Below are 63,207 nucleotides of genomic sequence, written 5' to 3' on the forward strand. Positions count from 1 at the left end.
TCCTGTATTCTGGAACCATCCGTCATAGACAGCCAGGTCAGCCTCAGCGCGGTCATGTGACACCCAGGGAGTATATACCGCCTCCTAATAGCTCACCGCTCTCCTGTATTCTGGAATCTTCTGTTATAGACAGCCAGGTCAGCCTCAGCGCGGTCATGTGACACCCAGGGCGTATATACCGCCTCCTAGAATCTCACCGCTCTCCTGTATTCTGGAATCTTCTGTTATAGACAGCCAGGTCAGCCTCAGCGCGGTCATGTGACACCCAGGGCGTATATACCGCCTCCTAGAATCTCACCGCTCTCCTGTATTCTGGAATCTTCTGTTATAGACAGCCAGGTCAGCCTCAGCGCGGTCATGTGACACCCAGGGCGTATATACCGCCTCCTAGGATCTCACCGCTCTCCTGTATTCTGGAATCTTCTGTTATAGACAGCCAGGTCAGCCTCAGCGCGGTCATGTGTATTCTGGAACCGTCCGTCATAGTCAGCCAGATCAGCCTCAGCGCGGTCATGTGACACCCGGGGCATGTATGCCACCTCCTAAGATCTCACCGCTCTCCTGTATTCTGGAACCGTCCGTCATAGACAGCCAGGTCAGCCTCAGCGCGGTCATGTGACACCCGGGGCATGTATGCCGCCTCCTAGGAGCTCACCGCTCTCCTGTATTCTGGAACCATCCGTCATAGTCAGCCAGGTCAGCCTCAGCGCGGTCATGTGACACCCGGGGCATGTATGCCACCTCCTAAGATCTCACCGCTCTCCTGTATTCTGGAACCGTCCGTCATAGACAGCCAGGTCAGCCTCAGCGCGGTCATGTGACACCCGGGGCATGTATGCCACCTCCTAAGATCTCACCGCTCTCCTGTATTCTGGAACCGTCCGTCATAGACAGCCAGGTCAGCCTCAGCGCGGTCATGTGACACCCAGGGAGTATATAACGCCTCCTAATAGCTCACCGCTCTCCTGTATTCTGGAATCTTCTGTTATAAACAGCCAGGTCAGCCTCAGCACGGTCATGTGACACCCAGGGCGTGTATGCCGCCTCCTAGGATCTCATTACTCTCCTGTATTCTGGAATCCTCTGTCCTAGACAGCCAGGTCAGCCTCGGCGCGGTCATGTGACACCCGGGGCATGTATACCGCCTCCTAGGAGCTCACCGCTCTCCTGTATTCTGGAATCCTCTGTCCTAGACAGCCAGGTCAGCCTCAGCGCGGTCATGTGACACCCGGGGCATGTATACCGCCTCCTAGGAGCTCACCGCTCTCCTGTATTCAGGAATCCTCTGTCATAGACAGCCAGGTCAGCCTCAGCACGGTCATGTGACACCCAGGGCGTATATACCGCCTCCTAATAGCTCACCGCTCTCCTGTATTCTGGAATCGTTAATTTCTAACGATAATTTGTTTTCCCTTACACCCTAACAGTGGCACAGATGGGGTATTCTGCCCCCCGTGGACTGGTTAGGACAGGTGGAAATTTTCTTGACAAGAGAAAGTAATTAAGCAATTAACAGGGCCCTCCCATCCCAATAAAGAGGGGGATCAATCCCCAGTCCCCTTTTGAATGGGGGGGGGATATTTGTGTGCCACTGTTAGGACTAAGGTTTAACAAATTATCGTTAGAAATTAACGATTCCCTTACGTCCTAACCAGTGGCACAAAATGGGTATTAGCAAGTAGAAACCCCCGTGGGAGGGCTCTCATGCCTGGCAGAAGATAATACTGTCTGGCCTAATGAGGAATAGTGATCTATCCTAGAATCCACTCTATAGTGTTAGATAAAATTGGAGTGAGAACTGCAAGAAGCTGACTTACAGATGACATCCAGTGGAATCAAGCTTCTTTCTGCAAAGGAAGTAGCCACCGCTCGAGTAGAGTGGGCCTTCACAAACTCAGGTGGCTCCGAACCTTGAGACACATAAGACTTCCAAATTGCCTCTTTGATCCATCAACTGATGGAGGGTTTAGAGGCTTTCCTACCCTTGTGGGAACCAGAAAAAAGGATAAGGAGGTTTTCATCCTTCCTAAATACCTTGGACCGCCCCAGGTAAATCCTGAGACATATCGAAATGTCGAGGGTATAGAGCCCCCTTTTTCTCTGAGGAGGGGAGAGAAGCCAAAACTGGAAGATAAATCACCTGGTTGATGTTGCTGAATGGAGGCACCTTTGGAATAAAGGTCAGTAAAAACCTGAGCATCACTCGGTCTTGCAGGAACTTGGTGTATGGCTCAAAAGCAGAAAAAAGGTAATTTTCCAGGTTAGAAACTTGAGCTCCATGTTAGGGCTCAAAGGGGGGAAATGATAACCCCCTGAGCACGACCGTTAAATCCCATACCGGGATAGGTTTAATTATCGTAGGCTTTCACCTTAAAGCTCCCCTAATGAACATCTTGATAAGGGGTTCTTGAGAAATGGACCTGTTGAGACAGGCCGAGATCACAGATGCTTGCACTCTGAGGGTCGACGGTGACAACCCTTTATCCAGACCATCATGCAGGAACTGTAGAATGGTAGGTATGGACACATCAGTGGATGACAGTTGATGACTGGAACACCAAGTTGAGAAGATCTTCCAAATTCTTGAATAAGATCTGTTGGTAGCCTCAGATCTGGAGTGCTCTAAGGTTCTCAAGACAGACCCCGATAGCCCTTCTATCCTTGGAAGGGACTGATCAACCTCCAGGCTGTCAGGTTGAACATTTTAAGATTTGAGGAGGTCCGAGTGTCCCCCGACACTAGTACTCTCTGGGGGAAGCCTCCAAAATTACCCCCGACTCATTTAAATGAGTTGGGTAAACCAAGCTCTTTTCGGCCAGTATGGAATGATGGCGATGACTGACACTTGGTCCTGCCTGATTTTCATCAATACCCTCGGAATCAAGGACATTGAAGGGAAGATGTAGGCCAACCCGATCATCCATGGGATTGACAGTGCATCTATTGCCACGGGGTTGTCCTCCCTGTAAAGGGAGCAATACCTCTCCACCTTGGTGTTGAACCTCGTTGCCATGAGATCGATCCTTGGCATTCCCCACATGAGCGTTATCTGCTTGAAGATGTCTGGATGGAGAGACCACTCCCCGGTTGGAAGACCTCGGCTCAGGCGATCTGCTATCATATTGTGAACTCAACGAATGTGGCCGGCTGATAAGTGGGTGAGGTTCAATTCTGCCCAATCCAATATCACACCAATCTCTCAGGAGACTTTGTAACTTTGTGCCTCCCTGCTTGTTGATGTACATTACAGTGGTCATGCTGTCTGACTGTACTCTCACCGCTTTTCCTTGAATGGAAGGAGAGAAATTAAAAAAGGGCTAGCTTGATCGCCTTGATTTCTAGGAGATTCGATAACTTCTCCTGAGGTGTCCAGATTCCTTGGACTGTTGTCTAGAAGATGTGCTCCCCAGCCTACTAGGGATGCATCTGTGGCAAGTATGATCCAAGAGACTTGCCGTCCTCGAGATGGGTCCACCATCTTAGGGAGGACCGGGCCCAATAAGACAGGGAGTGCACGGAATTTAGTCCCAACGGACTGTGATTCCACTTGGCTAGTACCTCCGATTGTAGCGGACGTAGGTGCCATAATGCCCATGGAACCGCCTCTGCAGTTGATGACATTAGTCCCAACATTCTCATCAAAGTACAAATGGTTACCTTCCGAGGTACTGAGATATAGCCTTCTTTCGGGAGTAAGATGAATAGTCATTTCCACTGAATCCACCAGAAATCCTAGGAACTTCACTGAGGTAGCTGGTAGGAGCTGGGACTTGTCCCAGTTGATTATCCATCCTAGCTGGTGGAGGAAGGCTGCAGCCCGCTGAAATGTGTTGGGACAGGATCACTTGGAAAGGGGCTCTGAAGAGCCAGTCGTCCAAGTATGGAATAATGCTCAGACCCTGAAGTCTTAGGCCTCCTTCACACAGGCGAGATTTCCGCACGGGTGCAATGCGTGAGGTGAACGCATTGCCCCCGCACTGAATCCGGACCCATTCATTTCTATGGGGCTGTGCACATGAGCGGTGATTTTCACGCATCACTTTTACGTTATGTGAAAATCGCAGCATGTTCTATATTGTGCGTTTTAGGCCCCATAGAAGTGAATGGGGCTGCGTGAAAATCGAAAGCATCCGCAATTTAACTCACCTTAATCCACTTGTTCGCGCAGCCGGCATTTCTTCTGTCTTCTTCTTTGAAGAATAGGACCTTTGATGACGCCACTACGCTCATCACATGGTCCGTCACATGATCCATCACCATGGTAAAAGATAATGTGATGGGCCATGTGATGAGCGCATTGACGTCATCAAAAGGTCCTATTCTTCAAAGAAGAAGACAGAAGAAATGCCGGCTGCGCGAACAAGTGGATTAAGGCGGGTAAATATATATTTTTTTAACCCCTCCAGCCCTATTGTACTATGCATTCTGTATTCAGAATGCTATTATTTTCCCTTATAACCATGTTATAAGAGGAAATAATACAATCTACACAACCTTGAACCCAAACCTGAATTTCAGTGAAGAAGTTCGGATCTGGGTACCACATTCAGTTTTTTTTTTTCCATCAGGCTCGTGCAAAACACATTGCACCGGCGCAATAAAAACTGAACAAGGGAACGCAATCGCAGTCAAAACTGACTGCAATTGGGTACCTACTCGCGCAGGGTTTGCCGCAATGCATCCGGACACGCTCGTGTGAAAGAGGCCTTAGAGCTGCCACCACGGAAAACACCACCTTGGTAAATGTGTGTGGGGCCGAAGAAATTCCAAACGGGGGGGGGGCCACAAACTGAAAGTGGTTTAGGATTCCCCTGATCTGCACCGCGATCCTTAAGAATCTTCTGGACCCAGGATGGATGGGAATATGGAGGTAGGCATCCTTGAGGTCCAAGGTTGCCAGGAAATCCCCTGGCAAGAGAAGATTGGTCACTGACTGGAAAGTTTCCATACAGAAACGTTTGTGTCTGATGAACTGATTGAAGTATCTCAGATCTATGATCATCCGCCAGTCTTCGGTCACCTTGAGTACCAGAAAAACTGGGGAATAGATACCTGCTCCCTGATCTTAAAAGAGGCACCTCCTCTAGTGCCCCTTTCTGAAGATACTCCAGAACGTAGTTCTCCAAAATTCTCCGTTTGCTGGAAGGAAGCAATTTTGTTTGAACAAACTTGTCTAAAGGGGGACTGTCCAAGACTACCAGGTATCCCTGAGATATATGGAGAACCCACGGGTCTTCGATATGAGAGTGTGCCAAGACCATAGAAAACGACTGCCTACAGGAATATGTGGAGCAGGGAGTTCTGAAAATCCAGTCAGACCGGCAAGGTACCAAGAGCCTCGAGGAGGCACGCAATCGGAGCAGAGGACTTCTTGGGGGGCTTAGAGACTCTGTAGGATCTTCCCCCTTTACGGGAGCCCCAATCTCTTTGGGCTCTATGCTGAGGTCCCGAACTGGACCCATACCTCTTGCCCCAACCACAAGAGGAAGGGATTTTCTCTTTTGTCCGACAGTCCCTCCATTATTTGGTCCAGCTCTGTTCCAAACAGTCTGCCGGGTTCATACGCCATGTTGCAAAGATTGTTTTTGGAAGTAGTATCCGCCTTCCAGGGCTTTAGCCAAAGTGGGCCCCTGCCCGCTGTAGAAAGCGCCATGGGCTTGGGCGCCAATTTTAATTGTTGTGGAGCTGAGTCACACAAAAAAAAAAAAAAAAAAAAATCAATGGCTAGGCCGGCCATTTTACAAGAGGCCAAAATGTCATCCCTAGACACCCCCTGGTCCAGGTCAGACTGAATCTGGGCGAACCTAGTTTTAAGGAAGTTCGCCACTTCAGAAGACGCAATAGCGACAGAGGCAGAAGCCGAGGAGTAAACACGCCTAAAGGTGCAATCAGCCTTCCTGTCCATCGGACCCTGAAGGCTTGAACCATCGTCTGATGGCACAATGGTCCTCTTGGACAACTTATAAATGGCCATGTCCACCTTTGGAACTGGCTCCCACGAGGACAACTGATCTTTTAAATCGGAAAGACCGACTTGAACCTTTTGGTCAACATGGGACCCTTTTCCGGTTTCTTCCACTCAGTCTTCATTAGGGATAGGAGGGAAGCATCCGTTTTAAAAGGCCCTAGGCCCCTTCGAGGCGGATGTTGAGGCTTCACCCTGATCAACATCCTGGTCCCCCGACCAGATGGATCTCAGCAACCGCTGGGCCTTTTCGGTAGGGAAGAAGTAGGCGAAACTGTCTTTATCCTCGGAAGAAGAGGAGAGAAATCCGTCTCTGGTATCCTGACCCGACACCTCCATGGCCCGATGAGGAAAGGAAGGTCTCCGGCGCTTGGCTATAAGAGCCTGCTTCAGCTCCTCAATGCAGGAGTTCACTTGACTCATGTTAGACTCCATATAACCCGTCACCCAGTCTACCACATCATGAACCATAGGTTCCTGCTGGGGAAGCAGCTTCGCCCCTACAGGGTAGACATCTGTAATACGCATAGTTGTCCTCCAGGACAATCTAGCAGCCGTTGTACCGGAGATGACGTCTCTTGCCAGGATTCTTCCTGCCAGGATCCCGATCACCGTCCCCGGTAGACGACATGGCCAGAAAAAAGAACATGAAATGCTAGAATCAAAAGAAATTGCAAGGGTAATTATAAGCACAAGCTGAACAGAGGAACCCTGTGAAAGTGGAAATCCAATACAGCTTAAGCAAGATAAGCAGAGTAATAATACAACTGCGCTCCAGGAGGCTGACTGACCCTTTAAACCAGCTTTAAATAGCCTGCCACCAAAAAGGCTCCGCCCACATAGGGGCGGAGCTAGCGCTGAGACCTTCTAATGCCTTTTAAAATTTTTATTATTTTATGGGCAATAGCTCGCCACAGGGGGCGATAGGCGGAAAACCTATATTATAAAGAAAAATATTATAAAGACAAGCTCGGCCGGGAGGAAGAGAAAGGGAGGAAGTGACGTCCACTGACGTCTCTTCCCAATATGGCGGAGGACTGGCAGCGTGCATATACATGAGGGAGCCCCGGACACTCCGCCGAGAAAGGTACCGCATAGCAGCACCTGATGTGGCTAAAAAAGAAATCACCCAGGAGCTAAGCAAAAACTGACCCTAACAGGGGTAAGCCTGAATAAAGATAAAACAGGGGTCCCCCCCCCCCCCCCTCCACCCGTCCAGGACAGAAAAAAAAAACAAGGGGACTGGGGGTTGATCCCCCTCGTTATTGGGGTGGGAGGGTCCTGTTAATTGCCTAATTACTTTCTCTTGTCAATAACATTTCCACCTGTCCTAACCAGTCCACGGGGGCAGAATACCACATCTGTGCAACTGGTTAGGACGTAAGGGAATCTTCTGTTATAGACAGCCAGATCAGCCTCAGCGCGGTCATGTGACACCAGGGACGTGTATGCCGCCTCCTAGGATCTCACCGCTCTCCTGTATTCTGGAACCATCCGTCATAGACAGCCAGGTCAGCCTCAGCGCAGTCATGTGATACCCGGGGCATGTATGCCACCTCCTAGGATCTCACCGCTCTCCTGTATTCTGGAATCCTCGGTCATAGACAGCCAGGTCAGCCTCAGCGCGGTCATGTGACACCAGGGACGTGTATGCCGCCTCCTAGGAGCTCACCGCTCTCCTGTATTCTGGAATCCTCTGTCATAGTCAGCCAGGTCAGCCTCAGCGCAGTCATGTGACACCCGGGGCATGTATGCCGCCTCCTAGGATCTCACCGCTCTCCTGTATTCTGGAATCTTCTGTTATAGACAGCCAGATCAGCCTCAGCGCGGTCATGTGACACCAGGGACGTGTATGCCGCCTCCTAGGATCTCACCGCTCTCCTGTATTCTGGAATCCTCGGTCATAGACAGCCAGGTCAGCCTCATCGCGGTCATGTGACACCCGGGGCGTGTACGCCGCCTCCTAGGATCTCACCGCTCTCCTGTATTCTGGAATCCTCGGTCATAGACAGCCAGGTCAGCCTCAGCGCGGTCATGTGACGCCCGGGGCGTGTATGCCGCCTCCTAAGATCTCACTGCTCTCCCGTATTCTGGAACCATCCGTCATAGAGAGCCAGGTCTGCCTCAGCGCGGCCATGTGACACCCGGGGCATGTATGCCGCCTCCTAGGAGCTCACCGCTCTTCTGTATTCCGGAACCGTCCGTCAGACAGCCAGGTCAGCCTCAGCGCGGTCATGTGACACCCAGGGCGTATATACCGCCTCCTAGGAGCTCACCACTCTCCCGTTTTCTGGAATCCTCTGTCCTGGACAGCCAGGTCAGCCTCAGCACGGTCATGTGACACGCAGGGAGTGTATGCCTCCTAGGAGCTCACCGCTCTCCTGTATTCTGGAATCCTCTGTCATAGACAGCCAGGTCAGCCTCAGCGCAGTCATGTGACACCCGGGATGTGTATGCCACCTCCTAGGATCTCACCGCTACTTCCGGCGTCTCTGGTTGCGTTCCACGTGGTGCAGAGGATTCGTCTCACGTGACTTGGGGCGTATCTCCGTCACTGCGGTCAGCTGACTGGAAACGTCACCTATTGTAGCCGGTTCCATTTAGTGACTTTTGCAGTCTCTGTTGGTGGAAAATCTTTAGCTATTGAACCATATATGGGTTAAACTACTGTCTGAATAAGGACCATTGGCGACGTATCCATCCTCTGCACCATGTGAGACGCAGCCAGAGACGCTGGAGTAGGAGACACCACAACGGAGAGAGACGCCAAACAAGCTGCAAGATACGTGCGCACCAACGCTCCCCAGGATCGGACCACCGCCAGTATACATCACCGATGGGGTAAGACTGTTCCAGCCTCGATATAGAACAGACTGTCTCTATCGACATAAGGGACCCTAACACCACTTGACGCAATCTGTTTTTATTGGATATCCGGATACCCACGTCATTGCCAGCTGGGTATATAGAAGCCCACTGTGACGTGCATTTAGCATTTTAGTAAATTACTAGACAGTCCTGGATGGACAGAGGGCCGTATTCAGCCTTATAAACTACGTTACTATGTCTTTCTCCTGAGGAGACCCTTCTCCGTGAAAAACCGGTTCTCTACTAGGGCTCTCCCGCCTAGCCTGCTTGAATGCGTTCACTGCTCTGTAGAAGGCTGTAGTCCTCCTGTAAATTGCCTGGATCCACCCACCAAACCAAAGGATTCCTTCGACGTTGTTGGTAGACTCCTTTTCTTCTTTCAGGAGGTTTTGCTTCTGTCCCATCTAGGAGATTATTCTTTGTAGAGGTCTTGAAGGAAGTTGGGCCCAGGGAACCATGGGTATGCATGATGTCCTTATACCAAATATCTACATGGCTTCTCTCCAGGTGCAATTTTTCTTCTTCCTAAAGAGATCTTATTGATATGAACTTTTCCTGTTGGGAACAGGAAGGGAAGATTTCTGCTTTCCTGAATCCAGAAGAGCTCCTGGAGAAATCTTCCTGGTATCCATCTGTTAATCTGATTTTGCACAGTTGATAATCCCTCTAGTCTTGTTAACATCTCCAGGGTTATCTGAAGGCGATATTTCAGAGAGTCTCCTGTAAATCAGCTGTTCAAAGAAAATCATCCAGACGTGGTAAATAGTCATCTCCACCACTAATCTGGTGAAGACTCAAGGTGTAGAAGATATTCCAGAGGGCAGGCAGCGTTGGAATTGATAGTGATCCATCTCCCGTCTACCTTTATGGCAAATCTTAAGAATTTTTAGCAGCCTAGATGTATGGGAATATGGCAATAAGCATCCATTAAAGGGAGTCCGTCACCTCCATTATTATTAAAGCGCCATTCATTCCATATATGATAAGCGGTGCACATACATAATACAGACAATTGCACTAATCATAAACAAGATGAGTCTTTCCACATGCAACATCTCAAGTGCAACTCTTAAGTGCACAGACTGAATTATACCAGAATTGGACCAGAAGGTGACCCCAGGTGATTACAGACATAGTCAATGCAAACAATGTTTCAGTTTTTCCTCTTACTCCTCCTACTTGTCCACAACCTCCTGTAATACCCCCTCATCCATTCACCCAGCAAGGAACTATTCATCTCTTCCTCCATCTTAGGGCTCTTTCACACCTGCGTTCTTTTCTTCCGGCACTGAGTTCCGTCGTCGGGGCTCTATGCCGGAAGAATCCTGATCAGTTTTATCCTAATGCATTCTGAATGGAGAGAAATCCGTTCAGGATGCATCAGGATGTCTTCAGTTCCGGAACGGAACGTTTTTTGGCCGGAGAAAATACCGCAGAATGCTGCGCTTTTTGCTCCGGCCCAAAATCCTGAAGACTTACCGCAAGGCCGGATCCGGAATTAATGCCCATTGAAAGGCATTGATCCGGATCCGGCCTTAAGCTAAGTGTCGTTTCGGCGCATTGCCGGATCCGACGTTTAGCTTTTTCTGAATGGTTACCATGGCTGCCGGGACACTAAAGTCCTGGCAGCAGTGGCGTAGCTACAGGGGTCGCAGCGGTCGCAATTGCGACCGGGCCCCTGAGCCAGGGGGGCCCACGGCCCCCCCACCGCCTCCTATTCAAAATCCAGGCCAGGGCCCGCCCCGGGGGCAGTGCGCACGGCACAGCGCAGGCTATTGGCGGCTCACGTGGTGTCTGTCATGTCAGAGGGGGCGGCCGCAACATTGAGTGAGCCGAGTCTGACTGAGTGAGGAGGAGCCGGAGGCGTGGTTTCCGCGCATCTCCGGCTCCCAGTCAGACAATCAGAAACAGGCAGCAGTGCGGACGTGCGGTGAGTTTTGAGACTGTCTACAGTTAATGGAGAGTGGCTCTCCAAAAGAAAGCAGCCATGTGGCGCCCGCGGCCCAGGATATTTGTCAGCATGTCCGGCAATTCCCCCTTCCTCCAGGAGCTTCCCAGACATCCCAGGCCATAGACATTAGAAAACTGTTCTTCAATTCATTCCCGCCTTTGTTCTTCATTAACATCCATCCTTGAAGTGACAAAGCATGCATATTTATTCCAATAGGAATAAAGATAAGCAGCTGCCTGGCACTTCTAGCAACACTTATGATCTTTCGTGAGGAAAAAGATTGGGCATGTCAAACTGGTTTTCATCTAGCAGGCACTATAGACATGAACCTTTTATTCTCATTATGGCTGAAAGGAGTTGTTTTATCTTGACATGTATAACATATACACAGGTTACACCATAAATGTCTGATAGATGCGGGTTTCACCTCTGGGGCCTGTTCCTATCTCAAGAACAGGGCTTTGATGCACACAGCTGGGAATGGAGAGGTAGTTGCACTTGCGGGGCTCTCTCTATTCACTTCAATAGGACTTCTGAAAATAGTTGGGTAAGTGCAGCATGCATGGTCCCTCCCTCCATATTCCTGGTGGTGTGCAACGGGGCCCCATTCTTGAGTTAGGAGCAGATCCCAAAAGTATATCTCCTGGATATGCCATAAATATTTCACAACCCGTATAAGTAGAATTTGAAAAAGCTAAGGCCTACTGTAAACCTACTGTAGTCCACCAAGCAAAGCCTACAAAACAAACACAGGCTTAAAGGGTCACTCCAGGAAAAATTCAGTAATGAAGTTATATATGCTCCCAAAGTTTAATTCACCTGAAAGGTGCCATTACAGATATACCCCTGCTGTACCCTACTAGGCCGCAGCTGAAACCTGAGCTGCCATAACAAGAGAGTGGTTCTGTTGTGAGCCACCTGAAACTGCAACACATAATTTTACAGAAATGAGTACACCACTGCAGGATACTAACAAAACACTAGTGATGATGGTGCTTGGATAATGATAAAATGTAAAATTACCTCAGCTTTATGCCTGTCTCAATGATACTTTGGCCCAAATGTATTACTCCTGTAGATGACGTAAACTTAGACGGGCTGTCTAGACCTGCACCAGATTTATCACAGGGGCTCGGCTGGATGGGAAGTCTGGTGCAGGGATGGAGACTTTTCTCTGACTCTATACTAACTATTGGTTAGCTTACCATGAGACAGATTTTTACACAAGAATTGTGCCACAATTTTGGTGCAAAATGGCACATCTTAGGCCACCCTTTCCAGTGAAGCTCTGCCCTCTTTCTACTAAGCACCATCTCCTTGTTGAGTATGTCAGAAAAAAGGTGTAGGAACCCTACATGTGCCAATTTGTGCCAATTTGTAGACATATATGTTGCGGTGGATACATTAGTAAATCTGGGCCAGTGATGCCCAACCTACGGCCCGCGGGCCAAATGTGGCCTGTGCCTGCAATCTTGCGCCCAGCGCCGCCTCCTAGCTAATTTATTCACTGCACTTGCCTCTGTTAAATTGAAGAGAAGCGCCGTAATCTCGCACAGGCGCGCTGGCAGAGGCATCGAAGTGTGCATGCATCGTCTTCCTGGCCTCTGCCAGTGCGCCTGTGCGAGATTACGGCGCTTCTCTTCAATTTCACAGAGGCAAGTGCAGTGAATAAATTAGCTAGGAGTCGGCTCTGGGTGGGGGGATATCTGTGGAGGACACTGAAGGGGGGGGATCTGTGGAGGACACTGAAGGGGGGGATCTGTGGACGACACTGAAGGGGGGGATCTGTGGACGACACTGAAGGGGGGGATCTGTGGAGACACTGAAGGGGGGGATCTGTGGACGACACTGAAGGGGGGGATCTGTGGACGACACTGAAGGGGGGGATCTGTGGACGACACTGAAGGGGGGGATCTGTGGACGACACTGAAGGGGGGGATCTGTGGACGACACTGAAGGGGGGGGATCTGTGGACGACACTGAAGGGGGGGATCTGTGGACGACACTGAAGGGGGGGATCTGTGGACGACACTGAAGGGGGGGATCTGTGGAGACACTGAAGGGGGGGATCTGTGGACGACACTGAAGGGGGGGATCTGTGGACGACACTGAAGGGGGGGATCTGTGGACGGATCTGTGGACGACACTGAAGGGGGGGATCTGTGGACGACACTGAAGGGGGGATCTGTGGACGACACTGAAGGGGGGGATCTGTGGACGACACTGAAGGGGGGGATTCTGTGGACGACACTGAAGGGGGGGGATCTGTGGGACGACACTGAAGGGGGGGATCTGTGGACGACACTGAAGGGGGGGGATCTGTGGACGACACTGAAGGGGGGGATCTGTGGACGACACTGAAGGGGGGGATCTGTGGACGACACTGAAGGGGGGGATCTGTGGACGACCCTGAAGGGGGGGATCTGTGGACGACACTGAAGGGGGGGATCTGTGGACGACACTGAAGGGGGGGGATCTGTGGACGACACTGAAGGGGGGGGATCTGTGGACGACACTGAAGGGGGGGATCTGTGGACGACACTGAAGGGGGGGATCTGGGGACGACACTGAAGGGGGGGGATCTGTGGACGACACTGAAGGGGGGGATCTCTGTGGACGACACTGAAGGGGGGATCTGTGGACGACACTGAAGGGGGGGATCTGTGGACGACACTGAAGGGGGGGGATCTGTGGACGACACTGAAGGGGGGGACTCTGGTGGACGACACTGAAGGGGGGGAATCTGTGTGACGACACTGAAGGGGGGGATCTGTGGACGACACTGAAGGGGGGGGATCTGTGGACGACACTGAAGGGGGGGATCTGTGGACGACACTGAAGGGGGGGATCTGTGGACGACACTGAAGGGGGGATCTGTGGACGACACTGAAGGGGGGGATCTGTGGACGACACTGAAGGGGGGGATCTGTGGGCGACACTGAAGGGGGGGGATCTGGGACGGACACTGAAGGGGGGGATCTGTGGACGACACTGAAGGGGGGGATCTGTGGACGACACTGAAGGGGGGGATCTGTGGACGACACTGAAGGGGGGGATCTGTGGACGACACTGAAGGGGGGGATCTGTGGACGACACTGAAGGGGGGGATCTGTGGACGACACTGAAGGGGGGGATCTGTGGACGACACTGAAGGGGGGGATCTGTGGACGACACTGAAGGGGGGGATCTGTGGACGACACTGAAGGGGGGGATCTGTGGACGGACACTGTGAAGGGGGGATCTGTGGACGACACTGAAGGGGGGGATCTGTGGACGACACTGAAGGGGGGGATCTGTGGACGACACTGAAGGGGGGGATCTGTGGACGACACTGAAGGGGGGGATCTGTGGACGACACTGAAGGGGGGGATCTGTGGACGACACTGAAGGGGGGGATCTGTGGACGACACTGAAGGGGGGGATCTGTGGACGACACTGAAGGGGGGGATCTGTGGACGACACTGAAGGGGGGGGATCTGTGGACGACACTGAAGGGGGGGATCTGTGGACGACACTGAAGGGGGGGATCTGTGGACGACACTGAAGGGGGGGATCTGTGGACGACACTGAAGGGGGGGATCTGTGGACGACACTGAAGGGGGGGATCTGTGGACGACACTGAAGGGGGGGATCTGTGGACGACACTGAAGGGGGGGATCTGTGGACGACACTGAAGGGGGGGGATCTGTGGACGACACTGAAGGGGGGGATCTGTGGACGACACTGAAGGGGGGGATCTGTGGACGACACTGAAGGGGGGGATCTGTGGACGACACTGAAGGGGGGGGATCTGTGGACGACACTGAAGGGGGGGATCTGTGGACGACACTGAAGGGGGGGATCTTGTGGACGACACTGAAGGGGGGGATCTGTGGACGACACTGAAGGGGGGATCTGTGGACGACACTGAAGGGGGGGATCTGTGGACGACACTGAAGGGGGGGATCTGTGGACGACACTGAAGGGGGGGATCTGTGGACGACACTGAAGGGGGGGATCTGTGGACGACACTGAAGGGGGGGATCTGTGGACGACACTGAAGGGGGGGATCTGTGGACGACACTGAAGGGGGGGATCTGTGGACGACACTGAAGGGGGGGATCTGTGGACGACACTGAAGGGGGGGATCTGTGGACGACACTGAAGGGGGGGATCTGTGGACGACACTGAAGGGGGGGATCTGTGGACGACACTGAAGGGGGGGATCTGTGGACGACACTGAAGGGGGGGATCTGTGGACGACACTGAAGGGGGGGATCTGTGGACGACACTGAAGGGGGGGATCTGTGGACGACACTGAAGGGGGGGATCTGTGGACGACACTGAAGGGGGGGATCTGTGGACGACACTGAAGGGGGGGATCTGTGGACGACACTGAAGGGGGGGGATCTGTGGACGACACTTAGGGGGATGTTGGGGTGGGAGGTCCTGGAGGGGTGTTTGGGTGGGAGATCTGGAAGAGGTGGGAGGTCCTATAGGTATGTGGGGGTGGGAGATCCGGGAGGGGGGCCCATAATTTTTTTTGCTAGGGGGCCCCGTCATTTCTAGCTACGCCCCTGCCTGGCAGCCATGGTAAAGTGTTGCGGGAGCAGCATACTTACGGTCCGTGCGGCTCCCCGGGCGCTCCAGAGTGACGTCAGGGCGCCCCAAGCGCATGGATCACGTGATCACATGGAACACGTCATCCATGCGCACGGGGCGCTCCGACGTCACTCTGGAGCGCCCCGGGAGCCGCACGGACGGTAAGTATACTGCTCCCCACTACTACTATGGCAACCAGGACTTTAATAGCGTCCTGGCTGCCATAGTAACACTGAACGCATTTTGAAGACGGCTCCGTCTTCAAATGCTTTCAGTATACTTGCGTTTTTCCGGAACCGGCATGTAATTCCGGCAAGTGGCGTACACGCCGGATCCAGACAACGCAAGTGTGAAAGGGCCCTTACCTTCTCATCTAACCGCTTGCACAAACCTGTTTGCCCACATAAAACACTTCCTTCCCAAACACACAGACACCTCCTGCCCTCTCTTATTCTCATCTATTAATACTTTCTCTGCTTCTCCTTACTGCTGGTGATATCTCTCCAAATCCAGGACCCCCCTCGGCAAATCCCCACTGTCACCTTCATGTCCCACTACAAATCTGCTTGTACAAACCTAATTACCATTCCTCTGACCCCTGCTCCTTTGGCTCCTCTTGCAGGAGCATTATGGAACGCGCGCTCCGTCTGCAACAAACTGTCCTACATTCATGAACTGTTCATCTCTCAAAAACTTTCCTTTCTGGGTCTCACAGAAACATGGCTGACATCTCCTCCCCTGCTGCACTCTCTTATAGTGGATTTCAATTCACTCACCCCCCGCCCCGGCTGCAAACATGGTGGAGGAGTTGGTCTTCTCCTATCAGACTCCTGCTCCTACAGCCCAACTCCACTGCCACCCTCCATTACGCTCACCTCATTTGAAGTACACTCTGTTCGGATCTACTCTCCCTCCAACCTTCAAGTAGCAGTCATTTACCGCCCTCCAGGCCCAGCCACAATCTTTCTTGACCACTTTAACACCTGGTTACTACACTTTCTTTCTGCCGACATCCCCACTATCATGGGTGACTTAAACATCCCTATTGACACCTGCCACTCGGCCGCCTCTAAACTCCTGTCACTCTCTTCCTCCTTCGGCCTATCACAGTGGTCTTCAGCTCCCACCCACAGAGATGGTCACACTCTGGATCTGATCTTTACCCGCCTCTTCTCCCTATCTAAACTTTCTAACTCTCCCCCTATCTGACCACAACCTACTCACCTTCTCTTCACTGGTCTCTTCTGCTGCTCCCCCGGTCCACACACCAGCACACCCCCGCAGGAACCTCAAACATCTCGACTTTCACTTGCTTTCTGACACTCTTCTCGCACTCTCTACCATCTGTTGCCTCCAAGACCCAGATGCTGCTACCACCCTATATAACACCACAATAAGTACAGCTCTGGACTCTGTTGCCCCCTCACACACAACAAAATCCGGAAAATCAACAGACAACCCTGGCACACCAACCTGACTAAAAAACTCAGACAAGCTTCCAGGGCTGCTGAGCGGCAGTGGAAGAAATCCCATTCTAAAGATAACTTCACCGCTTAGGGCCCTTTCACACTTGCGTTTTCCGGATCCGGCGTGTCCTCCACTTGCCGGAGGTACACGCCGGATCCGGAAAAACGCAAGTGTACGGAAAGCATTTGAAGACGGATCCGTCTTCAAAATGCGTTCAGTGTTACTATGGCACCCAGGACGCTATTAAAGTCCTGGTTGCCATAGTAGTAGTGGGCAGCGGGGGAGCGGCATACTTACAGTCCGTGCGTCTCCCGGGGTGCTCCAGAATGACGTCAGAGCGCCCCAGGCGCATGGATGACGTGTACATGCGATCACGTCATCCATGCGCCTGGGGCGCCCTGACGTCACTCTGGAGCGCCCCGGGAGCCGCACGGACGGCAAGTATGCTGCTCCCCCGCTCCCCGCTACACTTTACCATGGCTGCCAGGACTTTAGCGTCCCGGCAGCCATGGTAACCATTCAGAAAAAGCTAAACGTCGGATCCGGCAATGCGCCGAAACGACGTTTAGCTTAAGGCCGGATCCGGATCAATGCCTTTCAATGGGCATTCATTCCGGATCCGGCCTTGCGGCAAGTCTTCAGGATTTTTGGCCGGAGCAAAAAGTACTGCATGCTGCGGTATTTTCTCCGGCCAAAAAACGTTCCGTTCCTCCGGAACTGAAGACATCCTGATGCATCCTGAACGGATTTCTCTCCATTCAGAATGCATCAGGATTGTTCCGGCATAGAGCCCCGACGACGGAACTCTATGCCGGAACTGGCCAACGCAAGTGTGAAAGGGCCCTTACAAGCAATCCCTCCTCATATTCAAATCCTCACTCGCTGATGCAAACAGGCCCTAAACAACTTTTTAGCACTTTTAACTCCCTTCTCCGTCCCCCAGCGCCCCCACCCTCTCCTCTCTTCTCAGCTGAGGACTTTGCCAAATATTTCAAACAAAAGATAGTCCACATCAGAGAAAGCTTTACTACACAGTCCCCACAGACCCTCTACACAACTGCTCAGTTCTCTTCTCCCAAAACCCGCTTCTCCACCATTACAGAAGAAAAACTCCACTCTACTCTCCAGATCACATACCACCACCTGTGCACTTGACCCAATCCCATCCCACCTCATCCCTAACCTCACCGCAGTGTTTATCCCAGCCCTAACTCATCTCTTCAACCTATCACTAAACTCTGGGGTCTTCCCCTCTGCTTTTAAACACGCTACCATTACACCCATCCTCAAAAAGCCTTCCTTGTCCAGTTATCGCACCATATCACTTCTTCCGTATGCCTAAAAGCTACTTGAACATCATGTCCATTCAGAACTGTCCTCTAACCTCTCCTCCTGCTCCCTCTTTGACCACCTACAATCTGGCTTCCGACCCCACCACTCGACCGAGACTGCCCTTACTAAAGTCACCAATGACCTACTGACAGCCAAAACCAAGAAACAATATTCTGTCCTCCTTCTCCTTGACCTGTCCTCTGCCTTCGGCACTGTTGACCACTCCCTTCTGTTGCAAACTCATCTCTTGGCATCACTGACCTGGCTCTCTCCTGGATCACATCATACCTCACAGACCGGCGTCTCCCACTCCCGCACCACCTCCTCGTCTCATTCCCTCTCTGTTGGTGTCCCGCAAGGCTCTGTCCTAGGACCCCTGCTCTTCTCTATCTACACTTTTGGCCTGGGACAGCTTATAGAGTCCCATGGCTTTCAGTATCACTCCTACGCTGATAACACACAAATCTACCTCTGTAGTCCAGACATCACCACCTTACTATCCAGAATCCCACAATGTCTATCTTCTATATCATCCTTCTTCGCCTCTCGCTCCATATGGCCATATACAGTGCTTAAATTACCCTATAGCACACCTATACATGAAGGTAATGGTACCTTTGTCTTTGTACTTGCAGAAGCTGGAAAAAACAAACTTGGATCGATATGCAAATGAGCACTCGCAAGCGCCCAGGGGCGGCGTTCACTGTGATGGTGCCCAGGCTGCCCTGCCTTTTTTCATTGTTCCCCCGCCCCAGCTTCTGCCCGCCCTAAGGTCCGGCCAAGATCCCGCGACTGTGCACTGCCGCACCGGAGCATGCGCACTGCGATGCCCATTGTTGGCATGGCATCGCCTTAACTACTGCGCATGCTCCGGCGAATGGCGCAAAACCAGCCCACCCCTTAATGAGGGGTTGATAAAAACTAAATAAGCATGGGGACGTCTAGAAACTCACGCAGCCCTGCACAGGGGGCTCTGGATTAACTTCAGTCTTAGCAGACATTTGGACCTCCATAGTAGTAGATCACAAGTAACATCTGCTATCACTTACTGCCCCTTAAATGGTACTTACCTTTGCTGCTGCAAGGTCTACAGCACTGTTTACTGGGCGCCACCATCTTGCCTCCGTGTGCCGACACGTCACTTCCTGAATGCCAACTACAAACCTGGAAGACAGATGCCTGCCACGCACATGCATCACACTTGGAGCTTGGAGAAGGAGGGTTGCACCACCAAGCCCCCGTGGGACCGACATACCATGGCTATCCAAAGGCATGCAGGTAAGTAGGTATCTGGGAGGCTAGCGGACCTCTTCTTAGAGACATGCTAGCAGGAACATGAGGAGCTGCGAGGAGAGGCTAAACTCCAGCCCACTGTAACTAATAGTTCTCCTGCCATCCATCCCGTAGGGACAGAAAGGACACTGGAGGTGGAGGGGACCTTCTCTCTCACTTCCTGTCCCTACAGAAACCTATAAGGACAACCTCATATGGTGCTGTCACAGGGGACATCAAACACACAAACATGTGCATTTGTCTGCTAAAATAGGTGCTGCTCCCTGACAACTCCAAACCAGGCTGCCGAGTTACATCCTGTATTATACTGCAGAGCTGCACTCACTATTCTGCTGGTGCAGTCACTGTGTACATACATTACTTATCCTGTACTGATCCTGAGTTACATCCTGTATTATACTCCAGAGCTGCACTCACTATTCTGCTGGTGGAGTCACTGTGTACATACATTACTTATCCTGTACTGATCCTGAGTTACATCCTGTATTATACTCCAGAGCTGCACTCACTATTCTGCTGGTGCGGTCACTGTGTACATACATTACTTACCCTGTACTGATCCTGAGTTACATCATGTGTTATACTCCAGAGCTGCACTCACTATTCTGCTGGTGCAGTCACTGTGCACATACATTACTTATCCTGTACTGATCCTGAGTTATATCCTGTATTATACTCCAGAGCTGCACTCACTATTCTGCTGGTGCAGTCACTGTGTACACACATTACTTATCCTGTACTGATCCTGAGTTACATCCTGTATTATACTCCAGAGCTGCACTCACTATTCTGCTGGTGCAGTCACTGTGTACATACATTACTTATCCTGTACTGATCCTGAGTCACATCCTGTATTATACTCCAGAGCTGCACTCATTCTGCTGGTGCAGTCACCGTGTACATACATTACTTATCCTGTACTGATTCTGAGTTACATCCTGTATTATACTCCAGAGCTGCACTCACTATTCTGCTGGTGCAGTTTTCTACCTCATGTGTAAGGTTCTCAGTGTTTTGCTCTTCTGTCCCTGGATAACCAGACACATATGGAAGGACCCCGCCCCCAGACACAGCAGAGGAGCGGCACTCACAGATGCTATGAAGGCTCTTTATTGTGAGGAGGTTACATTGAGGCTGGAGGCTCAGGGGTCGGACATGTCTTCCTGCAGAGCGGCCTCCAGTTGGCTCAGCTTGTGCTGCAGTAACAGTTCATAGTTGACATTCTTCTCGGCGCTGGCTGCGGTGTACCTCCGGGTGCGGCCCACGGCCTTGCCCTTCTTCTTCCGCTTGCGGGGAGCAGCGCCCATATCCTTGAAGATCATGATCCGCCGCAGAGGCCGCTGGCTGGTAAGGATCAGGGCGCCATCCTTCGTTATGGGTTCCTCAAATATAGTTTCAAATTTTCTGTAGGATTAAATAAGGGTAAAGCTCCTGCCATCATGTTACCGCCCCAACCCTAGGGCGCCGTCAGCCACCCGCTCCTGACCTTTTCTCTGTAGGAGTGTGGTAGTTCTTATTGGTGTAGATCTCCTCAAGACTGAAATCTTCCTTCTGCAACCTAAACAAAGAGAAACTGAGTCACACAGCGAAGCTTTACCGGACAACCCCCCATGACGACACCACCACAAAAAACTGGATGATCACTGGACACATCAGAGCCGAGGGAGCAGCCTGCAGCATCCACACTGTATAGAAGAGGGAGCAGCCTGCAGCATCCTATACCAGACCATCATCATCACTGTATAGAAGAGGAGGGAGCAGCCTGCAGCATCCAATACCAGACCATCATCATCACTGTATAGAAGAGGAGGGAGCAGCCTGCAGCATCCAATACCAGACCATCATCATCACTGTATAGAAGAGGAGGGAGCAGCCTGCAGCATCCTATACCAGACCATCATCATCACTGTATAGAAGAGGAGGGAGCAGCCTGCAGCATCCAATACCAGACCATCATCATCACTGTATAGAAGAGGAGGGAGCAGCCTGCAGCATCCAATACCAGACCATCATCATCACTGTATAGAAGAGGAGGGAGCAGCCTGCAGCATCCTATACCAGACCATCATCATCACTGTATAGAAGAGGAGGGAGCAGCCTGCAGCATCCTATACCAGACCATCATCATCAGTGTATAGAAGAGGAGGGAGCAGCCTGCAGCATCCTATACCAGACCATCATCATCACTGTATAGAAGAGGAGGGAGCAGCCTGCAGCATCCAATACCAGACCATCATCATCACTGTATAGAAGAGGAGGGAGCAGCCTGCAGCATCCAATACCAGACCATCATCATCACTGTATAGAAGAGGAGGGAGCAGCCTGCAGCATCCTATACCAGACCATCATCATCACTGTATAGAAGAGGAGGGAGCAGCCTGCAGCATCCAATACCAGACCATCATCATCACTGTATAGAAGAGGAGGGAGCAGCCTGCAGCATCCTATACCAGACCATCATCATCACTGCATAGAAGAGGAAGGGAGCAGCCTGCAGCATCCTATACCAGACCATCATCATCACTGTATAGAAGAGGAAGGGAGCAGCCTGCAGCATCCTATACCAGACCATCATCATCACTGTATAGAAGAGGAGGGAGCAGCCTGCAGCATCCAATACCAGACCATCATCATCACTGTATAGAAGAGGAAGGGAGCAGCCTGCAGCATCCTATACCAGACCATCATCATCACTGTATAGAAGAGGAGGGAGCAGCCTGCAGCATCCTATACCAGACCATCATCATCACTGTATAGAAGAGGAGGGAGCAGCCTGCAGCATCCTATACCAGACCATCATCATCAGTGTATAGAAGAGGAGGGAGCAGCCTGCAGCATCCACACTGTATAGAAGAGGGAGCAGCCTGCAGCATCCTATACCAGACCATCATCATCACTGTATAGAAGAGGAGGGAGCAGCCTGCAGCATCCAATACAAGACCATCATCATCGTATCCAAGAGGAGGGAGCAGCCTGCAGCATCCAATACCAGACCATCATCATCAGTGTATAGAAGAGGAGGGAGCAGCCTGCAGCATCCACACTGTATAGAAGAGGGAGCAGCCTGCAGCATCCTATACCAGACCACCGTCATCACTGAATAGATGAGGAAGGGAGCAGCCTGCAGCATCCTATACCAGACCATCATCATCACTGTATAGAAGAGGAGGGAGCAGCCTGCAGCATCCTATACCAGACCATCATCATCACTGTAAAGAAGAGGAGGGAGCAGCCTGCAGCATCCTATACCAGACCATCATCATCACTGTATAGAAGAGGAGGGAGCAGCCTGCAGCATCCTATACCAGACCACCATCATCACTGTATAGAAGAGGAGGGAGCAGCCTGCAGCATCCTATACCAGACTATCATCATCACTGTATAGAAGAGGAGGGAGCAGCCTGCAGCATCCTATACCAGACCATCATCATCACTGTATAGAAGAGGAGGGAGCAGCCTGCAGCATCCTATACCAGACTATCATCATCACTGTATAGAAGAGGAGGGAGCAGCCTGCAGCATCCTATACCAGACTATCATCATTGTGGAGAAGGAGGGAGCAACCTTCCACGAACAGGAAACCCGTGGATTCGGCGACGCCCCCTCTTACCGGACACGTTTGGGGAGGCCGAGGGGCGTCAGCTTCCCTTCCTGACGTAACGCCCTCTTCCTGATCCGGATGCTGGACACTTTATTCTCTTTGGAAGAGGAAAGGTTTTCTGAAATCTGGAAAAGGTAATGGAGAGTAAAGCGGAGGGCGAAGATCTCCTCCTCGGCCACCACCCGTCCAACCTCTCACCTTGAAGGCAGAACTTGGCAGAGACTCCTTGGGTGCCTGGTCCTGAAGGCCACTGAAGCCAGGCTCGCCATCCTTGTCCATGGCAAGGCTGGAGGGAGACCCCTCGCTGTGGATGGAAAGACAGCAGAGGGGACTGAGATGGAGGAGAACAAACTAGGGGCCCTCATATGCCAGGTGGTACACCCAACACCCCCTAATCTAGCGCTGCACCCTCCCTCCTTCCTGGGCTGCAGCCAGCTATGGGCCTCATCGGTCCTGTGCTGTGAGGATAAGGAGGCTCCACTACATTAATACGCCCCCAGGGTGCACTGCGCAGACTCTAGTACTTAGCTAGGACACCACAAAACTGCCGACAGATCCCTTTAATCACTACTCATGGTGTGCCGATGAGCTGCCATGAGTCGAATTTGCAACATGCAAATTCTGCCCTGATCCTCCCGAGATCACATGCATCGCTGTGTTGCATACTCGGCGCCTGCGCAGCGATGTGGCTTGTGAACAATGTGCAGTTAGTAGCTCAGGACACTTCCCGCTGTCCTCAGGTGAGCAGTGTCGGGAATCAAAGATTACGGCTGGACTACCGACTGCAGCGAGCATCAGTCAGAGAAGCTGTGCACTCAGCGCTTGTCACTTTAAATAAGAAAAATAATTTGAACCACCCCTTTAAGAGGCAGACCAGTCAGGAGCTCCTGGCGGTTTGGAGGGCAGCTGACCGCTTCCCTTTCATCTACAGCGAGGGGACACCAGGCAGGACACCACCCTCGTCACTTACCTGTTTGGAGGCTGGTACGGCGACTGCCGAAGAACAGACGGATGATTCTCCTTTCGAAGGCAGGACAAGGAGAAAGAAATGGAGGAGAAGCTGAGGCCGTCCTCCATCGAGCCCAGGCTGTGCCGTCTCCTCTTGCAGGGCTCGGAGAGATGCTCCACGGTGTCGAGGCTGAGCCTCCGCTTGTGCTGTGTGAGGGGCAGTAATGGACAGGACAGGTAGCGCTGGAGGGGTGGACGGCACAAGATGGACGGGGATTGGGACTCCTCACTCTGCAGCCTATGGTTTGGAGGCGTTCTCTGCGCCTTCTCCTCTGTGGTGCCATCTCCATGCAGCAGTTCAGGAGAGACATCAGTAAGGCCACACCCGTCTACATCAAGGCGTACAGGGGACAGGGTAGAGGGGTGCCCGCTGCCCCTGGACACCCCACCCGAACATTCCTGCAGATCTGCTTTCCCAGGACGATCACTCTCAGAGTTCTGGGGGCGCCGTCGACTCTTCACTGGGGTGAGAAAGATTTCAGCAAAACTCTCTAACTTGGAACGCACACTGTTAAAGAGCGGGACCAAACCCCATCCGGGCTCTTCCTTCAGAGCGGGCTGGCAAGTGGGGATCGTGTGCTCCTCCGCGGCTGGCGAGCTGCTGACACCTGGGGCATGGAAGAAGAGTTTAATGGTAGGCAGAGCGGGCAGGGAAACAGAAAGGCAGGTCGCAACGGGCTCTTACCCAGATCTTTACAAGTGCTGGCAGGGCTGGTGCCGTCGCTGGCACACCACCCATCGGACCTTACTGCCCTGTAACGCAAGAGTGCATGTTGTTAACAGAATCTTGAACATGGGCGGGGCTCGTTAGAGGGGGCGGGGCTCAGGCTGGCATAAATTATATCTTAAATCCACATGGAGCATGGACATTAAAGTGGAAACCTGCGGGAGCCGCGATAAGCCACGGCTCCCTCCACAACACGTATGACAGAATGTATGCATACCGCTCACATGGGGGCATCTGCACCTGAAGCTGCTCCACCTGCAAAACAAGAGGCATCAGCTTCAACAAGGAGGACGGGGGGCAGCGACTCCATAATGTACATGACATCATCCAGTCATCAGCAGACCCCCTAGGACAGAGACTCCATAATGTACATGACATCATCCAGTCATCAGCGGACCCCCTAGGACAGAGACTCCATAATGTACATGACATCATCCAGTCATCAACCACAGACCCCCTACGATAGAGGACGGACGGGGGGGAGGGGGGGGGGGGGGAGAGAGTCGCTCCATAATGTACATGACATGCTCCATAATGTACATGACATCATGCAGTAATAAGCGGCAGACCCCCTAGGACACCGGACGAGGGTGGGCAGAGAAGACTCCATAATGTACATGACCTCATCATCCAGTTATCAGCAGCGGACCCCCGAGGACATCTTGCCCTCTCCTGCCCAGCATTACCCCCATCTCTTCACTGGTCCATACCCATCGAGCTTACTAGTGTGGCCCATGAACACCATCTTCTCACCTCAGGGGCAATGTCCTTCAGCTCCACAGACAGAATCCTCCTCTTCTCTCTCTCCATGGGAGACGCCAGATGGAGGGCATGGGTCAACCCTTGGTGCTGCGGAGGGGTCTTCAAGGAACCACTGGGGGGGGGTGGACTGCAATGAGGGAGAGAAAAAGCGAGGGCCATGAATATCCTGCCCTGCATGGAGGTGCCCGCGGCCGCTCTGTTACATCGGGGTGTCACGCCCCCTATACAGAGGTCATCAGTGCACACCCCAATCAGATCACCTGCCACTTACTGCATTAATATCGGTCTGATCACCAGATGTGTTATCAGACCAATGAGGATGATGGGACTGACACAACGAGGAGGGGAGCGATCACTGTATGATGGGACTGACACAACGAGGAGGGGAGCGATCACTGTATGACGGGACTGACACAACGAGGAGGGGAGCGATCACTGTATGATGGGACTGACACAACGAGGAGGGGAGCGATCACTGTATGACGGGACTGACACAACGAGGAGGGGAGCGATCACTGTATGACGGGGCTGAGACCACGAGGAGGGGAGCGATCACTGTATGATGGGACTGACACAACGAGGAGGGGAGCGATCACTGTATGATGGGACTGACACAACGAGGAGGGGAGCGATCACTGTATGATGGGACTGACACAACGAGGAGGGGAGCGATCACTGTATGATGGGACTGACACAACGAGGAGGGGAGCGATCACTGTATGACGGGACTGACACAACGAGGAGGGGAGCGATCACTGTATGACGGGACTGACACAACGAGGAGGGGAGCGATCACTGTATGATGGGACTGACACAACGAGGAGGGGAGCGATCACTGTATGATGGGACTGACACAACGAGGAGGGGAGCGATCACTGTATGATGGGGCTGAGACCACGAGGAGGGGAGCGATCACTGTATGATGGGGCTGAGACCACGAGGAGGGGAGCGATCACTGTATGATGGGACTGACACAACGAGGAGGGGAGCGATCACTGTATGACGGGGCTGAGACCACGAGGAGGGGAGCGATCACTGTATGATGGGACTGACACAACGAGGAGGGGAGCGATCACTGTATGACGGGACTGACACAACGAGGAGGGGAGCGATCACTGTATGACGGGACTGACACAACGAGGAGGGGAGCGATCACTGTATGATGGGACTGACACAACGAGGAGGGGAGCGATCACTGTATGATGGGACTGACACAACAATGAGGGGTGTGATCACTGTATGATGGGACTGACACAACAATGAGGGGTGTGATCACTGCATGATGGGACTGACACAACGAGGAGGGGAGCGACCACTGTATGATGGGACTGACACAACGAGGAGGGGAGCGATCACTGTATGATGGGACTGACACAACGAGGAGGGGAGCGATCACTGTATGATGGGACTGACACAAGGAGGGGAGCGATCACTGTATGATGGGACTGACACAACAATGAAGGGTGTGATCACTGTATGATGGGACTGACACAACGAGGAGGGGTGTAATCACTGTATGACGGGGCTGAGACCACGAGGAGGGGAGCGATCACTGTATGATGGGACTGACAACAATGAGGGGTGTAATCACTGTATGATGGGACTGACACAACAATGAGGGGTGTGATCACTGCATGATGGGACTGACAACAATGAGGGGTGTGATCACTGCATGATGGGACTGACAACAATGAGGGGTGTAATCACTGCATGATGGGACTGACACAACAATGAGGGGTGTGATCACTGTATGATGGGACTGACACAACAATGAGGGGTGTGATCACTGTATGATGGGACTGACACCATGATGAGTGACTGTCCACGCCAGAGGTCCTCATCCACCATGGTCACCCAGAGGGGCACATACAGGGGGTACACAGGCTCTGTCATAGTCCCCGCCACAGGTCCTTATCCACTGGGGTCACCCAGATTGGCAGATACAGGGGGTACACACGCTCACTGACTGTCACCACCACAGGTCCTCATCCACCGGGGTCACCCAGAGGGGCAGATACAGGGGGTACACCCGCTCAGTCATAGTCCCCGCCACAGGTCCTCATCCACCGGGGTCACCCAGAGGGGCAGATACAGGGGGCACACCGGCTCATAGTCCCAGCCACAGGTCCTCATCCACCGGGGTCACCCAGAGGGGCAGATACAGGGGGTACACCCGCTCAGTCATAGTCACCACCACAGGTCCTCATCCACCGGGGTCACCCAGAGGGGCAGATACAGGGGGTACACCCGCTCAGTCATAGTCCCCGCCACAGGTCCTCATCCACCGGGGTCACCCAGAGGGGCAGATACAGGGGGTACACCCGCTCAGTCATAGTCCCCGCCACAGGTCCTCATCCACCGGGGTCACCCAGAGGGGCAGATACAGGGGGTACACCCGCTCAGTCATAGTCCCCGCCACAGGTCCTCATCCACCGGGGTCACCCAGAGGGGCAGATACAGGGGGTACACCCGCTCAGTCATAGTCCCCGCCACAGGTCCTCATCCACCGGGGTCACCCAGAGGGGCAGATACAGGGGGTACACCCGCTCAGTCATAGTCCCCGCCACAGGTCCTCATCCACCGGGGTCACCCAGAGGGGCAGATACAGGGGGTACACCCGCTCAGTCATAGTCCCCGCCACAGGTCCTCATCCACCGGGGTCACCCAGAGGGGCAGATACAGGGGGTACACCCGCTCAGTCATAGTCCCCGCCACAGGTCCTCATCCACCGGGGTCACCCAGAGGGGCAGATACAGGGGGTACACCCGCTCAGTGATAGTCCCCGCCACAGGTCCTCATCCACCGGGGTCACCCAGAGGGGCAGATACAGGGGGTACACCCGCTCACTGACTGTCACCGCCAGAGGTCCTCATCCACCGGGGTCACCCAGAGGGGCAGATACAGGGGGTACACCCGCTCACTGACTGTCCCCGCTACAGGTCCTCATCCACCAGGGTCACCCAGAGGGGCAGATACAGGGGGTACACCAGCTCATAGTCCCAGCCACAGGTCCTCATCCACCGGGGTCACCCAGAGGGGCAGATACAGGGGGCACACCCGCTCAGTCATAGTCCCCGCTACAGGTCCTCATCCACCGGGGTCACCCAGAGGGGCAAATACAGGGGGCACACCCGCTCAGTCATAGTCCCCGCTACAGGTCCTCATCCACCGGGGTCACCCAGAGGGGCAGATACAGGGGGCACACCCGCTCAGTCATAGTCCCCGCTACAGGTCCTCATCCACCGGGGTCACCCAGAGGGGCAGATACAGGGGGTACACCCGCTCAGTCATAGTCCCCCGCTACAGGTCCTCATCCACCGGGGTCACCCAGAGGGGCAGATACAGGGGGTACACCCGCTCAGTCATAGTCCCCGCTACAGGTCCTCATCCACCGGGGTCACCCAGAGGGGCAGATACAGGGGGTACACCCGCTCACTGACTCTCCCCGCCACAGGTCCTCATCCACCGGGGTCACCCAGAGGGGCAGATACAGGGGGCACACCCGCTCACTGACTGTCACCGCCATAGGTCCTCATCCACCGGGGTCACCCAGAGGGGCAGATACAGGGGGCACACCCGCTCAGTCATAGTCCCCGCTACAGGTCCTCATCCACCGGGGTCACCCAGAGGGGCAGATACAGGGGGCACACCCGCTCAGTCATAGTCCCCGCTACAGGTCCTCATCCACCGGGGTCACCCAGAGGGGCAGATACAGGGGGCACACCCGCTCACTGACTGTCACCGCCATAGGTCCTCATCCACCGGGGTCACCCAGAGGGGCAGATACAGGGGGCACACCCGCTCAGTCATAGTCCCCGCTACAGGTCCTCATCCACCGGGGTCACCCACAGGGGCAGATACAGGGGGCACACACGCTCACTGACTGTCACCACCACAGGTCCTCATCCACCGGGGCAGATACAGGGGGCACACCCGCTCAGTCATAGTCCCCGCTACAGGTCCTCATCCACCGGGGTCACCCAGAGGGGCAGATACAGGGGGCACACCCGCTCAGTCAGTCCCCGCTACAGGTCCTCATCCACCGGGGTCACCCACAGGGGCAGATACAGGGGGCACACCGGCTCATAGTCCCAGCCACAGGTCCTCATCCACCGGGGTCACCCACAGGGGCAGATACAGGGGGCACACCCGCTCAGTCACTGTCCCCACCACAGGTCCTCATCCACCGGGGTCACCCACAGGGGCAGATACAGGGGGCACACCCGCTCAGTCACTGTCCCCACCACAGGTCCTCATCCACCGGGGTCACCCACAGGGGCAGATACAGGGGGCACACACGCTCACTGACTGTCACCACCACAGGTCCTCATCCACCGGGGTCACCCAGAGGGGCAGATACAGGGGGTACACCCGCTCACTGACTCTCCCCGCTACAGGTCCTCATCCACCGGGGTCACCCACAGGGGCAGATACAGGGGGTACACCCGCTCAGTCATAGTCCCCGCCACAGGTCCCTGGCCTGTAGCCCCACCCCTGCCCGGGCGTCCGCTGGTCTCCCCGGCTGGCGCTCAGATAGAGGACTCCTCCGCTTCTGCCCCTAATGTTTACAGCGCTGAGCAGCTAGGGTGGGCGGGGCTCAGCCGGACTTAATCCCGGTAGCAAACGCTGCAACCTAAAGATGTACCGGTATATGAGGTGCCGCTTCCTCCGGTAATGACGTGTATTCTCATCTCGTGACGTCATTGCAGAACCTGAGCCGCCGACGTCTCAGTTCAGGGGAGCTCAGCATCCCCTATAACCACTTCCGCTATACGCCCCGCCTTTTCCGGTTGACCGTCACGAAACGCTGTGCGTGGTTTCTGCGGTTACACACCACGTGACTTCAGCACGTTAGCGCCACGTCACTTTCTGCTCTTTAAAGCGGACTGGACCAATAGGGAACTCTAGTTCAGGTCACGTGTTAGCTTAACCCTATGACTGCTGCTGTGAACCTGACGGTGGAGACTGAAGTGAGAGACCGTGAGTTCAGAGCAGTGGCGGATCCGGAGCCTGGTCTGGGGGGGGGCACTTCCGGATTATTTCTGTCTACACAGTGTAGCGGTATAATGTGGGGCACAGTGTAGCGGTATACTGTATATTGTGGGGCACAGTGTAGCGGTATACTGTATATTGTGGGGCACAGTGTAGAGGTATACTGTATATTGTGTGGCACAGTGTAGAGGTATACTGTATATTGTGTGGCACAGTGTAGAGGTATACTGTATATTGTGTGGCACAGTGTAGAGGTATACTGTATATTGTGTGGCACAGTGTAGAGGTATACTGTATATTGTGTGGCACAGTGTAGAGGTATACTGTATATTGTGTGGCACAGTGTAGAGGTATACTGTATATTGTGTGGCACAGTGTAGAGGTATACTGTATATTGTGTGGCACAGTGTAGAGGTATACTGTATATTGTGTGGCACAGTGTAGAGGTATACTGTATATTGTGGGGCACAGTGTAGAGGTATACTGTATATTGTGGGGCACAGTGTAGCGGTATACTGTATATTGTGGGGCACAGTGTAGAGGTATACTGTATATTGTGGGGCACAGTGTAGAGGTATACTGTATATTGTGGGGCACAGTGTAGAGGTATACTGTATATTGTGTGGCACAGTGTAGAGGTATACGATATATTGTGGGGCACAGTGTAGAGGTATACTGTATATTGTGTGGCACAGTGTAGAGGTATACTGTATATTGTGTGGCAACAGTGTAGAGGTATACTGTATATTGTGGGGCACAGTGTAGAGGTATACTGTATATGGTGGGGCACAGTGTAGAGGTATACTGTATATTGTGGGGCACAGTGTAGAGGTATACTGTATATTGTGGGTCACAGTGTAGAGGTATACTGTATATTGTGGGGCACAGTGTAGAGGTATACTGTATATTGTGGGGCACAGTGTAGAGGTATACTGTATATTGTGTGGCACAGTGTAGAGGTATACTGTATATTGTGGGGCACAGTGTAGAGGTATACTGTATATTGTGGGGCACAGTGTAGAGGTATACTGTATATTGGTGGGCACAGTGTAGAGGTATACTGTAATATTGTGGGGCACAGTGTAGAGGTATACTGTTATTGTGGGGCACAGTGTAGAGGTTACTGTATATTGTGGGGCACAGTGTAGAGGTATACTGTATATTGTGGGGCACAGTGTAGAGGTATACTGTATATGTGTGGGCACAGTGTAGAGGTATACTGTATATTGTGGGGCACAGTGTAGCGGTATACTGTATATTGTGGGGCACAGTGTAGAGGTATACTGTATATTGGGGGGCACAGTGTAGAGGTATACTGTATATTGTGGGGCACAGTGTAGAGGTATACTGTATATTGTGGGGCACAGTGTAGAGGTATACTGTATATTGTGTGGCACAGTTTAGAGGTATACTGTATATTGTGGGGCACAGTGTAGAGGTATACTGTATATTGTGGGGCACAGTGTAGAGGTATACTGTATATTGTGGGGCACAGTGTAGAGGTATACTGTATATTGTGGGGCACAGTGTAGAGGTATACTGTATATTGTGGGCACAGTGTAGAGGTATACTGTATATTGTGGGGCACGTGTAGAGGTATACTGTATATTGTGGGGCACAGTGTAGAGGTATACTGTATATTGTGGGGGCACAGTGTAGAGGTATACTGTATATTGTGGGGCACAGTGTAGCGGTATACTGTATATTAGTGGGGCACAGTGTAGAGGTATACTGTATATTGTGGGGCACAGTGTAGAGGTATACTGTATATTTGTGGGCACAGTGTAGAGTACTGTATATGTGGGCACAGTGTAGAGGTATACTGTATATTGTGGGGCACAGTGTAGAGGTATACTGTATATTGTGTGGCACAGTGTAGCGGTATACTGTATATTGTGGGCACAGTGTAGAGGTATACTGTATATTGCTGGGGCACAGTGTAGAGGTATACTGTATATTGGGGGCACAGTGTAGAGGTATACTGTATATTGTGGGGCACAGTGTAGAGGTATACTGTATATTGCGGGGCACAGTGTAGCGGTATACTGTATATTGCGGGGCACAGTGTAGAGGTATACTGTATATTGCGGGGCACAGTGTAGAGGTATACTGTATATTGCGGGGCACAGTGTAGAGGTATACTGTATATTGCGGGGCACAGTGTAGAGGTATACTGTATATTGCGGGGCACAGTGTAGAGGTATACTGTATATTGCGGGGCACAGTGTAGAGGTATACTGTATATTGCGGGGCACAGTGTAGAGGTATACTGTATATTGCGGGGCACAGTGTAGAGGTATACTGTATATTGCGGGGCACAGTGTAGAGGTATACTGTATATTGCGGGGCACAGTGTAGAGGTATACTGTATATTGCGGGGCACAGTGTAGAGGTATACTGTATATTGCGGGGCACAGTGTAGAGGTATACTGTATATTGCGGGGCACAGTGTAGAGGTATACTGTATATTGCGGGGCACAGTGTAGAGGTATACTGTATATTGCGGGGCACAGTGTAGAGGTATACTGTATATTGCGGGCACAGTGTAGAGGTATACTGTATATTGCGGGGCACAGTGTAGAGGTATACTGTATATTGCGGGGCACAGTGTAGAGTATACTGTATATTGCGGGGGCACAGTGTAGAGGTATACTGTATATTGCGGGGCACAGTGTAGAGGTATACTGTATATTGCGGGGCACAGTGTAGAGGTATACTGTATATTGCGGGGCACAGTGTAGAGGTATACTGTATATTGCGGGGCACAGTGTAGAGGTATACTGTATATTGCGGGGCACAGTGTAGAGGTATACTGTATATTGCGGGGCACAGTGTAGAGGTATACTGTATATTGCGGGGCACAGTGTAGAGGTATACTGTATATTGCGGGGCACAGTGTAGAGGTATACTGTATATTGCGGGGCACAGTGTAGAGGTATACTGTATATTGCTGGGGCACAGTGTAGAGGTATACTGTATATTGCTGGGGCACAGTGTAGAGGTATACTGTATATTGCGGGGCACAGTGTAGAGGTATACTGTATATTGTGGGGCACAGTGTAGAGGTATACTGTATATTGTGGGGCACAGTGTAGAGGTATACTGTATATTGTGGGGCACAGTGTAGAGGTATACTGTATATTGTGGGGCACAGTGTAGAGGTATACTGTATATTGTGGGGCACAGTGTAGAGGTATACTGTATATTGTGGGGCACAGTGTAGAGGTATACTGTATATTGTGGGGCACAGTGTAGAGGTATACTGTATATTGTGGGGCACAGTGTAGAGGTATACTGTATATTGTGGGGCACAGTGTAGAGGTATACTGTATATTGTGGGGCACAGTGTAGAGGTATACTGTATATTGTGGGGCACAGTGTAGAGGTATACTGTATATTGTGGGGCACAGTGTAGAGGTATACTGTATATTGTGGGGCACAGTGTAGAGGTATACTGTATATTGTGGGGCACAGTGTAGAGGTATACTGTATATTGTGGGGCACAGTGTAGAGGTATACTGTATATTGTGGGGCACAGTGTAGAGGTATACTGTATATTGTGGGGCACAGTGTAGAGGTATACTGTATATTGTGGGGCACAGTGTAGAGGTATACTGTATATTGTGGGGCACAGTGTAGAGGTATACTGTATATGTGGGGCACAGTGTAGAGGTATACTGTATATGTGGGGCACAGTGTAGAGGTATACTGTATATGGGGCACAGTGTAGAGGTATACTGTGGGGCACAGTGTAGAGGTATACTGTATACTGTGGGGCACAGTGTAGAGGTATACTGTATACTGTGGGGCACAGTGTAGAGGTATACTGTATATTGTGGGGCACAGTGTAGAGGTATACTGTATATTGTGTGGAACAATGTAGGCTATATGTGTATAACATAAACATACTCCACATGAACACTTACAGTTACTTGGCCCTTGGGGGTCTCGGACGCCACTTCCACACTTGGCCGGGGGCTCGGACGCCACTTCCACACTTGGCCGGGGGCTCGGACGGCACTTCCACACTTGGCCCTTGGGGGTCTCGGACGCCACTTCCACACTTGGCCGGGGGCTCGGACGCCACTTCCACACTTGGCCGGGGTCTCGGACGCCACTTCCACACTTGGCCGGGGGCTCGGACGCCACTTCCACACTTTGGCCGGGGGCTCGGACGCCACTTCCACACTTTGGCCGGGGGCTCGGACGCCACTTCCACACTTGGCCGGGGGCTCGGACGCCACTTCCACACTTTGGCCGGGGGCTCGGACGCCACTTCCACACTTTGGCCGGGGGCTCGGACGCCACTTCCACACTTTGGCCGGGGGCTCGGACGCCACTTCCACACTTTGGCCGGGGGCTCGGACGCCACTTCCACACTTTGGCCGGGGGCTCGGACGCCACTTCCACACTTTGGCCGGGGGCTCGGACGCCACTTCCACACTTTGGCCGGGGGCTCGGACGCCACTTCCACACTTTGGCCGGGGGCTCGGCGGAGCTGATGTTGTGTTTTATCCTAATGAGAAAGATTTCATAATAAGGATTTGGAGAAGGGGCAGAGGGATAGCGGAGCAGGGAGAGGCCGGTGCTGCTACTATGGGGTCATACCATGGGGGGTAATAAAGGTCACCATAAGGCCCCCAGTAGTAATAATTCTCCTTATATTAGACAGTGCAAAAAATAACCCCTTGTAATGCCCCCAGTTGAGCTAATGTCCCCATAGTGCCCCCATAATGTTAGTATAAAATATCCCTATATAGTGCTCCTCTCCCCCCTTGCTTCTAGTGCCCCCCATAATGTACCAGTATATAATGCCCCAGTAGATGCCCTCAGTGTTCCCCATAATTTGCAAGTATAAAATACCCCTTCTTAGTGTCCCCCTTCCCCATAGTACCCACCATAATGTGTCCCAGTATAAAATTGTACTGTACAGAGCCCCCCATATAAAACACCCCTATTTGTGACCTCAGTAGATTCCCCTATAGTGCCCCCAATAATGTGCCAGTAATAACAGCCCCCCCAATAATGTGCCAGTAATAACAGCCCCCCCATCAATGTGCCAGTAATGACAGCCCCCCAAAAATGTGCCAGTAATGACAGCCCCCCAAAAATGTGCCAGTAATGACAGCCCCCCAAAAATGTGCCAGTAATGACAGCCCCCCAAAAATGTGCCAGTAATGACAGCCCCCCAAAAATGTGCCAGTAATGACAGCCCCCCCAATAGTGTGCCAGTAATAACAGCCCCCCAATAGTGTGCCAGTAATGACAGCCCCCCATCAATGTGCCAGTAATGACAGCCTCCCATTATGCCAGTAATGACAGCCTCCCATTATGCCAGTAATGACAGCCTCCCATTATGTGCCAGTAATGACAGCCCCCCCAATAATGTGCCAGTAATGACAGCCCCCCAATAATGTGCCAGTAATGACAGCCCCCCAATAGTGTGCCAGTAATGACAGCCCCCCAATAGTGTGCCAGTAATGACAGCCCCCCAATAGTGTGCCAGTAATGACAGCCCCCAATAGTGTGCCAGTAATGACAGCCCCCCAATAGTGTGCCAGTAATGACAGCCCCCCAATAGTGTGCCAGTAATGACAGCCCCCCAATAGTGTGCCAGTAATGACAGCCCCCCAATAGTGTGCCAGTAATGACAGCCCCCCAATAGTGTGCCAGTAATGACAGCCGCCCCATTATGTTCCAGTAAAAGTATTGTATATATAAACAACAAAAAAATAAACACACTTACCTCCTTGGCAGCGATGCAATGCAGCCTCTTCCGACCTGTGTCCCTCGCTGTACGGCTCAGGCGGCGCGATGACGTCGTGCCGGCCTCTGATAGGCTGCAGGTACTAGGCTTGCAGCTTATCAGAGGAAAGGAAAGGGACACGCCTCTCCCTCCCCTGCCTGAGCACAGGCATCTGTATCGCTGCCCTGAGGACAGCGATACAGATGACTATGGAGATGAACGCTCCACAATGGAAGCGTTGATCTCCCTGTGCCCTGCTGCCGCCCCCCCCCCCCCCCCCACACACACTTCTGAGCAGCTCAGGGGGCAATTGCCCCGTTGCACACACCCCTCGGATCCGCCAGTGGTTCAGAGGAGACGCCAATGTACAGTAGGTGTCCCTCCTAAAACCCCAATACCACACGTGACTATTCTCATCCCTTATATATCACTGACATATTCCACAGCGCTGTACAGACATTCTCATCACTTATATATCACTGACATATTCCACAGCGCTGTACAGACATTCTCATCACTTATATATCACTGACATATTCCACAGCGCTGTACAGACATTCTCATCACTGACATATTCCACAGCGCTGTACTGACATTCCCATCACTTATATATCACTGACATATTCCACAGCGCTGTACAGACATTCTCATCACTTATATATCACTGACATATTCCACAGCGCTGTACAGACATTCTCACCACTTATATATCACTGACATATTCCACAGCGCTGTACAGACATTCTCATCACTTATATATCACTGACATATTCCACAGCGCTGTACAGACATTCTCATCACTTATATATCACTGACATATTCCACAGCGCTGTACAGACATTCTCATCACTGACATATTCCACAGCGCTGTACTGACATTCCCATCACTTATATATCACTGACATATTCCACAGCGCTGTACAGACATTCTCATCACTTATATATCACTGACATATTCCACAGCGCTGTACAGACATTCTCATCACTGACATATTCCACAGCGCTGTACTGACATTCCCATCACTTATATATCACTGACATATTCCACAGCGCTGTACAGACATTCTCATCACTTATATATCACTGACATATTCCACAGCGCTGTACAGACATTCTCATCACTGACATATTCCACAGCGCTGTACAGACATTCCCATCACTTATATATCACTGACATATTCCACAGCGCTGTACATACATTCTCATCCCTTATATATCACTGACATATTCCACAGCGCTGTACAGACATTCTCATCACTTATATATCACTGACATATTCCACAGCGCTGTACAGACATTCTCATCACTTATATATCACTGACATATTCCCCAGCGCTGTACAGACATTCTCATCACTTATATATCACTGACATAGTCCACAGCGCTGTACAGACATTCTCATCACTTATATATCACTGACATATTCCACAGCGCTGTACAGACACATCACTTATATATCACTGACATATTCCACATCGCTGTACAGACATTCTCATCTCCTATATATCACTGACATATTCCACAGCGCTGTACAGACATTCCCATCACTTATATATCACTGCCATATTCCACAGCGCTGTACAGACATTCTCATCACTTATATATCACTGACATATTCCACATCGCTGTACAGACATTCTCATCTCCTATATATCACTGACATATTCCACAGCGCTGTACAGACATTCTCATCTCTTATATATAACACTGACATATTCCACAGCGCTGTACAGACATTCTCATCCCTTATATATCAATGACAGCCCCCCGTTATGTGCCAGTAATGACAGCCCCCCGTTATGTGCCAGTAATGACAGCCCCCGGTTATGTGCCAGTAATGACAGCCGCCCCATTATGTTCCAGTAAAAGTATTGTATATATAAACAACAAAAAAATAAACACACTTACCTCCTTGGCAGCGATGCAATGCAGCCTCTTCCGACCTGTGTCCCTCGCTGTACGGCTCAGGCGGCGCGATGACGTCGTGCCGGCCTCTGATAGGCTGCAGGTACTAGGCTTGCAGCTTATCAGAGGAAAGGAAAGGGACACGCCTCTCCCTCCCCTGCCTGAGCACAGGCATCTGTATCGCTGCCCTGAGGACAGCGATACAGATGACTATGGAGATGAACGCTCCACAATGGAAGCGTTGATCTCCCTGTGCCCTGCTGCCGCCTTATACATCACTGACATATTCCACAGCGCTGTACAGACATTCTCATCACTGACATATTCCACAGCGCTGTACAGACATTCCCATCACTTATATATCACTGACATATTCCACAGCTCTGTACAGACATTCTCATCACTTATATATCACTGACATATTCCACAGCGCTGTACAGACATTCTCATCACTTATATATATATCACTGACATATTCCACAGCGCTGTACAGACATTCCCATCACTTATATATCACTGACATATTCCACAGCTCTGTACAGACATTCTCATCACTTATATATCACTGACATATTCCACAGCGCTGTACAGACATTCTCATCTCTTATATATCACTGACATATTCCACAGCGCTGTACAGACATTCTCATCACTTATATATCACTGACATATTCCACAGCCCTGTACAGACATTCTCATCCCTTATATATATCACAGACATATTCCACAGCTCTGTACAGACATTCTCATCACTTATATATCACTGACATAGTCCACAGCTCTGTACAGACATTCTCATCACATATATCACAGACATATTCCACAGCGCTGTACAGACATTCTCATCCCTTATATATATCACAGACATATTCCACAGCGCTGTACAGACATTCTCATCACTTATATATCACTGACCTAGTCCACAGCGCTTTACAGACATTCTCATCACTGACATATTCCACAGCTCTGTACAGACATTCTCATCACTTATATATCACTGACATATTCCACATTGCTGTACAGACATTCTCATCACTGACATATTCCACAGCTCTGTACAGACATTCTCATCACTTATATATCACTGACATATTCCACAGCGCTGTACAGACATTCTCATCACTTATATATCACTGACATATTCCACATTGTCTGTACAGCATTCTCATCACTGACATATTCCACAGCGCTGTACAGACATTCTCATCCCTTATATATCACTGACATATTCCACAGCGCTGTACAGACATTCTCATCACTTATATATCACTGACATATTCCACAGCGCTGTACAGACATTCTCATCACTTATATATCACTGACATATTCCACAGCTCTGTACAGACATTCCCATCACTTATATATCACTGACATATTCCACAGCGCTGTACAGACATTCTCATCACTGACATATTCCACAGCGCTGTACAGACATTCTCATCACTTGTATATCACTGACATATTCCACATCGCTGTACAGACATTCTCATCTCTTATATATCACTGACATATTCCACAGCGCTGTACAGACATTCTCATCACATATATCACTGACATATTCCACAGCGCTGTACAGACATTCCCATCACTTATATATCACTGACATATTCCACAGCGCTGTACAGACATTCTCATCACTGACATATTCCACAGCGCTGTACAGACATTCTCATCACTTGTATATCACTGACATATTCCACATCGCTGTACAGACATTCTCATCTCTTATATATCACTGACATATTCCACAGCGCTGTACAGACATTCTCATCACATATATCACTGACATATTCCACAGCGCTGTACAGACATTCTCATCACTTATATATCACTGACATATTCCACAGCACTGTACAGACATTCTCATCCCTCATATATCACTGACATATTCCACATCGCTGTACAGACATTCTCATCCCTTATATATATCACTGACATATTCCACAGCGCTGTACAGACATTCTCATCACTTATATATATATCACTGACATATTCCACATTGCTGTACAGACATTCTCATCACTTATATATCGCTGACATATTCCACAGCGCTGTACAGACATTCCCATCACTTACATATTCCACAGCACTGTACATTCTCATCTCTTATATATCACTGACATATATTCCACAGCGCTGTACAGACATTCTCATCACTGATATATCACTGACATATTCCACAGCTCTGTACAGACATTCTCATCACTTATATATATATCACTGACATATTCCACAGCGCTGTACAGACATTCTCATCACTTATATATCACTGACATATTCCACAGCGCTGTACAGACATTCTCATCTCTTATATATCACTGACATATTCCACAGCGCTGTACAGACATTCTCATCACTTATATATATATCACTGACATATTCCACATTGCTGTACAGACATTCTCATCACTTATATATCGCTGACATATTCCACAGCGCTGTACAGACATTCTCATCCCTTATATATCACTGACCTATTCCACAGCGCTGTACAGACATTCTCATCACTGATATATCACTGACATATTCCACAGCGCTTTACTGACATTCCCATCACTTATATATCACTGACATATTCCACAGCGCTGTACAGACATTCTCATCACTGACATATTCCACAGCGCTGTACAGACATTCTCATCACTGACATATTCCACAGCGCTGTACAGACATTCTCATCACTTATATATCACTGACATATTCCACAGCGCTGTACAGACATTCTCATCCCTTATATATATCACTGACATATTCCACAGCGCTGTACAGACATTCTCATCACTTATATATATATATATCACTGACATATTCCACATTGCTGTACAGACATTCTCATCACTTATATATCGCTGACATATTCCACAGCGCTGTACAGACATTCTCATCCCTTATATATCGCTGACATATTCCACAGCGCTGTACAGACATTCTCATCCCTTATATATCACTGACATATTCCACAGCGCTGTACAGACATTCTCATCACTGATATATCACTGACATATTCCACAGCGCTGTACAGACATTCTCATCACTGATATATCACTGACATATTCCACAGCTCTGTACAGACATTCTCATCACTTATATATATATCACTGACATATTCCACATTGCTGTACAGACATTCTCATCCCTTATACATCACTGACTGCAAGGGTTCACATACTTTTACCACTCACAATTGTGATATTGGATTAATACAGAAATATAGAAAATTCTGAAGGGTTGACAAACTTTCAGGTGCCACACCAAGCTCCTCCATTGCCTGGCCGTGGCTCGTATAGACATGTGGGGGGTGGCCAGTCAGACACCAGCGCTCCAGCAGCTGGACACGATGCAAGTGTGAAGGGTCATAACTTTTACCACTCTTCTCGATGCAGGCCGTGATGTCATCTGAGGATGCGGTTATGGTGTGCACAGAGCGTTATGGATCAGGCGACGTTCTCAAGTACATAAAATGTGATGACGGGACTGTGTGCTGCCAGAGGGCGCACCAAGCCCACAAATACCGCCCACTGAGGGACTGCTTCACGGTGAGTCAATAGTCCTGTCTCTGCAGCTCTTTGCTCCAGGGCCACTCATCACCTCAGGGGGCAGCTTTGATACATAGGATGTTATTGTCTCCTTCTACCAGAGTTTTGTGCTCCACAGCCATGAGCACCCGGGTGCACTCTGCATGGACCTGCTGCATTCTAGAATGACCTCTTCAGAGTGCTGCTCACACTGTATAGGCGCTCCGTCACTTGACCATTATTTTCTTACAGAGTCTGTTCCTCCCTCATGGTTTTCCTGACAGCGTCAGTGAAGATTACTTGGAATACCAGCTCTGGGACACACTGCAGGTGACGGATAATGCCTGGGAGTTGCGTCTGCGGGTGACTGATGACGCCTGTGTGTTGTGACTGATGACGTCTGGTTGGTGCGACTGATGATGTCTGGGAGTTGCATCTACGAGTGACTGACGTCTGGTTGGTGAGACTGATGACCCATGGGTGTTGCATCTGCGAGTGACTGACGTCTGGGAGTTGTGACTGATGATGTCTGGGTGTTGCGTCTGCCGGACAACCGATGACATCTGGGTGTTGCGACTGATGACATCTGGGTGTTGCGACTGCCGGGTAACCTATGACTTCTGGTTGTTGCGTCTTCTGGTGACTGATGACATCTGGGTGTTGCGTCTGCCCACGACTGATGACGTCTGGGTGTTGCGCCTGCTGGGTGACTGATGACGTCTGGTTGCAGCGACTGATGACGTCTGGGTGTTGTGTCTGCCCACGACTGATGACGTCTGGGTTTTGCGAGTGACTGATGACTCGACACCCAGTTTGTAGTGGACTGATAGCGTGTGGATGTTGTGTCTGCCGGTGACTGATGATGTCTGGGAGTTGTGAATGATTATGTTTGGGTGCTGTGTTTGTAGTGGACTGATAGCGTCTGGGTGTTGCGTCTGCCCACGACTGATGACCCGACACCCAGTTTGTAGTGGACTGATAGCGTCTTGATGTTGCGTCTGCTGGTGACTGACGTCTGGGTGTTGGGTCTGCCCGGGGACTGACGTCTGGGTGTTGGGTCTGCTCGGCGACTGATGACGTCTGGGTGTTGGGTCTGCTCGGCGACTGATGACGTCTGGGTGTTGGGTCTGCCAGGTGACTGATGACCCGACACCCAGTTTGTAGTGGACTGATAGCGTCTTGATGTTGCGTCTGCTGGTGACTGACGTCTGGGTGTTGGGTCTGCTCGGCGACTGATGACGTCTGGGTGTTGGGTCTGCCCGGTGACTGACGTCTGGGTGTTGGGTCTGCTCGGCGACTGATGACGTCTGGGTGTTGGGTCTGCCCGGTGACTGACGTCTGGGTGTTGGGTCTGCTCGGCGACTGATGACGTCTGGGTGTTGGGTCTGCCCGGTGACTGACGTCTGGGTGTTGGGTCTGCACGGTGACTGATGACGTCTGGGTGTTGCGTCTGCGAGTAACTGATGACCCGACACCCAGTTTGTAGTGGACTGATAGCGTCTTGATGTTGCGTCTGCCGGTGACTGACGTCTGGGTGTTGGGTCTGCCCGGTGACTGACGTCTGGGTGTTTGGTCTGCCCGGTGACTGATGACGTCTGGGTGTTGGGTCTGCCCGGTGACTGATGACGTCTGGGTGTTGGGTCTGCCCGGTGACTGATGACGTCTGGGTGTTGGGTCTGCCCGGTGACTGATGACGTCTGGGTGTTGGGTCTGCCCGGTGACTGATGACGTCTGGGTGTTGGGTCTGCCCGGTGACTGATGACGTCTGGGTGTTGGGTCTGCCCGGTGACTGATGACGTCTGGGTGTTGGGTCTGCCCGGTGACTGATGACGTCTGGGTGTTGGGTCTGCCCGGTGACTGATGACGTCTGGGTGTTGGGTCTGCCCGGTGACTGATGACGTCTGGGTGTTGGGTCTGCCCGGTGACTGATGACGTCTGGGTGTTGTGTCTGCCCGGTGACTGATGACGTCTGGGTGTTGGGTCTGCCCGGTGACTGATGACGTCTGGGTGTTGGGTCTGCCCGGTGACTGATGACGTCTGGGTGTTGGGTCTGCCCGGTGACTGATGACGTCTGGGTGTTGGGTCTGCCCGGTGACTGACGACGTCTGGGTGTTGGGTCTGCACGGTGACTGACGTCTGGGTGTTGGGTCTGCACGGTGACTGATGACGTCTGGGTGTTGGGTCTGCACGGGGACTGACGTCTGGGTGTTGGGTCTGCTCGGCGACTGATGACGTCTGGGTGTTGGGTCTGCTCGGCGACTGATGACGTCTGGGTGTTGGGTCTGCCAGGTGACTGATGACCCGACACCCAGTTTGTAGTGGACTGATAGCGTCTTGATGTTGCGTCTGCTGGTGACTGACGTCTGGGTGTTGGGTCTGCTCGGCGACTGATGACGTCTGGGTGTTGGGTCTGCCCGGTGACTGACGTCTGGGTGTTGGGTCTGCTCGGCGACTGATGACGTCTGGGTGTTGGGTCTGCCCGGTGACTGACGTCTGGGTGTTGGGTCTGCTCGGCGACTGATGACGTCTGGGTGTTGGGTCTGCCCGGTGACTGACGTCTGGGTGTTGGGTCTGCACGGTGACTGATGACGTCTGGGTGTTGCGTCTGCGAGTAACTGATGACCCGACACCCAGTTTGTAGTGGACTGATAGCGTCTTGATGTTGCGTCTGCCGGTGACTGACGTCTGGGTGTTGGGTCTGCCCGGTGACTGACGTCTGGGTGTTGGGTCTGCCCGGTGACTGATGACGTCTGGGTGTTGGGTCTGCCCGGTGACTGATGACGTCTGGGTGTTGGGTCTGCCCGGTGACTGATGACGTCTGGGTGTTGGGTCTGCCCGGTGACTGATGACGTCTGGGTGTTGGGTCTGCCCGGTGACTGATGACGTCTGGGTGTTGGGTCTGCCCGGTGACTGATGACGTCTGGGTGTTGGGTCTGCCCGGTGACTGATGACGTCTGGGTGTTGGGTCTGCCCGGTGACTGATGACGTCTGGGTGTTGGGTCTGCCCGGTGACTGATGACGTCTGGGTGTTGGGTCTGCCCGGTGACTGATGACGTCTGGGTGTTGGGTCTGCCCGGTGACTGATGACGTCTGGGTGTTGGGTCTGCCCGGTGACTGATGACGTCTGGGTGTTGGGTCTGCCCGGTGACTGATGACGTCTGGGTGTTGGGTCTGCCCGGTGACTGATGACGTCTGGGTGTTGGGTCTGCCCGGTGACTGATGACGTCTGGGTGTTGGGTCTGCCCGGTGACTGATGACGTCTGGGTGTTGGGTCTGCCCGGTGACTGATGACGTCTGGGTGTTGGGTCTGCCCGGTGACTGATGACGTCTGGGTGTTGGGTCTGCCCGGTGACTGATGACGTCTGGGTGTTGGGTCTGCCCGGTGACTGATGACGTCTGGGTGTTGGGTCTGCACGGTGACTGACGTCTGGGTGTTGGGTCTGCACGGTGACTGATGACGTCTGGGTGTTGGGTCTGCCCGGTGACTGACGTCTGGGTGTTGGGTCTGCACGGTGACTGATGACGTCTGGGTGTTGGGTCTGCCCGGTGACTGACGTCTGGGTGTTGGGTCTGCACGGTGACTGATGACGTCTGGGTGTTGCGTCTCGTCGAGTAACTGATGACCCGACACCCAGTTTGTAGTGGACTGATAGCGTCTTGATGTTGCGTCTGCCGGTGACTGACGGCTGGGTGTTGGGTCTGCCCGGCGACTGATGACGTCTGGGTGTTGTGTTTGTAGTGGACTGATAGCATCTGCCGGTGACTGGCGTGTGTGACCGTTCGGGTTGCTGACCCGTCCCCCTCTTTGACCTCCAGGCCTTCTCCAGCAGTGTGACGGGTTCTCTGGCCACTCATGCTCTCCTCCGAGGATCTGGTGTTGGTGACAGTGCAGCCACTGTGACAGGAGCGACCATTACCTGGATCCTGCGAGGTGCATGTTGTCTCTCCTCCTCCTCTCGCTCTCCTCCTCTCAGTTGTTCTTGTCTTCTGATCAGTCTTCTCCTTGCTGTGTAGATGGCACCGGGATGGTTGGACGCATTCTCTTCGCCTGGATGAAGGGGTATGAGGCGCCTGTGAGCGCGGCGGTGGCGGCTGTATGTGTGACATTACTGAGATGTCTTCTCTCTTATCAGGAGCCGTCTTGACTGCGACGCCAAGCGCTGGAGGTAACTAGGAGGTTCGGCTCTGTGTTGTAGGATCCGTAGTAATAAGCACTTGGCCCCGGGGCCCTAGAGACCCCAGCACCCGGCCTCGCCTCTCAGGCATTTCCATATGTATTTTCACTTTTGCTTTGCCGATTGTGTTGGTCCCACCATAGCTGTCACTCGTCTGTCTCTCAGACTCTTTGCCGATGTGTTAAATGACCTGGCCATATTCATGGAGATCTTGGCTCCCGTCTTCCCATCCTGCTTTACTGTGACCGTCTGCATTGCCGGAGTATTTAAGGTACCTGCGCCCGATTTCGGCCGTCTTCTCGGTATGTGCGTGCTGCGTTTCACTTTTGGTTCTTTCAGTGCATCGTGGGAGTGGCTGGAGGGGCGACACGTGCCGCACTCACTGTGCACCAAGCCAGGAGAGACAACATGGCCGACGTATGTGCAAAGGATGGGAGCCAGGTGAGCATGTAGTAGTGGTGGAGGCGTCCACGCTCCCCTCGCCCAACCCTGAGATCCTGCATGTCCTTTCTTGTCTCTTCCAGGAGACGCTGGTGAATCTGGCCGGACTACTGGTCAGTCTTGTCCTCGTCCCGATGGTGTCTGACAGCATCTGGTGAGTCCCTTACAATGCAGACACCATGGCGGGGTAGCTGGCGGTCTAGAGCTGGCCGTGGAGCCTGTCTGCTGAGACCACCCTCAATGCCTCCAGGTGATGGGCGTGACCTCTTGTACGTTCCAGGGGAACCTACCTCCTTTTCCTCCTCCTGACATGTCTGCACCTTTATGCAAATTATCGCGCTGTTCGTTCTGTTGTCATGGAGACGCTCAACCAATCAAGACTTAGCATAGTGCTGGAGCACTATCTGCTAGAGGGCCGGATCCTGAGCCCGGCTGAAGCCAACCCAAAGGAGCTGCTTTTACCAGGTGGGTAGTGGCGCCAGGACCCTGGGGGTAGGTGTCACGGCCTTTGCTGTGCATGCTGTTGCCAGGGTGTAGGTGCCTGGGCCTTCCCTGTCTGGTGCTGGAGGGGTTAATTACCTAGCTGGTGGGGATTTAGGTGTGGCCCATTGGCTGGAGCTGGGCTCCTGCCCAGTGCTTGAGGGCCACCTTGTGGAACATACAGTCTGCACTGTACAATGAGGCGCAGACGGGATAGGGAGCCCTAACCGCTCCCCGTATGAGCGGACCTGGATGGTAGGAGACAAGGTGGTCCTCGACAACTGGGCAGATAGTAGAGGCCGGACAGGAGCACAGCTCCAGCACCCAGACCAATATAAACCTGGGGCCACACCTAAATCCCCGCCAGCTAGGTAATTAACCCCTCCGGCACCAGACAGGGAAGGGAGGCGTACACCAAAGGCCGTGACAGTAGGTGACCGCGGTGCTCACCAGGATGAATGATGTTGTTTCGGTGCAGGTCTTGGTGCACAAGTCCCAGTTGATGTTGGTGTCGCCCTGAACGCTGTGGTCTCCAGGTATGGCTGTCTCTGCAGGTAGGTGCAGGGATGTCTCTCTGCAGTGGCTGACTGGCTGTCTCTTCCTGTCCTCCAGCGCCTCACAGCTGGAACTCTTAAAGAAAGGAAATGACTCTCTCTACCTGCTGGGGTGGAGGAGGGACACAGGTGAGCAGGCGCTGTGTCGTCCCACTATAACCCCCACTCTCCGCACTCGGCTTACGCTCTGACGTCTTCTTGTCTTGCCGCAGGCCGCCTCGCGGTTGTTTTACATGAGAAGGCGAGCAGCGCTGACATCATCAGATCCGTGGTTCATGCTGAGATTCTTCACAGGAAAACCTTCAGCTCAGGTGTGTACAGACTCGGCACTGCTATGCGGGTGCGTGTGAAGTCTCCTGTGGGATGTATATCCGAGAAGTACATGGTCACCAGTGCGCCCAACCTCTACTGAATCGGGGCAGTCTGGCGCCAGCACTGTCACGTGTTTCGGCTTCTTTCCAGGAAGATGCGCTGTTTGCGTACTGCTCAGCCGGCACGCTCTATAGCAGTGAAGGTGATGAAGCGCGTAGGGCGTCATTTATTAGTTGTGCCGCAATCTGCAACTTCTCCCCACTCTCACCAGGTCTAGAATTGTGGGCGGGGCCGGCAGTTTCTACGCCAGTCTAAAACGCAGGTCTTATTAAATGACCCCCGCCGTGTCGTGCCCAGCATGCCACCTTCTGATGTGGGGGTGGATTTCTCTCAGCCCCCCATCTTGAGATGCCCTGCGTTACGTGTATCATGATGTGAATAACGGCTGAACTCTGGAGGAGGCACCTACTTTATCACCGGGCTGCGCCTCTCTGCCGCCTCTGTGGGGATGCAGGATGTGTCCCAGCCGCTTGGCGAGCGCGGCAGAGAGTGTACGTACAGCTCTCCTAATAACGCCTTCCATCCCTTGTGATCTTCAGATCCCGCCCGCTATGGCATCCTGGCAGAGACGCACGGACTGGTCAGCGGCATGTTCCCAGACTTCCGTCATGGTAGGCCTGCCCCCTCCCCCCATGCTCCGGGCGCTGGCACGCACCTCTCTCCTGCTGTCACTGGCCTGTCTCTGTTTTGCAGGGCTGTGCGCCTCAGGCTGGGTGACTGACCGAAACCTTCTGGACTCCGATGACTGGAGGGCAAATTGGGAGATAAGTAAAGGGCTGTGAACGCCAGGATAGGACACTGCGTCCCGACAGCACTCGCAGGGTTTACTGTATTAACCCCTTAAGGGCCTTGGTTTCGCATTTTCTTTTTTTCTTCCCCAGGTTCCAATAGCCAACTATTTTATTTTTCCGTTCACATAGTCATACGAGGGCTTATATTTTCCATGTCTTTTATTGGAAAACAGGGGAAAAAAAATCTTTGTTGGGTTAAATAAAAAATAAAAAAAAATTCTGCCAAGGTTTTTAGAGTTTTCACATCATGGCGTTCACTGTGCGCTAAAAACGTAGGACGTACTTAGTCTGCGGCTCAAGGCAAAGCCTGCGATACCAAACGTGTATAGTGTGTTTTATATATATATCTATCTATCTCTATCTAAAAAATTTACTACTTTCAAAAAATAAAACTTTGCAAAAACCCAAATTTTTCTTTCCCTCACCATTTTCTGACGAGGATCGGGGGCAGTGTTCTGTACTGTAGAAGAGATCGAGGGTGGCACTTAGGACTATGGGGTGGATTAGGAGCGGCGCTCGGGACTGTAGAGAGGATCGGGGGCAGTGTTCTGTACTGTAGAAGAGATCGAGGGTGGCACTTAGGACTATGGGGTGGATCAGGAGCGGCGCTCGGGACTGTAGAGAGGATCGGGGGCAGTGTTCTGTACTGTAGAAGAGATCGAGGGTGGCACTTAGGACTATGGGGTGGATTAGGAGCGGCGCTCGGGACTGTAGAGAGGATCGGGGGCAGTGTTCTGTACTGTAGAAGAGATCGAGGGTGGCACTTAGGACTATGGGGTGGATTAGGAGCGGCGCTCGGGACTGTAGAGAGGATCGGGGGCAGTGTTCTGTACTGTAGAAGAGATCGAGGGTGGCACTTAGGACTATGGGGTGGATCAGGAGCGGCGCTCGGGACTGTAGAGAGGATCGGGGGCAGTGTTCTGTACTGTAGAAGAGATCGAGGGTGGCACTTAGGACTATGGGGTGGATCAGGAGAGGCGCTCGGGACTGTAGAGAGGATCGGGGGCAGTGTTCTGTACTGTAGAAGAGATCGAGGGTGGCACTTAGGACTATGGGGTGGATCAGGAACAGTGTTCTGAACTGTAGAGAGGATCGGGGCAGTGTTCTGTACTGTAGAAGAGATCGAGGGTGGCACTTAGGACTATGGGGTGGATCAGGAGCGGCGCTCGGGACTGTGGAGAGGATCGGGGGCAGTGTTCTGTACTGTAGAAGAGATCGAGGGTGGCACTTAGGACTATGGGGTGGATCAGGAGCGGCGCTCGGGACTGTGGAGAGGATCGGGGGCAGTGTTCTGTACTGTAGAAGAGATCGAGGGTGGCACTTAGGACTATGGGGTGGATCAGGAGCAGCGTTCGGGACTGTAGAGAGGATCGGGGGCAGTGTTCTGTACTGTAGAAGAGATCGAGGGTGGCACTTAGGACTATGGGGTGGATCAGGAGCAGCGTTCGGGACTGTAGAGAGGATCGGGGGCAGTGTTCTGTACTGTAGAAGAGATCGAAGGTGGCACTTAGGACTATGCGGTGGATCAGGAGCGGCGCTCGGGACTGTAGAGAGGATCGGGGGCAGTGTTCTGTACTGTAGAAGAGATCGAGGGTGGCACTTAGGACTATGGGGTGGATCAGGAGCGGCGCTCGGGACTGTAGAGAGGATCGGGGGCAGTGTTCTGTACTGTAGAAGAGATCGAGGGTGGCACTTAGGACTATGGGGTGGATCAGGAGAGGCGTTCGGGACTGTGGAGAGGATTGGGGGCAGTGTTCTGTAGTATAGAAGAGATCGAGGATGGCACTTAGGACTATGGGGGGGGATCAGGAGAGGCGCTCGGGACTGTGGAGAGGATCGGGGGCAGTGTTCTGTACTGTAGAAGAGATCGAGGGTGGCACTTAGGACTATGGGGTGGATCAGGAGAGGCGCTCAGGACTGTGGAGAGGATCGGGGGCAGTGTTCTGTACTGTAGAAGAGATCAAGGGTGGCACTTAGGACTATGCGGTGGATCAGGAACAGTGTTCTGAACTGTAGAGAGGATCGGGGGCAGTGTTCTGTACTGTAGAAGAGATCGAGGGTGGCAATTAGGACTATGGGGTGGATCAGGAGAGGCGCTCGGGACTGTAGAGAGGATCGGGGGCAGTGTTCTGTACTGTAGAAGAGATTGAGGGTGGCAATTAGGACTATGGGGTGGATCAGGAGCGGCGCTCGGGACTGTAGAAGGGATTCGGGGGCAGCTCTCTGAACTGTAGAAGGGATTCGGGGGCAGCTCTCTGAACTGTAGAAGGGATTCGGGGGCAGCTCTCTGAACTGTAGAGGGGATTCGGGGGCAGCTCTCTGAACTGTAGAGGGGATTCGGGGGCAGCTCTCTGAACTGTAGAGGGGATTCGGGGGCAGCTCTCTGAACTGTAGAGGGGATTCGGGGGCAGCTCTCTGAACTGTAGAGGGGATTCGGGGGCAGCTCTCTGAACTGTAGAGGGGATTCGGGGGCAGCTCTCTGAACTGTAGAGGGGATTCGGGGGCAGCTCTCTGAACTGTAGTGGGGATTCGGGGGCAGCTCTCTGAACTGTAGAGGGGATTCGGGGGGCAGCTCTCTGAACTGTAGAGGGGATTCGGGGGCAGCTCTCTGAACTGTAGAGGGGATCGGTGGCAGTGCACATTGGTATTTGACAAGTTTTGCACAAATTGCACCAATGCAGCCGATAAATTCCCCCCGTGTTCATGCAGATGATAGCAGAGACAGCCGTGACTATCAGCCTCCCGCAATCGCGCAGTCACTGCCTGCCCTACATGGTGGGGATCACCTCCCGCATTGGGGCACCTGCTCCATTTGTGTGGGTACCCTCAGCTGCTGGACAAGGACACGTCCCTTGTAGATGAAAGCACCCACGGGATCTGCCATAGCTGAAGACTGTACGGAAGGGGGCCCATAACTGCTACGGCTGCCCCTCCAGTCATGTTCCTTGTCCCCTCTGTACTGGGAACTTGTCAAGAAATCAGATGTTAGGATCTGTTTACTAGGGCACAAAACGTAGTCTTATTTGCTATAATGTCACTCTGTATGTTATTGCTCTTTGATGTAGCCTACGAGCTTATGCCTTGTTACCCTTGTATATTGAAAATTCAATAAAAATATAATAAAAAAAAAAAAAAGAAATCAGATGTTAGAAAAGCAGAATGGCTGCTGGCGCCATACCGAGGCATCCAAAACACGGGTCCCCATGGAAAGAGCGCGTGTACAGGACCGCGCAGTACGGCGGGTTCACCATGAGAAAGTGACGCCACACCGTCCCGAGGACTGCCATAAGACCGCCATAGGGCGTCATTCCTGTACAAGCGTGCTGTGATCCCTGCAGCGCAGACACCCAGGACATTGCACCTTCATGTTGTGTCCTGGATTTCATTTTATTTTAGGTCAGAATTGAGTATCGCTGAGCCGTGTGCGTGTGCGCGCCAAACTGTGTGTGCGCGCCAAACTGTGTATGTGTGTGCGCACGCCAAACTGTGTGTGTGTGTGCGCGCCAAACTGTGTGTGTGCGCGCCAAACTGTGTGTGTGCGCGCGCCAAACTGTGTGTGTGCGCGCCAAACTGTGTGTGTGTGTGTGTGTGTGTGTGTGTGCGCGCGTGCGCCAAACTGTGTGTGTGTGTGCACACCAAACTGTGTGTGTGTGCGCGCGCCCGATGTGCTGGGAGTGCAACCGGTTCTAGGTGCTGCAAGGATGAAGAACTAAAGGAGAGGAGGAGAATATATGTAATCTGCAGGCAGCGTGTTATAGAGCAGGAGGAGCTGAGCAGATTATATATACAGAGAACCTGTCACCGTGTAATCTGCAGGCAGCGTGTTATAGAGCAGGAGGAGCTGAGCAGATTATATATACAGAGAACCTGTCACCGTGTAATCTGCAGGCAGCGTGTTATAGAGCAGGAGGAGCTGAGCAGATTATATATACAGAGAACCTGTCACCATGTAATCTGCAGGCAGTGTGTTATAGAGCAGGAGGAGCTGAGCAGATTATATATACAGAGAACCTGTCACCATGTAATCTGCAGGCAGCGTGTTATAGAGCAGGAGGAGCTGAGCAGATTATATATAAAGAGAACCTGTTACCGTGTAATCTGCAGGCAGTGTGTTATAGAGCAGGAGGAGCTGAGCAGATTATATATACAGAGAACCTGTCACCGTGTAATCTGCAGGCAGCGTGTTATAGAGCAGGAGGAGCTGAGCAGATTATATATACAGAGAACCTGTCACCATGTAATCTGCAGGCAGTGTGTTATAGAGCAGGAGGAGCTGAGCAGATTATATATACAGAGAACCTGTCACCATGTAATCTGCAGGCAGCATGTTATAGAGCAGGAGGAGCTGAGCAGATTATATATAAAGAGAACCTGTTACCGTGTAATCTGCAGGCAGTGTGTTATAGAGCAGGAGGAGCTGAGCAGATTATATATACAGAGAACCTGTCACCATGTAATCTGCAGGCAGCGTGTTATAGAGCAGGAGGAGCTGAGCAGATTATATATACAGAGAACCTGTCACCGTGTAATCTGCAGGCAGTGTGTTATAGAGCAGGAGGAGCTGAGCAGATTATATATACAGAGAACCTGTCACCATGTAATCTGCAGGCAGCGTGTTATAGAGCAGGAGGAGCTGAGCAGATTATATATACAGAGAACCTGTCACCGTGTAATCTGCAGGCAGCGTGTTATAGAGCAGGAGGAGCTGAGCAGATTATATATACAGAGAACCTGTCACCATGTAATCTGCAGGCAGCGTGTTATAGAGCAGGAGGAGCTGAGCAGATTATATATACAGAGAACCTGTCACCGTGTAATCTGCAGGCAGTGTGTTATAGAGCAGGAGGAGCTGAGCAGATTATATATACAGAGAACCTGTCACCGTGTAATCTGCAGGCAGTGTGTTATAGAGCAGGAGGAGCTGAGCAGATTATATATACAGAGAACCTGTCACCGTGTAATCTGCAGGCAGCGTGTTATAGAGCAGGAGGAGCTGAGCAGATTATATATACAGAGAACCTGTCACCATGTAATCTGCAGGCAGCGTGTTATAGAGCAGGAGGAGCTGAGCAGATTATATATACAGAGAACCTGTCACCGTGTAATCTGCAGGCAGCGTGTTATAGAGCAGGAGGAGCTGAGCAGATTATATATACAGAGAACCTGTCACCGTGTAATCTGCAGGCAGCGTGTTATAGAGCAGGAGGAGCTGAGCAGATTATATATACAGAGAACCTGTCACCATGTAATCTGCAGGCAGCGTGTTATAGAGCAGGAGGAGCTGAGCAGATTATATATACAGAGAACCTGTCACCGTGTAATCTGCAGGCAGCGTGTTATAGAGCAGGAGGAGCTGAGCAGATTATATATACAGAGAACCTGTCACCAGTGTAATCTGCAGGCAGCGTGTTATAGAGCAGGAGGAGCTGAGCAGATTATATATACAGAGAACCTGTCACCGTGTAATCTGCAGGCAGCGTGTTATAGAGCAGGAGGAGCTGAGCAGATTATATATACAGAGAACCTGTCACCGTGTAATCTGCAGGCAGCGTGTTATAGAGCAGGAGGAGCTGAGCAGATTATATATACAGAGAACCTGTCACCGTGTAATCTGCAGGCAGCGTGTTATAGAGCAGGAGGAGCTGAGCAGATTATATATACAGAGAACCTGTCACCGTGTAATCTGCAGGCAGCGTGTTATAGAGCAGGAGGAGCTGAGCAGATTATATATACAGAGAACCTGTCACCGTGTAATCTGCAGGCAGCGTGTTATAGAGCAGGAGGAGCTGAGCAGATTATATATACAGAGAACCTGTCACCAGTGTAATCTGCAGGCAGCGTGTTATAGAGCAGGAGGAGCTGAGCAGATTATATATACAGAGAACCTGTCACCGTGTAATCTGCAGGCAGCGTGTTATAGAGCAGGAGGAGCTGAGCAGATTATATATACAGAGAACCTGTCACCGTGTAATCTGCAGGCAGCGTGTTATAGAGCAGGAGGAGCTGAGCAGATTATATATACAGAGAACCTGTCACCAGTGTAATCTGCAGGCAGCGTGTTATAGAGCAGGAGGAGCTGAGCAGATTATATATACAGAGAACCTGTCACCGTGTAATCTGCAGGCAGCGTGTTATAGAGCAGGAGGAGCTGAGCAGATTATATATACAGAGAACCTGTCACCAGTGTAATCTGCAGGCAGCGTGTTATAGAGCAGGAGGAGCTGAGCAGATTATATATACAGAGAACCTGTCACCGTGTAATCTGCAGGCAGCGTGTTATAGAGCAGGAGGAGCTGAGCAGATTATATATACAGAGAACCTGTCACCGTGTAATCTGCAGGCAGCGTGTTATAGAGCAGGAGGAGCTGAGCAGATTATATATACAGAGAACCTGTCACCGTGTAATCTGCAGGCAGCGTGTTATAGAGCAGGAGGAGCTGAGCAGATTATATATACAGAGAACCTGTCACCATGTAATCTGCAGGCAGCGTGTTATAGAGCAGGAGGAGCTGAGCAGATTATATATACAGAGAACCTGTCACCGTGTAATCTGCAGGCAGCGTGTTATAGAGCAGGAGGAGCTGAGCAGATTATATATACAGAGAACCTGTCACCGTGTAATCTGCAGGCAGCGTGTTATAGAGCAGGAGGAGCTGAGCAGATTATATATACAGAGAACCTGTCACCGTGTAATCTGCAGGCAGCGTGTTATAGAGCAGGAGGAGCTGAGCAGATTATATATACAGAGAACCTGTCACCGTGTAATCTGCAGGCAGCGTGTTATAGAGCAGGAGGAGCTGAGCAGATTATATATACAGAGAACCTGTCACCGTGTAATCTGCAGGCAGCGTGTTATAGAGCAGGAGGAGCTGAGCAGATTATATATACAGAGAACCTGTCACCGTGTAATCTGCAGGCAGCGTGTTATAGAGCAGGAGGAGCTGAGCAGATTATATATACAGAGAACCTGTCACCGTGTAATCTGCAGGCAGCGTGTTATAGAGCAGGAGGAGCTGAGCAGATTATATATACAGAGAACCTGTCACCGTGTAATCTGCAGGCAGCGTGTTATAGAGCAGGAGGAGCTGAGCAGATTATATATACAGAGAACCTGTCACCGTGTAATCTGCAGGCAGCGTGTTATAGAGCAGGAGGAGCTGAGCAGATTATATATACAGAGAACCTGTCACCGTGTAATCTGCAGGCAGCGTGTTATAGAGCAGGAGGAGCTGAGCAGATTATATATACAGAGAACCTGTCACCGTGTAATCTGCAGGCAGCGTGTTATAGAGCAGGAGGAGCTGAGCAGATTATATATACAGAGAACCTGTCACCGTGTAATCTGCAGGCAGCGTGTTATAGAGCAGGAGGAGCTGAGCAGATTATATATACAGAGAACCTGTCACCGTGTAATCTGCAGGCAGCGTGTTATAGAGCAGGAGGAGCTGAGCAGATTATATATACAGAGAACCTGTCACCATGTAATCTGCAGGCAGCGTGTTATAGAGCAGGAGGAGCTGAGCAGATTATATATACAGAGAACCTGTCACCGTGTAATCTGCAGGCAGCGTGTTATAGAGCAGGAGGAGCTGAGCAGATTATATATACAGAGAACCTGTCACCAGTGTAATCTGCAGGCAGCGTGTTATAGAGCAGGAGGAGCTGAGCAGATTATATATACAGAGAACCTGTCACCATGTAATCTGCAGGCAGCGTGTTATAGAGCAGGAGGAGCTGAGCAGATTATATATACAGAGAACCTGTCACCGTGTAATCTGCAGGCAGCGTGTTATAGAGCAGGAGGAGCTGAGCAGATTATATATACAGAGAACCTGTCACCATGTAATCTGCAGGCAGCGTGTTATAGAGCAGGAGGAGCTGAGCAGATTATATATACAGAGAACCTGTCACCATGTAATCTGCAGGCAGCGTGTTATAGAGCAGGAGGAGCTGAGCAGATTATATATACAGAGAACCTGTCACCATGTAATCTGCAGGCAGCGTGTTATAGAGCAGGAGGAGCTGAGCAGATTATATATACAGAGAACCTGTCACCAGTGTAATCTGCAGGCAGCGTGTTATAGAGCAGGAGGAGCTGAGCAGATTATATATACAGAGAACCTGTCACCGTGTAATCTGCAGGCAGCGTGTTATAGAGCAGGAGGAGCTGAGCAGATTATATATACAGAGAACCTGTCACCAGTGTAATCTGCAGGCAGCGTGTTATAGAGCAGGAGGAGCTGAGCAGATTATATATACAGAGAACCTGTCACCAGTGTAATCTGCAGGCAGCGTGTTATAGAGCAGGAGGAGCTGAGCAGATTATATATACAGAGAACCTGTCACCATGTAATCTGCAGGCAGCGTGTTATAGAGCAGGAGGAGCTGAGCAGATTATATATACAGAGAACCTGTCACCATGTAATCTGCAGGCAGCGTGTTATAGAGCAGGAGGAGCTGAGCAGATTATATATACAGAGAACCTGTCACCGTGTAATCTGCAGGCAGCGTGTTATAGAGCAGGAGGAGCTGAGCAGATTATATATACAGAGAACCTGTCACCAGTGTAATCTGCAGGCAGCGTGTTATAGAGCAGGAGGAGCTGAGCAGATTATATATACAGAGAACCTGTCACCATGTAATCTGCAGGCAGCGTGTTATAGAGCAGGAGGAGCTGAGCAGATTATATATACAGAGAACCTGTCACCGTGTAATCTGCAGGCAGCGTGTTATAGAGCAGGAGGAGCTGAGCAGATTATATATACAGAGAACCTGTCACCGTGTAATCTGCAGGCAGCGTGTTATAGAGCAGGAGGAGCTGAGCAGATTATATATACAGAGAACCTGTCACCGTGTAATCTGCAGGCAGCGTGTTATAGAGCAGGAGGAGCTGAGCAGATTATATATACAGAGAACCTGTCACCGTGTAATCTGCAGGCAGCGTGTTATAGAGCAGGAGGAGCTGAGCAGATTATATATACAGAGAACCTGTCACCGTGTAATCTGCAGGCAGCGTGTTATAGAGCAGGAGGAGCTGAGCAGATTATATATACAGAGAACCTGTCACCATGTAATCTGCAGGCAGCGTGTTATAGAGCAGGAGGAGCTGAGCAGATTATATATACAGAGAACCTGTCACCGTGTAATCTGCAGGCAGCGTGTTATAGAGCAGGAGGAGCTGAGCAGATTATATATACAGAGAACCTGTCACCATGTAATCTGCAGGCAGCGTGTTATAGAGCAGGAGGAGCTGAGCAGATTATATATACAGAGAACCTGTCACCATGTAATCTGCAGGCAGCGTGTTATAGAGCAGGAGGAGCTGAGCAGATTATATATACAGAGAACCTGTCACCGTGTAATCTGCAGGCAGCGTGTTATAGAGCAGGAGGAGCTGAGCAGATTATATATACAGAGAACCTGTCACCGTGTAATCTGCAGGCAGCGTGTTATAGAGCAGGAGGAGCTGAGCAGATTATATATACAGAGAACCTGTCACCGTGTAATCTGCAGGCAGCGTGTTATAGAGCAGGAGGAGCTGAGCAGATTATATATACAGAGAACCTGTCACCATGTAATCTGCAGGCAGCGTGTTATAGAGCAGGAGGAGCTGAGCAGATTATATATACAGAGAACCTGTCACCGTGTAATCTGCAGGCAGCGTGTTATAGAGCAGGAGGAGCTGAGCAGATTATATATACAGAGAACCTGTCACCGTGTAATCTGCAGGCAGCGTGTTATAGAGCAGGAGGAGCTGAGCAGATTATATATACAGAGAACCTGTCACCGTGTAATCTGCAGGCAGCGTGTTATAGAGCAGGAGGAGCTGAGCAGATTATATATACAGAGAACCTGTCACCGTGTAATCTGCAGGCAGCGTGTTATAGAGCAGGAGGAGCTGAGCAGATTATATATACAGAGAACCTGTCACCAGTGTAATCTGCAGGCAGCGTGTTATAGAGCAGGAGGAGCTGAGCAGATTATATATACAGAGAACCTGTCACCGTGTAATCTGCAGGCAGCGTGTTATAGAGCAGGAGGAGCTGAGCAGATTATATATACAGAGAACCTGTCACCATGTAATCTGCAGGCAGCGTGTTATAGAGCAGGAGGAGCTGAGCAGATTATATATACAGAGAACCTGTCACCGTGTAATCTGCAGGCAGCGTGTTATAGAGCAGGAGGAGCTGAGCAGATTATATATACAGAGAACCTGTCACCGTGTAATCTGCAGGCAGCGTGTTATAGAGCAGGAGGAGCTGAGCAGATTATATATACAGAGAACCTGTCACCATGTAATCTGCAGGCAGCGTGTTATAGAGCAGGAGGAGCTGAGCAGATTATATATACAGAGAACCTGTCACCATGTAATCTGCAGGCAGCGTGTTATAGAGCAGGAGGAGCTGAGCAGATTATATATACAGAGAACCTGTCACCATGTAATCTGCAGGCAGCGTGTTATAGAGCAGGAGGAGCTGAGCAGATTATATATACAGAGAACCTGTCACCGTGTAATCTGCAGGCAGCGTGTTATAGAGCAGGAGGAGCTGAGCAGATTATATATACAGAGAACCTGTCACCATGTAATCTGCAGGCAGCGTGTTATAGAGCAGGAGGAGCTGAGCAGATTATATATACAGAGAACCTGTCACCAGTGTAATCTGCAGGCAGCGTGTTATAGAGCAGGAGGAGCTGAGCAGATTATATATACAGAGAACCTGTCACCGTGTAATCTGCAGGCAGCGTGTTATAGAGCAGGAGGAGCTGAGCAGATTATATATACAGAGAACCTGTCACCATGTAATCTGCAGGCAGCGTGTTATAGAGCAGGAGGAGCTGAGCAGATTATATATACAGAGAACCTGTCACCATGTAATCTGCAGGCAGCGTGTTATAGAGCAGGAGGAGCTGAGCAGATTATATATACAGAGAACCTGTCACCGTGTAATCTGCAGGCAGCGTGTTATAGAGCAGGAGGAGCTGAGCAGATTATATATACAGAGAACCTGTCACCGTGTAATCTGCAGGCAGCGTGTTATAGAGCAGGAGGAGCTGAGCAGATTATATATACAGAGAACCTGTCACCGTGTAATCTGCAGGCAGCGTGTTATAGAGCAGGAGGAGCTGAGCAGATTATATATACAGAGAACCTGTCACCGTGTAATCTGCAGGCAGCGTGTTATAGAGCAGGAGGAGCTGAGCAGATTATATATACAGAGAACCTGTCACCGTGTAATCTGCAGGCAGCGTGTTATAGAGCAGGAGGAGCTGAGCAGATTATATATACAGAGAACCTGTCACCATGTAATCTGCAGGCAGCGTGTTATAGAGCAGGAGGAGCTGAGCAGATTATATATACAGAGAACCTGTCACCGTGTAATCTGCAGGCAGCGTGTTATAGAGCAGGAGGAGCTGAGCAGATTATATATACAGAGAACCTGTCACCAGTGTAATCTGCAGGCAGCGTGTTATAGAGCAGGAGGAGCTGAGCAGATTATATATACAGAGAACCTGTCACCGTGTAATCTGCAGGCAGCGTGTTATAGAGCAGGAGGAGCTGAGCAGATTATATATACAGAGAACCTGTCACCATGTAATCTGCAGGCAGCGTGTTATAGAGCAGGAGGAGCTGAGCAGATTATATATACAGAGAACCTGTCACCGTGTAATCTGCAGGCAGCGTGTTATAGAGCAGGAGGAGCTGAGCAGATTATATATACAGAGAACCTGTCACCGTGTAATCTGCAGGCAGCGTGTTATAGAGCAGGAGGAGCTGAGCAGATTATATATACAGAGAACCTGTCACCAGTGTAATCTGCAGGCAGCGTGTTATAGAGCAGGAGGAGCTGAGCAGATTATATATACAGAGAACCTGTCACCATGTAATCTGCAGGCAGCGTGTTATAGAGCAGGAGGAGCTGAGCAGATTATATATACAGAGAACCTGTCACCGTGTAATCTGCAGGCAGCGTGTTATAGAGCAGGAGGAGCTGAGCAGATTATATATACAGAGAACCTGTCACCATGTAATCTGCAGGCAGCGTGTTATAGAGCAGGAGGAGCTGAGCAGATTATATATACAGAGAACCTGTCACCGTGTAATCTGCAGGCAGCGTGTTATAGAGCAGGAGGAGCTGAGCAGATTATATATACAGAGAACCTGTCACCATGTAATCTGCAGGCAGCGTGTTATAGAGCAGGAGGAGCTGAGCAGATTATATATACAGAGAACCTGTCACCGTGTAATCTGCAGGCAGCGTGTTATAGAGCAGGAGGAGCTGAGCAGATTATATATACAGAGAACCTGTCACCAGTGTAATCTGCAGGCAGCGTGTTATAGAGCAGGAGGAGCTGAGCAGATTATATATACAGAGAACCTGTCACCATGTAATCTGCAGGCAGCGTGTTATAGAGCAGGAGGAGCTGAGCAGATTATATATACAGAGAACCTGTCACCGTGTAATCTGCAGGCAGCGTGTTATAGAGCAGGAGGAGCTGAGCAGATTATATATACAGAGAACCTGTCACCGTGTAATCTGCAGGCAGCGTGTTATAGAGCAGGAGGAGCTGAGCAGATTATATATACAGAGAACCTGTCACCAGTGTAATCTGCAGGCAGCGTGTTATAGAGCAGGAGGAGCTGAGCAGATTATATATACAGAGAACCTGTCACCAGTGTAATCTGCAGGCAGCGTGTTATAGAGCAGGAGGAGCTGAGCAGATTATATATACAGAGAACCTGTCACCAGTGTAATCTGCAGGCAGCGTGTTATAGAGCAGGAGGAGCTGAGCAGATTATATATACAGAGAACCTGTCACCGTGTAATCTGCAGGCAGCGTGTTATAGAGCAGGAGGAGCTGAGCAGATTATATATACAGAGAACCTGTCACCGTGTAATCTGCAGGCAGCGTGTTATAGAGCAGGAGGAGCTGAGCAGATTATATATACAGAGAACCTGTCACCAGTGTAATCTGCAGGCAGCGTGTTATAGAGCAGGAGGAGCTGAGCAGATTATATATACAGAGAACCTGTCACCAGTGTAATCTGCAGGCAGCGTGTTATAGAGCAGGAGGAGCTGAGCAGATTATATATACAGAGAACCTGTCACCAGTGTAATCTGCAGGCAGCGTGTTATAGAGCAGGAGGAGCTGAGCAGATTATATATACAGAGAACCTGTCACCATGTAATCTGCAGGCAGCGTGTTATAGAGCAGGAGGAGCTGAGCAGATTATATATACAGAGAACCTGTCACCGTGTAATCTGCAGGCAGCGTGTTATAGAGCAGGAGGAGCTGAGCAGATTATATATACAGAGAACCTGTCACCAGTGTAATCTGCAGGCAGCGTGTTATAGAGCAGGAGGAGCTGAGCAGATTATATATACAGAGAACCTGTCACCGTGTAATCTGCAGGCAGCGTGTTATAGAGCAGGAGGAGCTGAGCAGATTATATATACAGAGAACCTGTCACCGTGTAATCTGCAGGCAGCGTGTTATAGAGCAGGAGGAGCTGAGCAGATTATATATACAGAGAACCTGTCACCAGTGTAATCTGCAGGCAGCGTGTTATAGAGCAGGAGGAGCTGAGCAGATTATATATACAGAGAACCTGTCACCATGTAATCTGCAGGCAGCGTGTTATAGAGCAGGAGGAGCTGAGCAGATTATATATACAGAGAACCTGTCACCGTGTAATCTGCAGGCAGCGTGTTATAGAGCAGGAGGAGCTGAGCAGATTATATATACAGAGAACCTGTCACCATGTAATCTGCAGGCAGCGTGTTATAGAGCAGGAGGAGCTGAGCAGATTATATATACAGAGAACCTGTCACCATGTAATCTGCAGGCAGCGTGTTATAGAGCAGGAGGAGCTGAGCAGATTATATATACAGAGAACCTGTCACCGTGTAATCTGCAGGCAGCGTGTTATAGAGCAGGAGGAGCTGAGCAGATTATATATACAGAGAACCTGTCACCGTGTAATCTGCAGGCAGCGTGTTATAGAGCAGGAGGAGCTGAGCAGATTATATATACAGAGAACCTGTCACCGTGTAATCTGCAGGCAGCGTGTTATAGAGCAGGAGGAGCTGAGCAGATTATATATACAGAGAACCTGTCACCATGTAATCTGCAGGCAGCGTGTTATAGAGCAGGAGGAGCTGAGCAGATTATATATACAGAGAACCTGTCACCTGCTACTCGCAGGCAGCGTGTTATAGAGCAGGAGGAGTGAGCAGATTATATATACAGAGAACCTGTCACATGTAATCTGCAGGCAGCGTGTTAGTAGAGCAGAGGGAGCTGAGCAGATTATATAAAGGAGAACCTGTTACCGTGTAATCGCAGCAGTGTGATAGAATAGGAGGAGATGAGCAGATTTATATACAGAGAACCTGTCACAGTCGTAATCGCAGGCGCGTGTTATAGCGCGGAGGAAGCTGAGCAGAATCTATACAGAGAACCTGTCACCGTGTAATCTGCCTGCAGCCTTGTGTATAGCAGCGGAGGAGTGAGAAGATTATATATACAGAAGAACCTGTCACCATGTAATCTCAGGCAGGTGTATAGCAGCAGGAGAGCTGAGCAGATATATATACAGAGAACTGTCACCTGTAATCGCAGGCAGCGTGGTTATTAGAGCAGAGAGCTGAGCAGATCATATATACAGAGAACCTGTCACG

The 63,207-nt window shown here is 51.2% G+C and overlaps 2 protein-coding genes across 3 annotated transcripts; one reads left to right on the forward strand and one right to left on the reverse strand.

Moving 5' to 3' along the window:
• Nucleotides 1–20,551: 20,551 nt before the first annotated feature.
• PRR14 (proline rich 14) lies at nt 20,552–30,341 on the reverse strand. Its single transcript, XM_044304904.1, has 9 exons — nt 30,201–30,341; nt 25,547–25,682; nt 25,011–25,048; nt 24,752–24,819; nt 24,029–24,674; nt 23,257–23,362; nt 23,068–23,183; nt 20,944–21,015; nt 20,552–20,861 (listed from the first exon to the last, which is right to left on the reverse strand). The coding sequence occupies exons 1-9, from the start codon at nt 30,257–30,259 to the stop codon at nt 20,600–20,602; spliced, it is 1,503 nt and encodes a 500-aa protein (XP_044160839.1). The 5' UTR covers nt 30,260–30,341; the 3' UTR covers nt 20,552–20,599.
• Nucleotides 30,342–30,405: 64 nt separating this feature from the next.
• RUSF1 (RUS family member 1) lies at nt 30,406–48,756 on the forward strand. 2 transcript variants are annotated; one of them, XM_044303171.1, is made up of 15 exons: nt 30,406–30,535; nt 41,582–41,734; nt 41,966–42,043; nt 45,530–45,644; nt 45,728–45,773; nt 45,847–45,879; nt 46,054–46,159; nt 46,228–46,329; nt 46,413–46,483; nt 46,610–46,794; nt 47,288–47,345; nt 47,422–47,492; nt 47,576–47,674; nt 48,275–48,346; nt 48,429–48,756. In XM_044303171.1, exons 2-15 carry the CDS (start codon nt 41,588–41,590, stop codon nt 48,515–48,517), a joined length of 1,272 nt encoding a protein of 423 aa, XP_044159106.1. In that variant the 5' UTR covers nt 30,406–30,535; nt 41,582–41,587; the 3' UTR covers nt 48,518–48,756. The 2 variants fall into 2 exon arrangements, with proteins under 2 accessions (XP_044159106.1, XP_044159107.1); XM_044303172.1 differs by lacking the exon at nt 30,406–30,535 and adding an exon at nt 30,560–30,616.
• Nucleotides 48,757–63,207: the final 14,451 nt, after the last annotated feature.

The sequence above is a fragment of the Bufo gargarizans genome, chromosome 8, assembly GCF_014858855.1.
Source record: "Bufo gargarizans isolate SCDJY-AF-19 chromosome 8, ASM1485885v1, whole genome shotgun sequence".
NCBI lineage: Eukaryota > Metazoa > Chordata > Amphibia > Anura > Bufonidae > Bufo > Bufo gargarizans.

Coding starts and splice junctions, on each gene's coding strand:
- RUSF1 (XM_044303171.1), top strand. CDS start 41,588: ATGTCATCTGAGGATGCGGTTATGGTGTGCACAGAGCGTTATGGATCA. Junction 41,735..41,965: donor CACTGAGGGACTGCTTCACG/GTGAGTCAATAG, acceptor ATTTTCTTACAG/AGTCTGTTCCTCCCTCATGG. Junction 42,044..45,529: donor AGCTCTGGGACACACTGCAG/GTGACGGATAAT, acceptor TTTGACCTCCAG/GCCTTCTCCAGCAGTGTGAC.
- PRR14 (XM_044304904.1), bottom strand. CDS start 30,259: ATGACGTCACGAGATGAGAATACACGTCATTACCGGAGGAAGCGGCAC. Junction 23,363..24,028: donor CCGTACCAGCCTCCAAACAG/GTAAGTGACGAG, acceptor TTCCATCCACAG/CGAGGGGTCTCCCTCCAGCC. Junction 20,862..20,943: donor CACACTCCTACAGAGAAAAG/GTCAGGAGCGGG, acceptor TTAATCCTACAG/AAAATTTGAAACTATATTTG.